Source organism: Marmota flaviventris, chromosome Y (assembly GCF_047511675.1).
Source record: "Marmota flaviventris isolate mMarFla1 chromosome Y, mMarFla1.hap1, whole genome shotgun sequence".
Classification (NCBI taxonomy): Eukaryota; Metazoa; Chordata; class Mammalia; order Rodentia; family Sciuridae; genus Marmota; species Marmota flaviventris.
In genome coordinates this window covers 14,464,233-14,536,321 of record NC_092519.1, presented here as the reverse complement: position 1 = coordinate 14,536,321, position 72,089 = coordinate 14,464,233, and the positions used below count along the sequence as shown (strand labels likewise).

General features: G+C 46.5%; 2 protein-coding genes across 2 annotated transcripts in view; one reads left to right on the top strand and one right to left on the bottom strand.

Moving 5' to 3' along the window:
- LOC139703505 (anosmin-1) overlaps window positions 1–3,132 on the bottom strand; it is a 146,317-nt gene extending 143,185 nt beyond the window's left edge. Inside the window, exon 1 of the mRNA XM_071606982.1 lies at window positions 2,926–3,132. Coding sequence (XP_071463083.1) covers window positions 2,926–3,132 — 207 coding nt within the window. The remainder of the gene's footprint in view (window positions 1–2,925) is intronic.
- A 30,849-nt stretch (window positions 3,133–33,981) lies between these two features.
- On the top strand, window positions 33,982–59,443 carry LOC139703583 (uncharacterized). The gene is made up of 2 exons (XM_071607073.1): window positions 33,982–34,174; window positions 58,236–59,443. Exons 1-2 carry the CDS (start codon window positions 33,982–33,984, stop codon window positions 59,441–59,443), a joined length of 1,401 nt encoding a protein of 466 aa, XP_071463174.1.
- Window positions 59,444–72,089: the final 12,646 nt, after the last annotated feature.

Here is a 72,089-nt window from a genome sequence, read left to right as displayed (position 1 = left end):
GACGTTGAGAAACGGCCCGTTCTGCCTGTGAGACCCACCTCCAACGTGGCTGATTGGGGGTGCCCACCTCCCTGGGTCACACCCATAGCCTCGCAGCTCCTCCTCATTCCCTGGTAGAAAGGATGTCCTTTCCAATAACCATCTGCTAACCCCGGCTATTTCTCTTCAGGAACCAGGGGCACATTCTTCAGTAAGAGGGTGAGCTTGGGAAAGCACCTTCTTTTCAGTCTGAAATTCTGAGGTCCTGCAGGCAGGGACAGAGACCAGGTATTGTTCACTACCGTGGCCACCTGCAGGCTTCCCCTTGGTGTCCCTCCTACTTCAGGCTTGGATGCCAGCCACTGTGTGGAGCCCAGTCAGCCCACAGCCTCAAAGTCCCAGCTGTAAACCTCCATCTAGGGCTTCCCCACCCTGACTGCTGCAGGGCTGGGCGGTGGAAGGGGGTGGAAAGAACTGGGTGGAGAGGCTTCTGGAAATCCCTGCCTCCTCTGCAGGCCTCTAATAGGTCACTGCCCCTGAGGGCTGCCAGCCACTGTCTATAAAAATTCTATAACCTGAGTACGCAGGTTGCGCTCATCCCAGTCCCAGCCTGGCAATGTTCACACTGGGGACTCCCCACACCTGGCTGTCATCCAGGTTCAAAGCAAGTCTTTTTCCTCCTTTTAAAAAAAGGAAGCTTTGAACCATCCCGGAAATCATGGGAGCAAGTACTTGCTCGTGAAAGGGCTTTCTGCACGGGCTCACTTCTGGGAGGTGGCGAGTCACAGGAATGGGACCTTCCTAAGACTTCGAGGGGCTCACCCTTTTCATCCATTAATAAATACCATATGCAGGGTCGTGCATGGACCCAGGATGACCTGTCCACGGTCCTTCCTGGGGGTTTTGTTTTTAAAGGTAGCGGTGGGGGAGGAGGGCCGGGAAGCTGGGCCACCTTTCCAAATCTTGGGAAGACTCACTGCCTGCAATTTAAACAAATCCGCTAGGTATTCCTAGGGTAGGGTTAAAACCTCCACAAATGGCTTTGCAATTAATTACAAAATCCCCAGCAGTTATTAAGTCCTAACTGAGTAATTTGCAGCTTATTTTGCCCCAGCTAATTAAAATGTAATTGGGATTGTCTGGCAACGGGTACTCTGTCAGCAGTTTTTCTTGGGAAGAGAAATCAAGCCAAGAGACCACAAGAAAACCCTTTCACGGGGCTTGGCTTGATCTAAACCGCTTCTGTAGCCGCTGCAACTGTAAAACAAATAAATTACTGCGACTGACAATTCAGTAAAAAGAAGGGGGGGGGGGGCGAGAAACAGATACTCTTCTTCCCTGGGAATGGGCTGCTCCTTTTTGTACCATGTTGCCTTCTTGTTGAAACAATAGCGTGGCATCTTCTCAGGAGAGTGACTTTCAGGGTTGGCCCCGGTGGTTTGGAACCAGGTGCCTGGGGAGCAGGTGCGGCCCAGGAGATCCCTGTAATTTCACCGGCCTCGGGGTGCGCTGGGTGCTAGGGTTTCTCCCCCCACACACCCACCCCCGGGGACCCAGGAGGAGCGTCTCCAACTCTCTGGACATTGCTTCTGTGACTTAGAACAAACAGAAGTGCACACTCCACGAACTGCACGGGTGGATTGGACCACTGCAGACGCCAACTTTGAGCTCTCCGTGACCCCCTCTTGAGCAAACTGTCGGGAAGGTCATCCCAGGTCTATGGAAGATCTCCCCCACACCCCACCATCGGCTGCACCAAACCCCCTCTCTTTGGAGTCACCCCTCCTGCAGGGTTAGGGGGGCGCACACTGGAAGAGCAGAGCGCTCGCCTTCCAATCCCTGCCCCCAGTTGGGAAACCGCGTCTGTGTCTGCCCTCCGCCTTTTCCCCCTGGGGCTACAAGTTGGGAGCCTGGAACAGGTGGGCCCCTAAAGGTAGAGACTAGATGGAGAGGGAGAGACAAGAAACAAGGCGTGTGAGAGGATGGTTCCAGAGCTCGCACGCCCGGCTGGGCAGGGAGAGGCGAGTCCCGGAGCGGCTCGTGCGCGCCCACCCGCACCGGGAATTCTGCGCAGGTCCTGCGGGGTCCTGGCACAGTGCAGGGTCCCCTCGATAGCCACCCGCGGCGCCGACAGTGCCTACACACACACACACACACACACACACACACACACACACACACTCCTCCACCCTCCAGGTGGAAGAATCTCCATGCGCTGGTGGATACTCTGACCCCGGGGCATCCAAACGCGGCCCTGCTAAGTTCTCCATTCTCTGAAACTGTCTCCTTACGCTGGCTAGTCCCCAGCAAGACCTAGAATCTCTGGAGGTCCCAAAGGCGCAGCCACTGTACACCCAGTGCTCTCACCCCGGGGCACACAGCCTGGCCCGGATGCCCACACTGGGCGCAGGAAGGGTAGGCGGCTTGAGCTGTGCGCCCGCGGGGCTTTAACGCCAGGAGTTCAGCGCAGACCAAAGTGTCCGCCCGCGGGCACCTGCGGCAGCCGGGCGAGGCCCCGGGACTGGTTCTGGGCGGGCAGCTCCCAGGGCTCCAAAGCCACCCGGAGTTTGCTGGACTCGCCACCCCGCCGGAGTGGGCGCGCGCGAAAGTCCTGGGAAACCAGCAAATCCACACACCCACACTCGGAACCCACAAAACTGCTCGCTCACACACACACACACACACACACACACACACACACCAAGGAAATGGCCCCTCGTTCCCCACTGGCAGGGAGACCGTTGAGGAAAGACGCTGCGGGTTTCCACTTGGGAGAGGCCGGTCCGAGCTCCCGGGTGCACGGACCCGCTCCGGGGAGAGCCCGGCTCCGCCGCCCGAGCTGCGCGACAACTTTGGCGCCCACCCTGGGGGGCGCGCGCCCCGGTGCGTCCCCAGCCGCCGCGCGCACCGCGGGGAGGACCCGGGAGGGCGAGGGGTCCCCGGTACCTGGAAGTGCTGGACGAAGGCGGAGATGCGCGTGATCTGGAGGCTGAGGCAGCGGGAGGCGCAGCGGGCGCGCTGGACGCTCCCGGCGGACAGCGACTCGTCCAGCCGCCGCGCGGCCGCGGCCCCGGGGCTCGGCGCCAGGCAGCCCCCGCAGGCCGCCAGCCAGAGGCAGAGGGTCAGGGCTGCGCCGGGCGCCCCGGGCTCCATGGCTGCGGGTCGCGGGCGCTGGCCGAGGCTCCCAGCTCCGCGCCGGGGCCGCACTGCCGGGGACCTCGCGGCCGCCGCAAGTCGCCTGCAAAGTTCAATCATCCAACTCCAGCCCCCCGCCCTGCACGCGACCGCCCTGCCGTCTCCCGCGGGGGGCGGGGTGAGGGTGACAGGCCGCCGCGCCATTGGCTGCGAGCGCAGTGAGTGACAGGGAGGCCGCGCCCGGGGCCCGTGGGCAGGTCTGAGGGTCCCCCCTGAACCGGGCGCCCCCGGGAGGGCCACGCCGAGCGCTTCCCGGTGCTGCGGGGTCTCCGCGTGGTGGGTCCCCCTTGCAGGGACCTCCACAGTCCGCAGGAACACCTTCCTGACCCCTCCCACCCCACCAGCCGGGCAAACAGAGGCAGGTGTGAGCTGGCCAGGGCGTGCAGGGGAGGGGCTCTCTTTGGGAGCAGGGAAGAGCTCCTAGGTCCCCTGGGGGCCTCAGAAGTGCCCAGGAGGGATGACAGATGGCCCCTAAATTGCTTCTCCCCATTTATCTCCTACCCGGGGTGGAGGCTTCGCTCTTGTCCAGCAGAGGTCGATACCCCTGAGCCCAAATAGTGGAGGAGGTCAGAGGAGGCAGCCCACACGGGGTGCAGGGGATGTCTGTTACACCCCTGTGAGTGAGTTGTACAAGGCAGAATTCCTAAACTCCCTTCCTCATGCATTTGCCCAGAGCTTCCTAGGCTTTGAAGCTGCTGCCCCATCGTGGGTGATCTCTTCTGGGGCTCTTTGGCCTCAGGACTTCTCTCTCCCCCGGCCAGGACCTGGCCCAAGCCTGCGGACACAGGCATTGATCACCCACAACCTATAACAAAGCTCACACACACACACACACTCCTGTTGGAATGTGGAGTAACTGATTGACATTCCTGGGCTCTGACATCCCCACATTCCCACACAGAAGGGCACTTGTGGAACCGGGCGTTACCAGCACCACACAGCTCAAACCAGGAGGTGCTAGTCTCGCTCAAAGATAGCATCAGAAAGCTTGATTCCCCTTTGCGGAGAGACTTTATAGGGGGTTACCCGCAATCCCCAGCACTCCCCTGTGCGCTACCCATTTCCACTCTACAGTTTTGACTTCTTCCAGTTAACAAATTATAATGACCACCACCTGCAACTATGATACCTATGATCTTTTTCAAAGAACATCATCTTACATGTGTATTTCTTCACACAGGAAGACCAACAGAATTAATCAGCCTTGGTGTGTGTGTAAGCAGTAAAAAGTCTACCCAAGTTATCTGGTTCTAAAGGATCTACAGGAAAAGGTGGCTTCATGGGTGTGCAACCTGTGCAACTGTGCCAAATCTCACTCCTAGAAGAATGTGCACTTGGTTGAACGTTTTGTTCTCACTGCTGTGAAACTATAATTTTTAACAAGTTTCTGTGAACTTTCATTTTATAAGCGGCCTCACAAATTATAGAAACTGTCCTTCCCTAGTGTTTGTGTTTAAAAGTGAAGCAAATACCTGGTCATGGTGACGGCAAGCCTATTCGGTGCACCTACATTTTCTTATGGTAATTCTGATTTATGATTTTGCATGTCAAATCATGAAATTTGGGTATCCCAGAAAGCGAGATCACAAGGACAACCCACTGAGCTTTTAAAAACAGCTTCTAGATGTTCAAAGGAATCACTGTCTAGTTTTAAAAGCAAGGTGTAGGTTACTTTCTGTGGGCTCCACACCAGATTCATTTCTATGAATAAATGCATTTCCTAATAAGCCACAAAGAGAACAACTAGTCCTTTGAACAGAAAGCATGAGCTTCAACATATAGGGCCACCTTATGTTAGGATAATGCGTACGTTGAAATAATACTTGGTTCTGTTTCTCTTTCCCTTTAGAATTATCACACACATCTTCTGTGTGCTGCAGGCCTTTCTGAAATTATTTATTTTTATGGCAGTTTGAAATTCCTTTTCAAAGAAAAGCATCCTAGTAAAATGACACTGCAGTTAAAATCTAGTTGTTGTTTTTTTTTAATGTCACCCATTTCTACCCATTGTATGCTACAGCTCATCTTGCAAGTTGGCACTGGAACTTCTTTATTTGTTTATTTATTTATTTTGGTACTAGGTATTGAATCAGAGATGCTTAGCCACTCAGCCACATCCAGCCCTTTTAATTTTTAATTTTGGACAGGGTGTCGCTGAGTTGCTGAGGGCCTCACTAAGTTGCTGAGGCTGCCTTTGAACTTGCAATCCTCCTGCCTCAGCCTCCCAAGCCTCTGGGATGAGAGGCGTGCACCACCATGCCCAGTCAGAACCCATTTTTAACTGGAGAAAAACAGAGACTTGAATTGGACAGCATTTAGGAGTTGCAAGCAGATTGTCCTAAGGGATCAGTGACAGGAGTAGGGGGAACGCAGAAGTGAGGTTTATTTCCCCCTCTCGTTGTCTCTACCGATGATGCATTATCATGGGTCTTCTCTGGGCAACTGCAGTTCAAGTCAGCAAATGCAAAATTGGAAAGTGCAAGAATGATGCCCCTCAAGTTTGCTGGCCCAAACCCGCCTCTGTGTTTCTGGGCTAAGTGCTCGGAATTTGGTAGTACAGCCTGGGTCTTCGCTCCTCCTTCAGATGCAGCCCCCTTACTTAGACTCAGCTTTCGATTGGGGGATTCAAGGACACCTTGGATCTTGGGTGATCTAAGAGGTCCACGGGCTAAGATCTTAGGTCCAAGAGCTCGGGTGATGTAGAAGAGAGCTCCCAGGAGAGAAAAGAAACTGTGACGTGGGAAGTCCAGGGTACAGTGAAGAACTGCAGGGGAAATGTCAGATTTGCATCTTTTACCATATGATTTTCAGGAGACAGTGGGATATGCTTCTAGGGTACTGTACCCACCTGGTTCCCAAAGGACCGCTGAATCATTTGGCAAACAGTGATTAGCTTTTTACATAGGATCACTGAATATATACTCTAGTTTTCACCAAGGAACACGCACCCGCTGTCAATCATCTGCTTTCTTTTATCACCTTGCAAGGCTGGATGCCCTGTGTGGGGATAATCTTATCACAAAACATAGTTTCCCCTTTAACAAGATTATAAAAGTGTAATCACAGCCCAGTGAAAGGGTCTCATTTTTTTTATTAATTACCTGGACGTCTATAAAGATTTTTTACGAATGATCAGGAATGCGTGGTTCTTTTAATTACTTTTGCACTTTAGAGAATATTTTAAAGACATTTTAAACTTTTCTTGAAAATACATACCAAGGATTGTCAAATCCTATGGTTTCAAACTCCGGCTACTGTTCAAGATTTTCTCTCCTGACCTTATCCACCTGCTCATCCGGGGTCACTGTCAGTTGGTGTTAAATCTGTCTTGGAGCTTGTTCTGCAGTGAGACCAAAGCATATTCTAGGCAAACTTGGGACTCCCGATTGACACCTGGCTGCAGTTGTGACTAAAATAATTACTAAAACATGCAACATTATCGGAATGCACGGTCCCATGTTTCAGAGTTCCATGCGGGAGGGCTGCCTCCCCTCCCAGAGCCTCACCAGGGGAATTTGTCACTTTTAACACATGTGGTGGCATCTAGTGTTTTTAGTGCTTTGCTCAGCATAGGCTGGACTAAGGAAGGGGGGTTGTGTTTCCGAAATCAGGTAGCTTCAAAGGATATCAGATGCCTGTAAAATCAGTGAAGGAAGTCAACTAATTTCACTCAAATTCCAAATTTGACTCAAATTCCAATGATTGCAACTTGGAGAAGCAACCATAAGGCTGTCAGAGTTCCTATGTCTGACATTGTATATGAGCTATAGATAGAGAAGGAAAAGCATGCAAATCGTTACAAATGAAATACTATTTAATAGTCAAATGCGGGGAGCCGTTTAAAATATGAAAAATAACTTGCATATTTTTGGTTCTTGACAAGACCAAAATATTACTGGCGTACCCCCAAACAAACATTTGGAGAGGCATAAATGAATTTTAAGAAACTTACCGAAATTGAACAAAATCTTAAATGATATAACTAACTAAAAAAAAAATGCACTTCTCACTTCTGAGTAGCTTATTTTCAAGTGAAAAGCAAGATACAGTTTTCAGTGAAGTTCATGCCTCAAATTTTGTGAATTTCTTAGCTTTGTCCTCTAACAGAACTCCAACGAGCATGTCTTTATTCTGCGTTTCATTCTTAAATATGGAAGGAAAGCGACAGGTGCTCTTGAGAATGATTGAAACCGTGTTCTGTTCAAAGTCTTAAGTGGGTTTTTCTGCTCTGATGTTTTCAAGCCCCTTGAAATTTACATTGAGCTGTATAAATACCAAGAGATTTGGAGAGAAGGTTTGCAAGGTCAAGAGCGGCTTTTAATAGGAGACAGCGCCACACGCTGGCCAGACAGGTGAAATGCGAAGGAAAGGAACCGGTCCACTCTTAGGCATTTGTCTGTCCAGGATAATCATGCCCTGTCTTCACTTAATAACAAGTTAATGACTTCCAGGGTGCATTTAAAATTAGAGACGCTTTCTCGTGTGCGTACAGTCACCCTGATCAAAGTTAGGAAAACTAGCACTTCCTTCCAACAATTTTTTTTCCCTAGTTCTGAGCCACTTTGCAAACTACCATGCAATTCAGTGAGCCAGGGTAAACAGTCCGTGAATATATGTCTGAGAGCTTCAGTCCAGAACAGCTCAAGCTTTGCAAGCTTCTTAGGGTTTTGCAAAATAGGATGACACATGAATAAAGTTTGCCAGGTGAAGCAGGGTTAAAAAAAAAAAAAAGTAACAGACAATCTTGACCTTGTTAGGGAACATAATGACCCAGCACACTGGAGAACTTCAGAGGAGCCCGGTGCTACTTCAGGACCACGTGAACAGGATCTGTGAATGAAATCACCCAGGCATGAATTAATAGCTTCCTCTTCCAAATCCACAGGGGCTGAAAACCTCCCTTAGGATATGAACCAAACACACACACACACACACACACACACACACACACACACACAGATTTTGGTTTACACCCAGCATTTTCTATGGTGGCTAATTTGAACCACCTGGAGAATATTCTGCTGTGTGCATGAATATTGGGTGTCACAAGGACTCAGAAGTCAAAAATTGTGTTTCCTTCCCTTCTGTTCCGCTTCTCTTTGTTTTGTGGATCTGGGAAGGTCCATCTCTTATTTCCACGAAATGTCGACCCTGAGTTTCAGAGGCAACAAATGTCACAATGTTCTTTTTTTTTCTTAGCAATGTACGTTTTATTAATCACTCGTGTGTGACAGTTAGGTATCTTTGGTATCTGACTGTCTTTAAGTAGAGATCCCTCAAGGGACTATTTTTCCTAAAGTCTCTCTGAATATTGCCTAATCTGAAGAAGGCATTTGGTAACATTGTAACAACTTTCCTGCTCAAAAAGAGTTTAAGTGGGGGGATGGCTATGTGTTCAAGAGTGATCTTTTTCCCTTCCTTCACACAATTAATAGCTCCCGTTCTGGACAATGAACAAGAGATCAGATGGTATTCATCCACAAGGAATTTATTTTCAGCATCTTGATATTTATACTGTAATGATCTTTATATATGAGAGGAGTGTGCTGGGAAATGTTCAGCTGAGAGCAATCATATAGGCAGACACACACCCAAGCCATAAATAAGAAGCAGCCAGTCAAAACAATGGGATAATTGCAGAGCTGGTTAACTCTTTCATGTTAGAAGAGTAGTGTTAAATGCACTTCCAGGCATTACACAGGAAGAGAAAAAGAAAGAAGGGAGGGGGAAGAAATGAAGGAAGGAAGGAGATCTAAGCCTTTTTCAGTTTTTAGAGAATCAGGTGCTTAGGTGCATTGTTTATTAAAAATCAGAACAGTTTTTGCCCAAAATTGGAGTCTTTATTCCTTCTTTCCTTCATCCAAAAATTTAACTGAAATAATGGCTATTTCTGCAAAAATTGTAAAGTTGTGACTTTACCCTAATTGCCTGCTGAGATACTGAGGGATTGGGAGACTTGATATGGATGTAGATATAGATACAGAGGAAGATGGCTGGGAAGGGTGACGGGTACGACCCTGGAGTCTGATGGTGTTGGAATCCCAGTTGTATCAAGGGGGGGCTGTGCCATCTCCACCAATTCCTTGTCTTCTCTGTGTTTCAGTACCTTCCCTTTGTGAAACAGAGAGCGCCATTGAAGCACACTCCCAGGATTATTTTGAGTCAATATGTCTAAAGGACTGAGTTGGGAGCATCAGTGGTCGATAAGGAATGCCCAACATTGCCAGATAAACACAACGTTCAGAGACCTCTGAAAATGTGAGCCCCATATAAACTAGGCCTCCCGTAAGTCGATCTTGCTGGGTCTTTTGGCCACAGTGATGCAGAAGCTGGCTGAAACATGTAATAAGAATGTTTAAAATGCTCTTCTGTTTCGTATGAGCTACTCCAGGGTTTCTCAGCCCCGGGACTATTGACATTTGGGGTTGGATTCTCATTCGCCGTGTGTGTTCTGTGTCTTGCTCACTGTTGGGCAGCACCCCGACCTGACTTCCACCACTAGCCCCAACTGGGCAAAGAGGCGCTGTCTAGATTCTCTCCCCAGACCCCTGCTAGATGCTCTGCAGAGCCCTAGGGCTTGCGTGTATTGCTGTCGACCTCCAGCTTTCCCCTGAGCCTTAGGCATGTAAGAAGAGCTGGTCATTGGTCATTTCCACAGGGCAAAGACCAGCACAACCCAGCCTAAGGACCTCAGCCCCCAGGCACCCAGTGCGGGAAGCCTTTCTGACCAACCACAAAAGCACTGGTCAGTTTATAGAAAGTCTAAGAGCAGCCAGCCCGGATCACACTGCCCGGGTTGGACCACAGCTCAGCATCAGAAGCTTCGAGCAGTGTGGTCTTGGGGCGTTATTTACCTTCTGCGTACCCCAGTCTCTTGGAATATAAATTGGAAACAGGTACCGACCTCATGGTGTTCTGATGATGGTTTGGACATGATTTTTGGAGGTGAGAGGACTGGATTGTGCGAGCAGTAACCTGACCTGTCCATCATGGCTTGAATGGGCTGACAGGAGGCCACTGTAGGCAGGTGGGGCATGGCTGGAGGAAGCGCCTCTTCCCTGCACCCCGGCCCCCAGCTTCCTGGTTGCCATGAGGACAGCAGCTCCCTTTGCCACGCCCTTCAGCCATGATGTTCTGCCTCACCTTGGGCCCAGAGCAGTGCAGCTGGCCACCTGTGGACGGCGGCCTCTGGAAACGTGAGCCGCCGATCAACTTTGGCTTCTCTGAGTTGTTGAGATGTCCTTCTCTCCTCTTTGCACTTGACTTATTTATCATCTTGGCTTTCAACAAATATACTCTCTTGCATGAAGGGTCCCCTACCATTCTTGCACAAAACCTTAGCACTAGCCGAGCGAGGTGGCGCACGCCTGTCATCCCAGTGTGGCTCGGGAGGCTGAGGCAGGAGGATCGCGAGTTCAAAGCCAGCCCCAGCAAAAAGCAAGGCCCTAAGCAACTCAGGGAGACCCTGTCTCTAAATAAAATGCAAAATCGGGCTGGGGATGGGGCTCAGGGGTGGAGAGCCCCTGACTTCAATCCTTGTACTGCCCTGCTCTCCCCCACCCAAAACCTGACTCTCTTTGGGTTTGTTATCATTATAACCATTGCATTTTAATGCATCTCTGTTCCCGTCTCTATCTCCATCTGGACTTCACACTGTACCCATCTGAGAGCCATTTCTGATACTTGTCCAGCAAACTCTTTGTCTGGGCTGGAACTCACACATATTTACTCCCTCTTCGGTCTGCAACCTCGTTTCCTTTGTTATTTACTGTCTTGCTTTTTGGTTTCCTAATCATATTTCATCTGAAACTTTTACTCAGGGGGTTCGCAAGAAGGGCATAGGCGTTTACCAACGGTGGGAGAGTTAGCAGACATTTCCAAGGCCTGCAAACTAGTGATAGCAAGCAGTGCACCACCCCGCACCCAGAATGCAATTTGGCTGATGTCATGCACGCAACCCCGGCTGTACCCGCCAGCAGGGGGCAGTACAGGGCAGGCCTGTGAGCCCCAGCACCTGCCCTTAGAGTCCCACAAACTGGACCCTGAAGGTCCCTCCCAGACAAAAGAGCTTCATACACAAAGCCTTAAATGACAGGATCGAGTCAGAAAACCCTGGAGAAATGAGGAAGGAAATTCTCAAACCGTTATCTGACACAAGGAAGCAAATGAGAGGTTATTTCAAGGATGATGGCAGTATCAGAGAAATACCATCTCCCCAGTAAAGTGCAGAATGCAGTAACTTTGAGAAATCCAGAGAGAAAAGAGAGGGGGGGTGTTTGGACTTTGGATGTATTGGATCACATGAAAATGAAGATGCAGTCTTTGCGAAAGACATCTTAAAGGAAAAAAAGTAACTACAACGTGGGAAATATATTTTCACCCAATGCACAGCCGACCAAGTATTTGGATCACTGGTGATCAGGAAAAAAATACCTCAGATAAGATGAGCCCTTATGCTATTTTAACATAAGTTGATGAGTTGACTGTATACTAAAATCTACCAAGCTCACTTTGGGCTGAAAATTAGAAGTCTTCTTGGAGAAGATGATCCTCCACAGTGTGGCTTATAAGTTTACTAAAGGGGTGTTGATGGATGCTGTGATTCTGCAGAAGAGTCGGACTAGACCTCAAGACAGCAGCTATTCACATGGCCAATGATCTCTCATTTCCATGCCTGGGCAACCCAGATGACCGTATTGCTCATTTAACGTAGAAACCACTAACAAATTCATAACTGCACAGCTCATGTTAGCAAGACCCTAAATCCAGCAGAAAGTCCACTGATGGCGGCCAGATACGTGAACACTAATGCTGTCACATAACTAAGTATCTTACAGCTTTCAAAATCACTACAGGGATGTACATCTTAACGAAAAACCTGAATAATACAATAGTAGACGTTACAGTTTGGATGTGAGGTGTCCCCCATGAAGAAGTTTTAGGGGAGAACTGATTGGGTTATGAGGGTATTAACCCATTAAGTGAATTAATCCCTTCATGGGGATTAGCTGAGTGGTAACTGGGCTGTGGCTGCAGGAGGTGGGCATGGGGGCGTGGCTTTGGGTATATATTTTGTATCTGGAGAGTGGAGTCTCTCTCTCTCTCTGCTTCCTGATCATCATGTGAGCTGCTTCCCTCCGCCTCACCCTTCTGCCATGATGTCCTCCCTCACCTTGAGCCCTGAGGAATGGAGCCTGCTGTCTATGGACTGAGACCTCTGAAACTGTGAGCCCTTAAATAAAGGTTTTTGTCCAAAATATATGCATGTTCAGCGATGAGGACTTCATTACCGATTATTTTCTTCCTTTTTCTTACTGATCTTGCCTAGAAAACTTGCATGAGAAAGCAGATGGAGTAGCCTGTTGCCTGAGGCTCACTCGAGGTCTGCCTAAGCCCCTCTGCACACATCAACTTAGATGGAGTCAGTCAGGTGAGGGAGCATTTCCCTTTATGTTGTTGTTTTTTTTTTTGAAGTCGTTTTGTATAGGAACTGTGAGCGTATTATTTTTGAAGTGTGGAGTTGTAACTGTCTGGAGCAGGGAAAATCAACAATATGAACCTGAAAGTTTCAATGTTGCAAAATGTGTGCATGATCCAGGTTCTCATACACTACACTTTTGTGTGTGTTCTGGTCTTGGAGCAGCAACGTTTTTCATTAATTCTTACTTTCTTTTTAAACTTAGTTTAGCCACTTAAAGAAAATATGCTGACAGGGCATGGTGGTGCAGGTCTGTAATACCAGAAATTTGGGGAGGCTGAGGCAGGAGGATCACAAGTTGGAGGCTAGCCTCAGCAACTTAGCGAAACCCTGAGCAACTTAGCGAGGCCCTATCTCAAAAATTAAAAAATGATAGGTCTGAGGATTTGGCTCCGTGGTGAATCATCCCTGGGTTCGATTCCCAGTGCAAAGAAAGAAAGAAAAAAAAAAAAGACTACTTATGGCACAATTTACCTCAAAGCCGTTAAAAGTTGTGTATTTTTTTTTTCCAATTTAGAAACGACAAGAAAAAGAGACAATGTGAAAGATCATGAATTATAATCTACACAATTACATGTTCTTGAAATCTTTTGGGGGAGAAGGGGTACCAAGGATTGAACGCAGAGGTGCTCGACCACTGAACCACACCCCCAGCCCTATTTTGTATTTTATTTAGTGACAGGGTCTCCCTGAGTTGCTCAAGGCCTTGCTTTTGCTGAGGCTGGCTTTGAACTCGCGATCCTCCAGCCTCAACCTCCTGAGCCTCTGGGATTACAGGTGTGTACCACTGCGCTTGGCCCATGTTCTTGAAATTTAAAAAGTATAATAAAGTAAAAAAATAACAGTGCCCTACTCTATGTGTTTATTTAACCAGTTATGCAAAGTCCAGCTGTTCTGCAGCAATATCAAATATATTATTTGTCGAAAAAAAATAGTCAAAATGTCATTTTTTTTCAGATGCTAACTCAGAGATGAACAATTACTTAGTGATCAGATATTATTCTTGGGAATAACAAGGTACAAAAAAATAATGTTTAGGTGACGGGAAAGTGTTGAACCCGAGAACGTAATTGCTTTGTAGAGCTGTCTCGAGTCCCTGGTCAAACAATATCTCACAGGCGAAGAAATTAGAAGCTAAAAAGCCCGAGAGAGAGGGACCGGCTCACGGGGAGACTCCGAGAGCTATTTGCTAGAGGATCCTCATGAGACGGACAACATCCCAACTCCCCGGCTGACTCGGGGACCAAGGGTGGACACTGCAGGAGAGACAAAGGAGATCTAACAAGGGTCACCAGTCAGGCAAACTGTCACGGTCACATGGCCTGCCTCAGATCCATCCGTGGTGCAGACGTGGAATCTCTGTCTGGGCACCTGGGGGCACGTCTGAAACAGGACCATGATAGAAACCCGTGAGTGGGAAGTCCCCACCCTCATCTGGCCTTGGAGAATTTTCGACTGCTTTTATTGAATTGTCTAACCCGTCCCTGGGAGGGAAAATGTAGCCAGCTTCTCTTCTATGTCAAATTCACAACCAATTCAGGGAGCGTCCCTGGTATCAGGGTGGGGAGGACTTTTGTGTTCATTTAGTCCAAGTAAAAGGAGGCAAACGAGAATAATACAACAGGAAAACCAGAATATCTATGTCCGAACCACAAGGCATTTTGCTTAATTGAATTGGATGTCTTAGGTATCTGTATTTTTTTTTTCTTAGTACTAGAGCTTGGACCCAGGACTTTGTGCATGCTAGGTGACTTGCTCTTTGTGCATGGTGGGCAAGTGCTCTATCCCTGAGCCACAACTTCAGCCTTTTTTTTTTATTATTATTTTTTATTATGAGATAGGGTCTTACTAAGTTGCTGAGGCTGGCCTTGAACTTGTGATCCTCCTGCCTCAGCCTCCCATCTCTGGGATTACAGGCTGAGCCTGGCAAATAGCAGTATTTCTTAAAGCACCTAGATGATCCTAACACCTGTAAAGGTGAGTATGAGCAAGCACATTTTCTCCTAAAGTCCAATGGTAGACTTGAAAAAAGTTATGAGAATTTGGCACAAAGAAGAACGTGGTCACTCGTGGTTACTCAGTCCGCGCCCTTGACGCGTGTGGACAGAACCATTGTTGACTGTGGAGTCTGTCTGGTGTACTGTAGAATGCTGAGCAGGTTCCTGGCACCCCCCATTGGATGCCAGCAGCACCCGTCCTGGTTGTGACAACCTCCTGACATTGCCAAATGTCCCCTGAGGAGGGAATCCTTCTCCAAGTCCAGAACCCCTCACGTCAGCAACTGCTTCGTGAGCAAACACTCAAATAGTGCATGGCTGTTGTATTCTGCAATCTGTATACGGGGTGAAATTGGGAGTTCATAACCCACTATTTGCCATGTTGCATCTCGTGTACAACCTCAGGACCAGCAATCTCTCTCCAAAACCCCTTCCAAGGAGCGTTCTGCAATTCCTTGACATCATAACCTCCAGGGGTGACCCGACGCAGCCCCCCGGGGTCGGGGAGAAGCAGCCCATAATATTCATCCACAATGGGAGACGACCCACAGTCTGCACCTTCTTGGGACTTACCCATTCGTAGGTGGAGTGAGCTAGTCATTCTGGGCCATGATTTCCAGCTCTGCCGTTTGCAATTACTCATTGTATGAGCTTCTCTTTAAAAAAAAAAAAAAAAAGTGTTCAACTTTTGAATATTTGGAATTCAAACAATGCTAAGGATGGGTTCTCTCAATATTAGACTTGCCTACCAGGGACCTGAATGCAAATGAATAACTGAATAACAAAGGCCATTCTTCATTATTCAGTTATTCATTTGCACTCTAAAGCAATGACTGCTTTGCCCACAAGGGTGGGGAGCCCTCCTTGTCCCCCAGGGGTGGCCGGTCAGTTGTCCTCTATCTCCAGGCAGCGAGGCGGGTGGGGGGGGTGTCCGGAAGGTGCAGCTCGGTTCCTGGCCATCTCACCACAGAAGGGCTCTGACCGGGGCCTTTATGGACACAGTGTACCCCACGGGTGTACTTTGTCGATTCTAGAACATTCCTACCCGCTTCCCTTTAGGATTCTTATTATTCCTCTGCCTGGAAAACCCTGGGGGAAAGATGATGCGTAACGAATACCTGACTGCTACCAGACCCTTGCTCACCCTAAACCTCCTTTAAGGCCACCCTGACCTCCACATTTCAACCTGGAAACTGACCCCAGGTCCTGACACTCTGGATCCCCTTTCCCCGGGCTTGACTCTGTTCCCACCGGGAACTCATCACCTTTTATTATTATCATTATTTGTTCTAATTAATTCTCCAGAATTAATTAGAGTAGAATGCACTTTGACACATGATACATGAATAGAGTATAACTTGTCATTCTTCTGGTTGTTCATGATGGAGAATCCCAGTGGTCCTGTGCTCATATATGCACACAGGATAATAATGTCCAGTTCATTCTATTACCCTTCCTACCCCATACCCCTCCCCTCCCTTCACTCCCCTCTGCCTAACCCAAAGTAACTCTATTCTTCCGCATTGTGAATAAGCATCTGCATATCAGACAAAACATTTGGCCTTTGTTTTTTGGGGGGAGGATTGGCTTATTTCACTTAGCATGATAGTCTCCAGCTCCATCCATTTACGGGCAAATGCCATCATTTCATTCTTTTTTTATGGCTGGGTAATATTTCATCATGCATATATACCACATTTTCTTTATCTGTTGAAGGGCACCTAGGTTGGTTCCATAGTTTAGCTATTATGTATTGAGCTGCTATAAACATGGATGTGGCTGTGTCACTAAAATATGCTGATTTTAAGTCCTTTAGGTATAAACTGAGGAGTGGGATAGCTGGGTCAAATGGTGGTTCCATTCCAAGTTTCCTGAGGAATCTCCATACTGCTTTCCATAATGGTTGCACCAATTTGCAGTCCCACCAGCAATGTATGAGTGGCCCCATATCCTCTCCAAAATTTATTGTTGCTTATATTCTTGATAATTGCCATTCTTATAATTATCAAGAATATAAGCAAAAAAAAAAATTTTTGGTGAGACACACTAAATAGATAGAGTGAGATGAAATCTTAGAGTAGTAGGATCTGACTTCCTTAACAAGACTCCTAAAGCGCAAGAAGTAAAATCAGGAGTCAATAAATGAAATGGATTCAAACCAAAAAGCTTCTTCTCAGCAAAGGAAACAATCAATAACAGGAAGAGAGAGCCTGCAGAGTGGGAGAAAATCTTTACCACCTGCACCTCAGATAGCGCACTCATCTCCAGGATATATGAAGAGCTCAAAGAAACTCAACACCAAAAAGACAAATAATCCAATCAATACACGAACTGAGGAACCTAACAGACACTTCACAGAAGAAGAAATACGATCCATCAACAAATATATGAACAAAAGTTCAACATGTCTAACACTTAGAGAAATGCAAATCAAAACTCGTCACCTTTGACAGTCTAAAGAACATAAAAGAAAACGGTTGTTTTGTGAAATGAAATAATGATTTTTAAATAATCTGGAACACTTACTGTGAGCCGTCTCCCCAGAACGAGATCTCTGTGAGAGCACAGATCTTTGCCCACCTGCTGTGTTCCTTCTACCGGCCTCTGCTCTCTGTATCTGGTGCTAATCCTGTAAACCACGCCCTGAGACTCTCCTAGGAGTCTGCCTGGGATGAGCGGATGTTTCTAGGTGGCTGCAATTGTTGTGCACTTAGAGGCTATGATACTTAGGGCCTCACCACCTCCTAAGTATACAGACCTGGGTGTATAGTATTCTACCTCCCACTAGGCTCTTCCCTCCATGGGTGGCCGAGACTTCCTGAGTTTTCATTTGGCCTTACCTTACTTTACCAATCCCTGCTGGTTTTTGACATATTTTCATTGTCTTTCCGAATTATTTCTCCTGATTTCAATGGGAATAGTTTCTGCTTTCCCGGTAGCTCTTGAAATACACAATTCTATTTCTTCTAGTTTTTAACACTTGTCTCCGAAGTTGGGTCAAAGAAAGCAAATGAAGGCAGTGGACATCCTGATCTTGCCCCACCACGTCAGAAAGCCAAATAATTATTCAGCTCCATAGGTTTGGAAGAACGGCTCTCATTTTATAGGTCCTCTTCATTATCCTGTGAGATTTGCAGTATAAATCACCTCGCGCCGACAGGCCGTATAATCTGATGTACAGTAACATCGCAGTCCTATACAGCCAAGTAATTTATCACGAGCTTTTAATTATATGAAGAGACACACTAAATTTATCTCTGTGTCCTTATCATTCAGCTCAATGCCTGGAATGTAACTGCTGCCTGATAAATGCTTATTTAATGATAAAATGAATGAACTGAAAGAATTAAAAATTATGCATGCCTGGGGTAGAGGTTACACATCACGATGTGAGATGGCAGGAGAAATCTGGCAGCCTGTGAGCGCAGAGAGGAAGAGAAACCCCCCTCATTTGCAACACAAAAACCCTGGGGCAGACAGGCAGTGGCTTAGGAGGAAAAGAAGGATCTCCCAGCAGCTGGGCAGCCTGGCCTCTCCACAGGGTTGGAACATCTCAGAACAGATAACAGTAATTGTCTGATGCTCAGTATGGTGACCTTGGTTCTGTCTGGAGAAGGTCATTCCCAAGAGGGTCCAAGCTTGCTTTATGACCCGGATATGCAGGACCACAGGATGGGAGTAGAGACCTTAACCGTCTTGTTCTACAGTTTGCATGCATCAGTGGGACGGCCTGGGAAGTGGGTGTGTTAAAGGCCTGCTGTTGGGGGATGTGGTTCCTTTAAGAGGTGGAGCCTAGGGGGAGGAAGTTAGGTTATTGGGATCATGGCTTCTTCCAAACTGTCCGGGCCATGGTGTGCTGCCCTGTCACAGGTCCCAAGGCAATGGGCCACAAATCTCTCCAAGCTGATTAACGCCAACAGCACGCAGTTGTTATCACCCTCACGGCTTCAGAATTTCCCTGTGGAGGTCTCATGCAGGAGCAGCAGCAGACCTACAATGAGTCACATGGGGTTTTTCCAAGGCATGGAGTCCCTCCTCTGCCACGGCTTTGGAGGGAAAAGTTCACCATCGTGTCCTGACTCCATGAGTGTCCCCACATGGGCCACACAAAGTTTGGTCGCCCTTTGACCTCCAGGTCATGGTGGGGGTATCCTGGGGTTCCCCCGGAACCAGAGGGGTGTAACATGGTGAGGAGCTGACCAGAGGCATTTCCCTGGGTGCCCCTGGGGGAAGACGGGCACGCTGCCATTTCTCCACCCAGCCTGGTCTCTGTTTTCATTTCAGCTCAGGCCCTTGCACCTCACTGGGAATCCACTCTGGCTGGTTGTCTGCTTCCTGTGCCCATCCATGGAGCCAAGGCAAGGCCTTCCCTCACTGGATGCACGTGCTTTGCAGCAGGGTGGCTTGCTACGTTGCACAGGAACTCTCAAGTTCAAGTTCTAGGCTCACCCGCAAACCTGTGCACATCATACCCATCACATGCACATCACTTTCTGTTTACATGTCATAAGCGGTTCCAGATGTTTGGGATGCGCACTGCCACAGTGATAATGTAGGATTGGAAGACGGTGCCTTTTAAGCGATTTCCGTTCAAGATTCGATTTTAAGGTGATTCTTGTGCACCCACTCTTGGGAGTGGCCCTCCACCATACTGAGCTTGCTTTCCAGTTAGGATGTGGCCACGGGTCGCTGTAGCTATGCACACATTGCTGATTGACATGGATACAAGCGAGAGGTAGGTGTTTTAGATGATGTCTCTGTTGTGCAAACATCATAGAACAAAGGCGTGTGTACACAAACGACTCTCGGCTGTCTCTTAGGGGAATGCCATTGTGTATGTGGCCCCTCATTGACAGAAATGTCATGTGACTGTATATTTTAGTGACCTGCACATTTTTTCCCATGTTTCTTCAGGTCAAGATTCTCCTTTGGGCATCCCCTAAAACTCTTACAGAGCACCCAGTAGGAATGCATGTGGTAGAACGGTTGATTTTGATCCGATCCATGTATGGTTGCAATTAGAAGAGATCACTCGTTGTCCTCAGATGCATTAAAGGCAAAGACACTTTATTTTTTATGTTATGCAGACCAGTGCTATGCTGTGTTGAATCTTGGCGGAGCACACATCACACGCCACAGAGTACCAAGTCCGTCTTGACTCAAAACACTTGTGAAATTCTCTGAGCAGGATCAGCGTTTAGGAAGGCATCGGAAGGCTGTCACGGAGGATTTTAATTTTGCCACAGAAGCCCCTTCTCTTCCGATACAGCTTTACCATAAAGAAACAAAACCCCTCCCTGTTTGGAGCCAACAGTCGCTGCGCCATCTGCTTTCAATCACGCCTCTCGCTCCTTTTGAATTCCCAAAGAACTCAAATTCGTTTTTCATTAGAGTGTTTCTGTAGTTTTGCAAAGTATGACCCGGATGGGACACACGGAGAATGAAAAGCAGACTTCTTCATTAGAGCCTGAATGGGCTCCTGTCTTGAAACATATCCGTCTTGGGCAGGGCGATGACTGATCCTCTCTGAGCCCTTCATGGTCCCACCAAAAGGGAGATCCGAAGCACAGGTTCGGGTGTGGCCTGCTCTCCCCATAGAACAAGGGAAAACCCGTGTGCTGTGCATTATTCCCCCCAGAGAGACATTTTTTTTTTCATCAAACTATGTCAATGATGTTTGTCGACTCAAACAAGGTTTTAATTTTTCAGAATATTCACATATTCCTATAAATAAATGAAAACTAGAAAACAACATTACCCTATCTAACTTCCCAACATTCAGCAAGGAAGAGAAACTAGCAGACTCAGAGGAGGCTGTATGTACAACGGAGTTTTCATGAGTTGGACTTCAGGGTGCTTCCTTTGAGTCACAGGGTCATCAATGTATGTTTATGTCAAAAAATGACAGCTGACACAAGGGCACACACCTGTAATCCCAGCCGCTTGGGAGGCTGAGGCAGGAGGATCACATTCAAAGCCAGCCTCAGCAACTTAGGGAGACCTAAGCAACTCAGTGAGGCCCTGTCTCTAAATAAAATACAAAATAGAGCTGAGGATGTGGCCCAGTGGTCAAATGCCCTGAGTTCAATCCCCAGTACCCACCCACCCCCAAATTAGTTCCAATTTGTATGCTTGAAAAAACAGCATGAATATTTGATTTTTTTAAGTATTTATGACTAGTACAGAGAAGAAAGCAAACTTCATGCCAAAGTGGAAGAAACATTCTTGTATCATCAGAGACACACCTCAGACCTTGAGCATGCACAGTGTCTGTCTGTCTGTTAGCCTTGGAACACTTGAACAGTGCTATGGTAGATGGAATTCTGCTCTCAATTTCTACAAGTAAAAAATCAGTGGTTGCATCTTGAGGTGTACAAAAATAAATTCTTACTTCTCTAGTGAAAGACTGAAGTTTGTATGGGATCAAAAGCAAAGAGCGAGACAAACTTCACATAGACATGAAACATCGCATTTTCACGACCATCTTTATGACCTGAGGGAGAATTCTCAATAGCACAGATTTTTAAAGACTTTCAAAATGTAACTGGCCCTGTGAGCATCTTGACTCCTGGAGTTGTTATTTAGTAAAGATTTGGGGTGAAACTGGGAGGATTCTGTCCCTCGGGTGGTGGTGACAATGAGATGGGTTAGACCTGGGCCCTGTGCCTCTCCTCTGTCCTGTTTGTCCCTCTGCCCTGCACTCCAAGCCCACTGGCCACACTGGCTCTCCACGGGCAACATGCGCTCATTCCAAACCCTTAAACTAAAATATAATACATACGAGCCCGATTCATGTTCAGTATCACATCTCCTTTAATCAGATCCTTGAGATGGGTCACTCAGTGGGCAGGTCACCCCAGGGAAACAATGCACGGGCCATGCCAAGTTTCCTGTGCAGGTGAACTCTCCCTAATGCACCTGCTGTCCCCTGCAGAGGGAGGACTTTCCCCACTCAGCCTCGCCTTCCCTCTTCCTCCCACTTTCCACAGAATGTGAACCTCACAGCTGTGTTAGGAACACTTGATAGCACACTCCCCACGTGTCTAGAATCAGTGCATCTTAACCACCTCTCAAGGGCTGTTGGGACTAGAGGAGACAGAAAAGCCTTTCATCTCAAAGTAGAATTTCTGTGTGTGCAAACTTGCGAATTCACTACATGAGCCAAAGGGAAACAGGAGGTTGGTCCTTTTTAGTTTCCTCATAGTTGTCTATGAAAACTCACAGCCCAGTGCAGGAGATCCACTTCTTGAACAGGGCACAGCCAATGGGAAGGACCAGGGATAAAAGAATGGACAAGAGGTACTAACTACAGGGATTAAGGACAGCCCTGGAGTGACCTATAAAGCAAAGCTCTCCACAAAGGAAAATGGGAATTTTATTCTGGGAGTCTATCCATGTTCATATTGGGGCTGGACCCATTCCTGAGCATGTCTGGGTGAGGATGTACATTTCTGATACAGTCAGTACAGGATGATGGTTGGAGAAAAGTAGCTGGACACGTCTCTGTGCATGCTCAGCTCAGGGTCATAGAGGATATTGTAAAGCGATCAGATGGGAAACACAGATATTTAAAGGCAGCAGACCTAACCACGTCTGGGCATGCTCAGTTCAGGGTCACAGACATGGCACGAGTGCACATGTTTGCATAAGCTCAGTTCAATATTCTAATGAATCATGTATTATCTAGGAACCCAAAAGAAAAAAAAAAGAAAGAATGCTCCTGAGATCTTTGAGATCTTGGCTGCATCTTGTAAGATTCCCCAAGACATTGAGCCAAAGCAAAAGAAAGACCATTTTGAAGAGCTGTTAGGAATTTCCCCTAAAGGTGCCTGGCTCACTTAGTGGCCAACAGACCCACCACCTGTTGATGAAGACATATTTGGGCCAGAGAGAGATCCAAGATTCAATCTCCACGACTGCATGCATGAAAGTCTGTCAAACTCGAGGTGATTCTTAATATTTGTGTGAGTGCTCCTTTTTTGCATCTTTAGTGTATGCTAATAGCTCTTTATCAAAGATCTGCAAACCAGGGCCACAGGCCATACCCAGCCCTGCACCTGTTTTGTACCTAAGATTTTACTGGAATGCAACCACACTTGCTTCCATACCATGTCTGGCTCCTCTAGAAACCTCTTTTCACACTCACAGAGCTGGGCGTCTTTCCTTAAATAGGTAATTGAGCAAAAATGACCTCATAAGGAGTGGAGAGAGTCAGGGACCTCAATCTCTTGTACCCACTGGCAGACCCATCTAAGTCCCAAACACTTGGCCACCTCTGACCACAAACCTTGTGACACTTCCTCAGTAAGTCTGTTTATTGTCTTCACCATTCAGTCTTTCATTTTAAATCAATCTGAACTGAATTGGTGTCTAATTTAAAGTTGTTGATGGCTGGCTTCAAGTTTTGGTCCCCACGCCCTTCCATATTGGCATTGGGGACTTCCCAGTTACTGTCTCATACATGTGCTCTTGGAGTGAAAGGTTCTCCAAGATAGATACCCACCCCCTCCACAGACTTGCAAATATGAGCAGTACAATAAATTAACCAACAACAGGTGGACAATTAGCTTTTCAAGTTAAATGCTTTCAACCATTAGTGGGAAACTGGCCTCACTCGACTTGAAGATCACCAATAGAAATCAAAGAAGAGAAACAGCAGTGGTGCTAAGAGAGGAAACCAAGCATATATGAACGTGTACGGCAGACCATTAAGGAAACTTCCTAAAAATCAACACTGCTGGGGAAAACACAGAATCCTGGATGGTTTCCCTATTTTCCTAAGAGCTAAATTACAGAAATTTGATGCTAACATCCATCAAAGGAGAATGAAACATAATCACCTTTACTGACCAAATTAGGTGTCTCTTTTTTCCTAAAAGAGCATCCTGGTGTATGGTGCTCCTTTTAGGGCTTTCTCACAGGAGGGATCCAATCAAGGGCCGAGTACCCACCGGGGAACTTGCCAGGAAACCGTTTCTATTTTTCCCTCAATTCACAGACAGGGTCTTGCTTACCTGCTTAGGGTCTCACTAACTGCTGAGGCTGGCCTCCAACTTGCTATCCTCCTGCCTCAGACTTTTGAGTAGGGGTCACTGCAGGCGGGTCCACCACGCCCAGCTGCGTTCATTTCACAACGTGGAGGGTGCCCTTGGGACAACAGCTCTGTGCAGAAACTTGTGTTTGGTCCCCTGAAGGTCAGGGGCTACAGGAGAAGCAGGGGCAAGGCCCTCCTGCCAGAGCTAGTGTGCGGGGGCTGCAGTGGGGCCAGGTGGTCACGCGCTGTGCCGTCCTGGAATCCTCGGGGCAGCGGGGTTCCAGCCACCGGGGGGCCCCACGCGCTCTGCTGGCCTGGATACCAACGGCCACTCGCTCAGTGTCCACTGGCCTCCTGCAGCAGCCCCCGCAGCCCGGCTCTCATGGGCGGCTACCTGGCCAGGTACCTGCGGAGGTGCCTGCGCAGCCCCTGGGCCGCCAAACAGTCGTGCTGCGCCCAGGAGCCCAAGTGTCCCAGCCCCAGGCCGCGGCGCCGTCCCCGGGACCCGGGGATCTTCCATCCTGCCCTCGTCTTCCCGGGCTTCTTTGTCCTCTCCCGAGCCCTGCCCCACACAGGGCCCCGCACTGAGCACACTGGGGGCCCCAGGCCAGCGGACCCCGCGGCTGCCCAGCCCGGGGCGCCCAAGCCCCCTCTCTGGCCGCTCTTGAAGGCGGGGCTGAGCGCTCCTCGCCCCGGCCACACCAAGCGCCGGCCTCCGGGTGCCCAGAGGCGCCCTGGGACCCGCAGCGCGGTCACAGTCCTCATGGACCCGCCCCAGCGCCCAGGGACCCGCTACGCGTGCCCTCCCGTGGCGCCCATGCCAGACCCGTGCGCCCAGACCACCGTGCTCCAGGCCCTCAGCAAGGGCCCCAAAGGCAGAAAGAAGGTGGACCGTCCTCTCTGGTTTGAGAAGCCAGAGCCTGAAGTCCCCAAGCCCCAGGTCGACAAGCCCCAGGTCGCACAGCCCCAGGACACCAAGCCCCAGGTCTCCAAGCTGCAGTTTGAGAGGCCCCAGGTCGATGAACCCCAGGTCGCAAAGCCCCAGGTCACCAAGCTGCCCATCGACAAACTCCAGGTCAACAAGCCTGAAGTCGCCAAGCCAGAGAGCCCCGAGCTTGAGGTTCCAGATCCCCCAAAGACCCGGGAGCCGGGGCCATCTGCTTTCCTGCATGTGATCAGCAAGGGAGTGGTTTGGCCCTTTGCGCCCCAGCTGGGTCCTGCGACAGGAATCAACGGCCCAGTGCCCAGGAGACCCAGGCAGGGCCTGCTCCCGAGACGTCCCTCGCCTGTTGGTGCCCGCTGTGTCCCCTGGTGCAAGCACTGCACCGGCCAAGGACACCGTCTTGCAGCTGGAAACCCGGGAGCAACTGCCCCCCAGTCCAGGGGCCTCGGGCCTGGCCGCCCTGCTCAGCAGCCTCAGCAGAGGAGCCCCCCTGAGCCCCGAAGGCCGTTCAGCCCCATGGTGCCCCTGACGGCCCCGAGAGGGCCCAACGGCCGCCTTCTTTTCAGATACAGACCTACCGTCACCATCGTCTCCTACTGACTCCGCTCTACCCCACGGGGAGGCTCGGCCACCAGCGCACTGGCCACTGCTTGGACTCACAGGTCTGCCACCCTCAGCCCTCCTCTGTGTCACCTGAGGAGCCACCATTTTTTTTCCCCTTAAGTAGTATGTTTGTCACCAACTGAACAAAACAAGAGGGTCTCACAGGACATGCACATCTTAGTTGTAAAATAAGTTCCTTGATGTTTGTGGCTTGTTCAGTGTGCGGGGCTGGTAGGGACTGCCGTGTAGGGGCACCTGGAAAGGGCTCAGGGAACCAGGGCAGGAATGAGAGAGACGGCCAGGGGCATCCCTTGTCCTGGGGACCCTGGGGCCATTGGTTCATTAGTCTAGCAGAACCCTGCCTCCCTCAAGGAGTTGGTCTCGATCAGAAGGCAAAGAATGCACTCAACTTTGCAGAGGCAACGCTAGCTCTGCAGAGTTAGATGCAGCAATTGCTCATAATTATCTTCCACCACCTGGGAAAAAGGCAGGCTCCACATGAGCAGGTTGGTCGGATATGACACTTTCTACAAGTACCAGAATCACAGCTTTCTGGCTTTTGGAGAAATCCTCTCTCTGGAGATTGAATAGATTCAAAGGGGTCAATTTTTATGTATAAGTCCAGGTACTATATAACTGTTCCCCAAAACATCTCATGGAACTATTTCTATGTGTTAAGAATCTTGCACGTCTTGTAGATTCAGAAAAGTAATGAAAGCAAAAACACAGAGCAAACTCCCTACAGCAACCTACATTGCTCGGGTCTCTGGTTATTTTACAGAAGAGACTGGCTTTGTAACAGATTATGTGGGATAGAGCTGAATGTTTGTCAAGCTTTCATATCTGAAGCTTGATATGTAATCTCATAGACACTACTGTATGACTTTTACAAGAACACTCCATATTTCATCATGATCCACCTGGAAGTAAAGAATAATTAGGACTTTACACTCTAAGCAAGAGAAATTATATTTTATAGGAAGTGGGGGAGTAGTAACTGTCAGCATATAAATTACTTTTTGAGTTATATTCTTCCAGGTCTGCAGGCTACCAGGGGTTTTAACGATAAATATTTTCATGCAGGCAGAAGCTGAATGTGCATGCAGTTTTATAAAAGTTTCCCTTGAAGGCTGTAGGAGGTAACTCTGTCTTTAATGGAAATGTAGTGTGTCTTCTTGGAGGCAGGAGGAATAACTCCAAGGATGACAGACTCTCAATATTTTATTGTTACCTCCTATAATGGGAATATTCTTCTGACTTTCCAAAATATGAAAAAAAAAATGGAGAGAATACTCTGAATATCTTAATCTGTAAAGTTAGTTTCAATCTGGATGTTTGAAAAAATAGCATGGATCTTTGATTTTCTTAGTACTTAGGGCTACTATAGAATAGAAAGCAGATTTCATGCCAAAGTGGAAGAGATGGTCCTACAAACTCAGACACACACCCTAGCATTTCAGCGTGCACAGTGTGTGACTGTCCCGTAGCCCTGGCACACTTGAGCGACCCTACATGTGAATGGATTTCTGCCCTCCATTTCTTCCAGTAAAACTACAGTGGTTCAATCCCAAGGTATGCAAAAATAAGTTCTTGCTTCTCTAGAGAAAGATTAAAGTTTGCACAGGATTTAAAAGCAAATAGCAAGAAGAAATTCACGTCGACATAAGACATAGCATCTTGACGGCCAACTTTATTATCTGCTGGAGAAGATCAAAGATGTTCAAAGACTTTAGAAATGGAAAAGGCCCCGTGAGCATCTTGACTGCTGAATGTGTGTTTAGTAAAGACGTGGGGTAGAACTGGGATTATGTCACTCCATGCTGGTGGCCACAACCATTAGACCTGGGGCCCTGTGCATCACCTTTAACAGTCCTTGAGATAGGTCACTTAGTGGAGAGGTCACCCCAAGGAAACAATGCACGGGCCATGCCAAGTCTCTTCGGCAGCCTGACCCTCCCTAATGCCCCCTGCCTTCCCCTGGTTAGGGAGAGTTTTCCCCACTCAGCCTCGCCTTCCCTCTTCCTCCCACCTTCCAAAGAATGGGGGCATCCTAGCTTTGTTAGGAAACCTTGATACCACATTGTCCATCTGTCTAGAATCAATGTATCTTAATGCACCTCTCCAAGGGCTATTGGAACTTCAAGAGGCAGAGAAGACTTCCATCAAAGAGCACAATGTCTGCGGGTGCAAACTGTCAATTCAGTACATGAAAGGGAAAAGTGTTTTTTTTTTTTTTTTTTTTTCATCATTACTAAGTTGTGTGAGTTGTCTATGAACACTCACAACCCAGTGCAAGAGATCCACTTCTTGAAGAATGCACAGCTATTGGGCACAGCAAGAAAATAAAAAGATGGAGAAGAGGTATTACCTACAGTGATTAAGGACAGCACTGGGGCTGCCTGCAAAGCAAAGCTCTCCCCAAAGAAAGGAACATGAGAATTTTATTCTGGGAGTCTATCCATATTCACGTTGGGGCTGGACCCCTCCCTGAGCATTTCTGGGTGAGGATGTACATTTCTGACACGGTCAGTTCAGGATCATGGTTGGAGAAAAGAAGTTGGTGGGCACATGTCTGTGCGTGCTCAGCTCAAAGTCACTGTGAAAGGTTCAGATAGGGAACACAGACATTTAAAGGTGGCAGACTTGAGCACTCTGGGCATGCTCAGTTGAGGGTCGCAGAGATGGCAGGTGTGAACCTTTCTAGATAGGCTCAGTTCAATATGAAATGATCCAAGTATTATCTTGGAACCTAAAAGAAAACAATAAATAGTGTTCCTGGGATCTTAAATATCACAGCTGGTTCTTTGTGAGTTTCTCCAAACAGTTTTAGCTAGAAGAAAACCAACACCATATTGAAGATGTGTTAGGAATTGGCCTGTAAACGTGCCTGTCCCACTTAGTAGCTAACAGACTTGGTACCTGGTGAGGAGGACATATTTTACTCTCAGACAGCTCCGGGATTCAATCTCCATTACCGTTTGCTTGGAAGTTTGTCAAACTGGATGTGATTTTTAATATTTGTTCAAGTGCTCCTTTTCTTCATCGTTAATGGATGCTAATAGCTCTTTATCAGAGATGTGCAAACCAGGGCCCAGGGGCCACACCCACCCTAAACCTGTTTGGTACCTAAGAAAGATTTTACTGGAATGCAATCACACTTGCTTTCATATCCCATCTGACTCTTTTAGAAACCTCTTTTCACATCACAGATCTGGAGACTCTTTCTTAAATAAAGAATTGGCAAAAAAAAAAAAATGACCTCACATGGAGTGAAGACAGGTATCTCATTCATTCCCTTCCACCCACTGGCTGACCCCACCCTAAGCGCCAGACAGTTGGCCCTGTGTGACCTCAAAACTTTGGACACTTCCTCAGTGAGTCTAGTACTGTCTTCACCACTCAGTCCTCATTTTAAACCTGGGTGAATGGGTGCCGCACTCTAATTTGTTGCCTCCTTAGTTTCTGTATTTTGTCCCCAGATATTTCCATTTTAGCATTTGGGACTTCCCGGTTGCTTTCTCATAGGTGTGCTTTGAAAAGGAAATTTTCTTCAAAAAAGATGGATACACACTACCTTTAATAGACTTATAAGCAGTACAATCAATTCCCCAACAACCCATTGACAATTTGTTTTTGAAATTAAAAGTTTCCTGCCATTAGTGGGAAACGCGCCTCACTCTACTCCAAGATGACCAATAGAAATGAAGGAAAGGACATAGCACTGGTGTTCGGAGAGGAAACCATCATATATGAACATGTAGAGCTGACCCTTGTGGGAAAGTTCATATAAAATCAACACTGCCAGTGTAATTATATCATCCAGGATGATCTTAGCCGTTTCCTTAAACACTAAATTGAAAAAAGTGACATTAACATCCATCCATCCATCCCAGGAGATGAAACATAACCATCTTTCCTGATAAAATTAGTTGTTTGTTTTCCCCTAAGAGCGCATCCCTGTGTATTATGGTCAGTTTGGGGGAGAGGTTTCTAGGGGTTGAGTCCAGGGGCACTTAACTACTAAGCCACATACCCAACCCTTTCCCCCCTAAATCTACAGACATGGTCTTGCTAAACTGCTTGGGGCCTCACTAGTTGCTGAGGCTGGCCTCAAACTGTCCAGCTTCTGGTCGCAGGAGCCGACCTAATGAGTCCCCTTTTTATATTTCCTGTGAATTCTAAAAAAGTAGAGGCAGGAGCGAGGCCCTGCTAGGGTACAGGACCCGCGGTGGAAGGACAGAGGATGAGGCTTCCCTGGCCCTCCCAAGAGCCCGAGGCCCCGCCGGGACCACTCATTGTGACGTTCAGGCCTGTGAGGTCCTAGCAACCGGGGCCCGCTGGATACCAAGGCCACTTGGACAGTGTCCCTTTGGTCTCTGATCTCGAGGCCGCCCATCCTGAAGCAGCCCCCCACGCACCGCTCTCATGGGCGGCTACCTGACCAGGTACCTGAAAAGTCACCCGCGCAGCCCCTGGACCGCGCCGCAGCCCGGCTGCGCGCGGGAGCCCGGTTCTGCCAGCCCCAGGCCGCGGCGCTGTCCCCGAGACCCCGGGCTCTTCCATCCTGAGCTCGTCTTCCCGGGCTTCTTTGTCCTCTCCCGAACCCTGCCCCCGCTCGTGCCAGCGGACCTCCCGGCTGCGCAGCCCACCCGGCCCAAGCAGCCTCTCCGGGAGCTCTTGAAGCAGGGACGCAGCGCTCCTCGGCCCGGCCACCCCAAGCCTCCAGGATCCAGGAGGCGCCCTGGGGCCCACAGCCCAGTCACAGTCCTCATCAAAGCCCCCCAGCGCCCAGGGACCCGCTACAAGTGCCCACCCGTGGAGCCCACCCCAGACCCGTGCGCCAAGGCCACCGTGCTCCAGGCCCTCAGCAAGTGCACCAAGGGCAAGAGGAAGTTGGATGAGCCCCTCTGGTTCGAGATGCTGGAGCCCATGGTCCTCGAGCCCGAGGTCCCCGAGCCCAAGGTCCCTAAGCTTGAGGTCTCAGAGCCCCCTAAGAGTCCGGAGCCCCCGAAGACCCGGGAACCCCGGCCCTCGGCTTTCGTGCCTGTGATCAGCAAGGGAGTGACGCGGCCCTTCGCACCCCAGCTGGGTCCTCTGTCACCAACCCTCCTCCCGGGGCCCAGGAGATCCCCGCAGAGCCTGCCCCCCAGCCACCCCTTGGCTGGCCGTGCCCGCTGTGTCCCCTGGTGCAAGCACTGCACCGGCCAAGGAAACCGTCTTGCAGCTGGAAACCCGGGAGCAACTGCCCCCCAGTCCAGGGGCCTCGGGCCTGGCCGCCCTGCTCAGCAGCCTCAGCAGGGGAGCCCCCCTGAGCCCCGAAGTCCGTTCAGCGCCATGGTGCCCCTGACGGTCCCGAGAGGGCCCAACCGCAGCCTTCTTTTCAGATACAGACCTACAGTCACCATCGTCTCCTACTGACTCCGCTCTACCCCACGGGGAGGCTTGGCCACCAGCGGACTGGCCACTGCTTGGACTCACAGGTGTGCCACCCTCAGCCCTCCTCTGTGTCACCTGAGGAGCCCCCACTCTAGGAGACTGTTGACCCCTCACCCCTGGCCGCCCACTCCCGCTTCTCCCTGGGAAGAGACTGACCAGGGAGGCGCCCTCCGCCCACGTGCCCATTTCTTAGTTAAGCGCTGCTTCTTGTTTCATAGAGCAGTGATAGGAATAGAGAAGGTTTGTTTTCCTAGAGATTGTCCTGTTCTTTCTTTCCAAGACTCTCCCCTGTAGTTTCTCCAACTGGACACTGTAGAGGGTGGGGCCTGACCTTCCGGTGGTTGGTGCTGTCCTGTGCATGGGGGGGGGGGGGGCGGGGAGCAGCCTCCCTGGTCTCTGAGGGGCAGCTGAGCCAGTCCACAGTGTCTCCAGCCAATTTCCAAACAACCAGACTGTTGGAAAGCTACCAATCTTGAGTTGCATTCAAAAAAGAAGAAATTTTAGTTACATATTTTCAAACAATAAAGGTTAGAAGTAGACAGTTTGTATAGCACAATGTCGTCTGCAGGAATTAGTTCATATAACTATTATTTAAAATATAAAGAATGTATTTTAATTCATATTTATGTGTATATTTGAACCTTTACATAGCATGTATGTTGTCAATTCAGTAGGAATTCAATTAATCATTTATTAATAAAGCTGGTTGAAATATTTCGAAATATTAATGGGCACATTACTAGTGATAATGTCATACATTCTGTGTTGTTTAATACAGTTAATATTGTTCCACTATATAAGTGATATAAAAAGTATGAAATTGTGTTTCTGACGTGATAAAGAAGGGCAGAAACCAGGCCAGGGCCTTTGGACACTTTGCCTGGGCTGATCTTTCTATGCAAAGTCTCCATACAGTTTGGGAACTTGAGCTTCATGGTCTTCCTGTTGAGAGGCAGGGAACACAGCTCTAACCCTAGCAGTCCCTCTTCCCATGGAGCGTGGTGTCCAGGGTAGAGCAGAAGAGAGACCAGGAAATACACCAACACACTTTGGGGTGCAGCTGGAGGGATGGCAAGCTCTGAGAGACAGAGAGGGGGAGTTCCAGATCTTCTAGGGGAGACTCAAAAATCAAGCTTGTAGCTGAATGGACAGGGCACTGTGTGTCAATGACATAGAAGAAGGACTTTGGCTCTGATTTCATCAATTGAGACATATTGGGCATGTGGGGTGGCTGTCCCCTCTAAGATAGGATTGTCCTGAACCTTGGGCTCTATTATTTGTCTCTGGTCTCTCCTGTAAATGCCACAGCTCTCTCCAGTCATGGATGTAGGTCCAACCCCCACCGGTCACTCTACCCCATCCCTGTGCACACACACACACACACACACACATATGTACACACACACCACAAACACACATTTCCTTGGTGGAGTCAAAACCACGCCCAGGTAAAGACTCTGTATTACTTCTTCATCTTTTTTACCTTAGAAGTTCTACTCTTTGAGTAGCTCTGGGGTTCACAAAATAATGAGTTCTTTGAGAGGCTGCCCTGTGATGTGATGCTTCCTCCTGTGGACATGAATCCCAAAGCCCCTTTCCCCAGGACTCCTACTTCAGCTGTCGGGTAAGGTCATCCTCTTATAGGACAGCACCACGTGTCCCCAGATTCCTTGACACTTGTCCCTTCAGGGTGAGCCCAAGTCCCTCTCCTGAGTGGGAGGCCTAGAGATGCCCTTCCAACTGCCACAGTTGGAAAGTCCCACCCCAGGTCCAGTGGACATGACCCCCTCCTGCACCCACCCACCCCTCTTTTCCTTCTCCCCAACTCCCATGTCCTGGCTGACAGCAGACAGTATCAAATGGAGGGTGTCACCCAATACCTGAGCAGGCTTCTTTAGAAACCTCAGGGTCAGGAGAAAGGACACACTGTCACAGAGTGGGGGGTGGGGGAGAAAGAGGGCCTCAGCAGAAATTCTAGGAATATCCAAATAAACTAGGGAGTTTCCTTCATCTCTGTCCACCATGAATTTCTCAGTGTTGATGACTGAGCTGGGGCAGGTGACAGAAGAGCCAGAGGGCAGCAGGGCAGGGCACAGAGCAGGCTTTCTCAACATGGGCCAGTGACCTCTGGGGCGGGCTTCCTGTTGTGCTGCCCAGTGTGGGGGTCCAGCAGCCTCCCTGGGCTCTCCCCGCTAGGGGCCACAGCACCTGTCTTGACAGTAGCCCCTCCAGCCAACAGAAAAAGCCACCAATGCTTCCATGTCCTCCAGAGTCCTCTGCAGAGCTGGCACCAGCAGGGCCTCAGGGGACCCCCCCCTCCCCAGCAGCTCTGTGACTCTGCAACCTTCTTTTTTTAAATCTCAATATTCTTTGGGCTGGGGACCGACCTCAGTGGGAGAACATTGTCAGGCAAATCCTAAGCCCGACATTTACTTCCAGCCCTTCTAACAAAACAAAGGCAATCTGAAATTCTTTCCAGGGCTGAGGATGGAGCTCAGTGGGAGAGTTCAGGCCTAGCAAGTGTGAAGCCCTGGGTTCCACCCCCAGCTCTGCACACACAAAAATCTCATCAGTATTTCAAATTCAATATGTACCTATCTGTAAGAAGCCATGTCTATATATATTTTAGGAAGAATTAAACAGTTATTGCAGAAGCTGCCGGGGGCACTCCACAGTGGGCCACAGGTGTAACTAAGCAAAGCCAGGGGTCAACTGCAAGGTCTGGTTGGCATCATTGAAGATGACGTGACCATTACGCAGGTGCTTTGGAAATAACTAGGTGTGTTCAAATCCAAGACGTAGACACCCAGATGTAATAAGGAGGTGTAAATAATTAGACTAAAATTGTCATCACGGGCAGGGGAGCCCTGTTCATGTCCCCTGAAGGCTGCCTCCACCTTGGGAGCCTCCTTGCAGAGCTCAGGGTGCAAGAGGAGGAGGAGAGGGTGGAGCCGGGCCCTGGTTTCCGGTGTTCGCTGCACCCCATACACAGGTGTGAGGTTTAGGAGCCAAGATACTAAGCAAGCTGCTTTAGCTCCCCAATATGGACTAAATTGTGAGCTTAATTAGCCTATATGGTTAGGAAGAGTTCCTATTAAAAAGGTCATTTGAAACCCCGGGACCTTTGTGTCAGGTGGAAGAGTTTGGGGATGCTGAGACCCTTGAAGACCAAGGTCAGTGCCATGAGCCCACAAAAACATTAAAAACCAGAGTGGGAATTCTTCATTCCCAGGAAGCCCAAAGTTGTGCCTATTTGTAGGCCCCATGTGACTCTAGGACCTGGGGAGGACAAAGGCCTTCTAGATGGCTGGTGGCCATGCAAAGATTTATCAAGGAGCATGTGGGCCCAGGAAATTCAGAGCAGCCTGGGAAGCAGCATGAGAGGCTGTGTCACAAGAAGAAGAAGGAGAAGAAGAAGGAGCAGGAGGAGGAGGAGGAAGAGGAGGAGGAGGAGGAAGAGGAGGAGGAGGAGGAAGAGAACAAGAAGATGAAGGAGGAAAGACAGATGAGTAACGAATCACTTTCCAGAAATTATTTAATTTCCGTGAGGCTTAGTCCATCTCCTGAAGTTGCTGCCTGGGCTGACGTCCTGGGCACGCGACCTGTGCATCCCCACAAGCTCTGACCTCCAAGGGACTCAGCCTTGGTTCAACACCTGCTGTTAGAGTCTTCAAATTGTGACTCATTTTTGAACAATGGGGCCTCCCATTGTCATTTTGTCGTGGGTGCAGCAGATGACCCAGCTCTCCTGACTTCTGTGACTAGACGTCAGCACCCTGGGAATTCCATGCAGACCAAGAAATACCACACTCCTGGGTTTCTCTTTTCTGCTGCAGAGTGTTTGACGTATGTCACTTCATTTCCTTCAATGGTAACACTGGTAGTTTCTCCCAGGGGCTCAGGAGGCTGAGGCAGGAGGATCTCGAGTTCCAAGCCAGCCTCAGCAAAAGCAAGACCCTAAGCAACTCAGTGAGCCCTGTCTCTAAACAAAATACAATGGGCTGGGGATGGGGCTCAGTGGTAAAGTGCCTCTGGGTTCCTTCCCTGATACCCACCTCCCCACAGTAATTAAATTAATTTGGTTCTGTTTGTTTTTTAATGAAATGAGAAGTCAGATGCACCCAAAGGGCCATACACCATTATTGTTTCAAGATTTCAAGAACACTTTACCATTTGTTTTCAAGTGAGCTACCTTTGTGATATGCCCTGCTACACTGACCTTAGCATCAGAGACCATGGTCTCCTGTATGGCTCAAGTACCTTTTCTGAGAAGGACAGAAGCTGAATCTGCCCAGCTTTTTAGATATGTAGCATCTGTTGGGAAAATCCAGAAAATCAACCACGGACCTGAGGCACCCAAAGCCAGAGGCTGTATTCCAATGAAGTTCATGTGTGGAGACTGAGTTTGGAAAAGCAGGTCCTTTGCAGGTATCACACACCCCTTCTCTGTCTCTGTCAGACACTTAAGTGTGTAAGCGTCAGGGTCGCCATGTGAGTGGTCCAGGCTGGACCTGGCCCTCAGGCCGTGGGGTGCTGAGCCTGGGGTGCCCATCCTGTGTCTCACACTCAGCACACAGTAGGCCTTCAGGGCAGGGCACTTCATTCCTCAGCTCTGACCTCCAGGTCACAGGGAAGGTCAGAAACCATGCACAGGGTGGTTTGGACATTCTGCCCGGCCTGTTCTGTCCAAAGTCTCTACTTGAGCTTCATGGTTTCCTGTTGAGAGGCAGGGGATGCAGCTGTAGCCCAAGCCGTCCCTCTTCCTAGGGAGCTTGCTCTCTAAGGATAGAGACAGAGGAGAGACCGGGAAATGCACAGACACACTTTGGGATGGGGCTGTCTGAGAGAAAAGCAGCCTAGTCCCAGTATAGGCTGCCACTGTATCAAGGGTTCGGTGTAAAATTGTAACTAGAACTATAAACTGTCAGTGCAGGACGCCGTGGTACATGCTTATATAATCTTAACGGCTCAGGACGCTGATGCAGGAAAATCTCAAGTTCAAACCAGGCTCAGCAAAATCGAGGCTCTGAGCAACGCAGTGAGACCCTATCTCTACATAAAATACCAAGTCGCCTGGTGATGTGGCTTACTGGTCAAGTGCCCCTGAGTTCAATCCTGGGTACCAAAAAAAAAAGAATTACAGATTATTTGAAGAGACAGTGCTGCAATAGTAATATGCATTTAAAGGTGGTAGTATCTAAGGTATTTCTATTTAGGATATAGTTTTGACCTGATTCTGGTTTACGAAGCCTTCCTGCATTCCTGGGGATGACCGCTTGGGTCTCAATAGCAGGTCCACAGGGTACCTTCATAGGAACAGAATCTTCAAGTTCAAGGGAACATTAAAAGTCATCCAATCCCAAAATACAGAGACAGAAAGCAGAAGGTCGTCTGCCAGGGTCTGGAAGAAGGGAGGAATGGAGCGCGACAGCCAGTGGGATTTGTTTCTGAGGTGTTGACATTTTGTAGTTACATAATGGTGACGGCTGCATACCCTCATCGATACACTAATAGCCACTAAACTGCTAAACTTTCAAGTGATAACTTTTATGGTGTATGGTATATGTCAACTCTCCATTGCCAGATGAAACAGGATGGTTGGTTAATCGTGAAGTTCAAGTAAATGATGTTTTTTTTTTTTTTCTGGTGCTGGGGATAGGACCCAGGACCTCAGGCATGCTAGGCAAACATTCTACCACTGAGCTACACCCCAGACCCGACAATGAATGGATTTTAGTGTGTGTCCCAAATACTGCATAGGATACACTTATGCTAGGAAGATATTTATTTTTATCAGAAATTCACATTTAATAGTCTGCTCTGCATTTGGGGAATGCATTTTATGTTTCATGATGGTTTTAGGTTCACAGCAAAATTGATCCGTAAATATGAAAAGTTCCTGCGCATCGGCTCCCGCAACACACCCAAATGCACACTGGGGGTACCCCACACCAGAGTGACCCACTCGTCACCATAGAAACTCCAATGCATCATTGTAACCAGGTCCAAGGTCTACACTGGGGTTCATTCTGGTGTTGATAAAGGTATCTGCCACAGCTGTATCACACAGAGGATTTTGACATTCCGCGCTAGAGATTGATGGCGGTTTGTTTATCTAGTCATCCATTGAAGGACATCTGAGCTGCTTTCAAACTTTGTCAGCGATGATTCTCAAACATGCACACGCAGGGTTTTGTGGGGCCCGAGCGTTTAATTCTTGTGCCCACATATTGAGAAGTGCAGCTGCTGAATCGCACGTCATTCAACAGGCAGCCTCAGCTGGCGTTCTAGGGGACCAGAGGCAGGTTTGTGCAACCCAGAGCTACCAGTCCTTGTCGGTGGTTAGGACAATAGGTACCTGGAAGCTGTGGGTCCCTTTATCTTCCCTTCCACCCTGAGAAGGAAATATTGCCAACAGTTTTCCAAATGAGAAGAGGGTAATCCATGTGCGTAAAAAAGAGTGGTTACCCGCTATGAGAATTTCAAGTTTGAGTTTGGAGACGTTCCCCCCCACCCCACCCCCCGCCAGCCAGTGAAATTTCCTAAGCCGAATCGACATCTAGAACTCCAGAACTTACTCTTGCCCTATGTGAGATTTGTGTAGCTGGCAATCCAGCCGCTAGTTAGACATTTCTTTTCAGGCATTTTAAGATTTACAGGTGCACTTGATCAAAGAGTCGAAATGATTGGAGGTATTTCTCACTGGATAATTTACTCCATATGTGCCCGGCAGCCAAGCCCTTGGCAAGTGACCAAAAGATCGGATTTTAAAAGCCTGAATAGTTGGTGGAGGAAATAAGTGGGTGACAGATCAAGAAAAATGGCAACTTTAGGATTTCATGACAGTGTACACCCTCTTGGAGGGTGGACATTTATCAGCTCAACGAGAATTGATTTTCCTCACTCTCAACTCCTATAACAAATCTTCTCTTTCTAAAAGGTAGGTGCATATGCTCCCATAATTTATTTGTTTCTGGGTAACCAGTCCGTGGGGAGCATCTCCATATGACATGTTTCTCTGGCACATATTTTACGTTGATCCTAGCTAGAGAATCATAATAACCAAATGAACTGTGGAGTAAGACATGCTTCGAAGCAAGGTAAGGAGGTTGCATTAACCGGACATGGACGCAGGTGTCCTGTGAGTGCCCCGACAGGTAGGCAAACGTCTACAAGTTTGAAAATAGAGTGTGTCTAGTTAATTTATAGAAAATGAGGATGGATGTCAAGACAATATTTGAAGCAGGCAAATAAAATGAATCTGCACGTTTGTACAGACATGGAGAATGACTGCCCAATGTGAATTCTTTCGATTGACGGGTCATTTACCTGTTTACGGCATACGATACAATTTCTGCTCTCAGGAGCAACAGGTGAATAGGAACCGAGGGTGTGTTCTGAGTGAATGGAGACCGAGCATGCATATCAGAAACTGCAGGTGATCACTACCAGAAAAGGTAGGTATGGCCTATCTGATGCAAGTCCTTAAAGAATACGTAAGCACCTGCCATGCATATGTGAAAGAAAAATGTAGCATAGACAAGACCAGGCGTGCCATGATTATTCAGGATCAACGGTGGACCCCTTCATCACCTGGTAGTATTCACTCCTGGACCCAATACCTACCTCTCTGCTTCTGCGTGGAAAACAGAGGTAGCAATGGTACCTAATTTGCAAGCTAATGAAAGGGTCAAGTAAGATACCAGGTCTTCCACCGTTCATGGCCAAAGAGTGCTGGTCCTCTGGAACATTCCAATAAGCTTGGTTCTTCTCCTAACATTTCCTTCTGGGTTAATCACCTACACAGAACAACTTAGAGGAGGAAAGACCTGTTTGATTGATAGAGAGCAGATGGATAGAGAAAGGGAGTGGCCAGGGATAGACATCGTCCCCAAGGGCACAGCCCCAGTGACCTACTTCCTCCAACCATGGCTCACCTACATTACCTCTCTGTAGAACAATCCAATTATTAACCCAACAAATGGATTAATCCACTGAAGATGAGGTCAGAGCCTTTATAATCCATCTTTTCACCTCTGAACCTCGTTGCATTGGGGATCACGCCTTTAACACGTGAGTTCTTGGGGCATTCAAACCATAACACCTTCAGAACAGTACAGGAAACTTCTTGAGACACATAAAGAACTTCAATTTTTATAGATGATAACGATAATATATGTGCAATATCTCTCTACATTTTACATGTATCTTATATCCCATTTTTTTTCTTTTTTCTCTTTTAGAATTTCTTATCATTTGAGTATCATTTTCTTTTTTTACAATGTCTTTTACTTGGAAATAGTTTAGTGAAAGAAAGAAGTGTGATCAAATCCCATCCCTAAAATGTGGATATTGGCTTGGATTCAGGCTCCTTTTGAAGTTTTTTTCCAAATTCTCAAGTAGTTCATGTTTCCTGGTGTTTTGGTTACTGAGGTTTAACTGCAAGTGATCATACTTAATAGATGTGCTACATTTTTCTCAGTGCGCTTACCTGGCACCTGTTCAGGGCTTCACTTTGGGGCTCAAGTGGAACAACTTGATCTTTAAGATGAACCAGCATGTTGCTGACAAGATGGCGGGTCCCTCCTGGGGAACCATTGATGGCCCCACAATAAACAGGGACTTGTTCTGTCTCCTTCACCCTCTAAGCCTGGAGTCCAACAGATGGAAGATGCTTAGTACAATTCGATAAGTAAAAGAATAAATGTTTATTCTCACTTTTCTGGAATGCCCTCAACACAAACGACTCTGCTAGGAACCATCATCATTTTTTTTTAACATTGAATCCATTCTTTTTGTGCCCTGTTCATAGATCTAATGTGTTGCAATTGCTTCTTGGTCCTCGGTGAAGTAGTTCTTTGCAATTTTATTTTATCACAAAACACAAGTCACAATTGTGTTGTGAATAAATTAATAAAAAACTCGCACAAACATTGGAAAATATCAGAGTAGGATCCCATCCTTTCAAACAGCACACGACGCTGAGAAGCCAGCTTTGTGGTCTAACCTCACCCCCAGGCTTGAAAAACCAGCAAGTGGAAATGTAGTTTGGACAAGGTCATTTAAAGGGCAATCTGTCTTGTTGGCCATTTTTCTTTAAATGAGTCACATGTTACTACCGCTAACAAGAGTGAAATATGGAATAGTATTACTACTGAATTTAAAGACAGAGGAAGGCATGAGCATGATCCATACACCATGAGACACTTTTTTTTTTCTCTTTCATTAGTGGAGGAGGGAAGGGAAAAGGATTTCCTCAATGTCCGTGAAAAACTCGACAGTTTTTCAAAACATGACAAACAGCATGAAGACTCGACCTCAAAAAGCTATGTTCTTCACCAGGGTCACGGCTGTACATTTTCTTGTGTCATGAACATTTAGATGATTGAAATGCTCTGATTCTTCAAGGACTTACAGGTTGGTTCGATTAACTGGGGTTTTGACGTTGGTTTTCAGTTCTCACTTCTCTTCATAATATTCATTTGAGGAACCACCATTTGACCCAGCTATCCCACTCCTTGGTTTATACCCAAAGGACTTAAAATCAGCATACCACAGGGACGCAGCCACATCAATGTTCATAGCAGCTCAATTCACAAGAGCTAAGCCATAGAATCAACCTAGGTGCCCTTCAACAGATAAATGGATAAGGAAACTGTGGTATATATACACAATGGAATATTACTCAGCCTTAAAGAAGAATGAAATGATGGTGTTTACAGGTAAATAGATGGGACTGGAAAATATCATGTTAAGTGAAATAAGCCAATCCCCCAAACCAAAGGCCGAATGTTCCTTCTGATATGCGGATGCTATCTCACAATAAGGGGGGAGGAATAGAAGTTCACTGCATTAGACAAAAGGGAGTGAAGGGAAGGGAGGAGATATGGGGATAGGAAAGATTGTGGAATGAATGGGACATAACTTTCCTATGTTCATATATGAACTCACGACCAGAGAAACTCTGCATCACGTATATCCACAAGAACGGGAAGTTATACTCCATGTATGTAGATAAGACAAAATACACTACTGTCAAAATACACTATAGAACAACAACAACAATAACAACAAACCATTCGATCCTTTGTTGCAAACTCTTTGAAGTGTTTCACAGAAACCTAGGGGAAAACACACTATTGCTTATTCTTAAAAGGAAAATTTGTTATTTGAAAAATTTAATCTTTTTCCTTGAGATATAATTCACATACCATAATATTCACCATTTAAAATGTACATTTCAGTGATTTAGTGTAGCTACCAGAGTGTGCAATGATCCATACTACCTAGTTCCTTTATATTTTCATCACCCCAAGAAGAACCCTTATAACAATTAGCAGGCACTGACTATTTTCCTCCAATACCTAAAAAACACAAATTCACTTTCTGTCTCTCGGCATATTTCATATAAATGGATCATTCAATATATGACCTTTGCACCTGGCTTCTTTCACTTAGCATAATGATTTTTTAAAAAAATTTGGTACTAGGAATTGAACTCAGGTGTCCTCTGCCACTGAACTACATTCCCAGCCCTTTTTATTCTTATTTCTTAATTTTTGAGACAAAACCCTGTCTCAAAAATTAAGAAATAATTGTTGTGATTATAGGCATGAGATCCCATGCCTGGTACTAACATAATGTTTTCAAGGTTCATCCGTGTTATAGAATCACAACATCCCCTTTTTATCACTGAATAATATTCCATATTAAGATTAGACCCAATTTTGTTTATGTATTCTTCATTTGATAGACATTGGGGCTGTTTCCATGTTTTGAGTGCTACAAATACTCTGCTACAAACATTCTTGGACAAGTTTCTTTTTTGAGTTTCTAGTTTTCTTGGGCATATATGTAAAGGGGAGATGTCAAGACCCATACTTCCTCTATCCTTCAGTTTTTGACAAAATGCTGCAAAATTCTCAAAATGCTTGCACCATATTATGTTCCCTCCAAGAGGGGATCCTAATTTCTTCACACCATCACCGACACTTGGTGTGCCAATCTTCTTGACATCTGTCACTGAAGGGGAATGATGGTTATTCCGTAAAGAGTGGTGTTATGACAAAATGCAAATATCTTTCCTTACCAGGAGAAACATAAAACTCATACCTCTTAGGGGATAATTGAGGATCCCACAACTACACTCCATCCATCCCTCTAAGGAGAGATTAGTAGGACACAAAATGTGGTTTAGGACACGTTTCAGAAACGGATTTTAGTGGGATGGCCTGACCCACGGAGTCAGGTTTCCACCTGGTCAAGTTTCAATAGCGTCAGGCAAACATGATCCCACGCGCTCCCGGTGTTACTGGCATCAAAAGCTAGCTCAACTTAGACTTGATCGCTGGCCTAGAAATCGGCCCTTTATAAATAGCCCAGAATGTGTGAGCCTCGGAGTCACCACATGGTATTTTGAATTTGCCATCCAAGGCAAAAGTTGTCCCCCAATGTCACAAGCGGTAAGATAGAGGCAGGAGAAAGTTGAGAAACAAGTTGTTCCCAGGGATCAGGAGTATTACTAGGGATAGTGCTGCCAGAGGTCTAGCGGGGCATGGATCACGTGGGAGCAGACAGACCCGGGGTCCTGGTGGTCCTACACAGGAGACTCCACAGAGCAGACGTGGATTGTTCTCCTCAGGAGACTTGGCCCCGGGCCAGGATCTGAGAACTTGGGGTTCACAAAGTTTATCACCATTGCCTGAGATGACTGCCCCCTTCTGCCTAAATGTACTGTACGCACTAGGTTTTATGCTGCACACCGGGTTTCTTCCTGCAAGACTGGAAATGCAAGACTGGAACTGCAAGACTGTCTCCCTGCCTGGGACCCCAGTCACCAGGAAGAATCTGAATGTGAATTCCTCGCTGAGTTTCTTTGACAGACAGCGTTACAGGCACGCGGTCACCGTTTGTGATCCCACAAACCCATACACACGATCCAAACAAAACAAACTTCTTGTTCCTTTCATCTAGTAAGGGAAGGAGGAAATTCTTTTGGGATGTGCAAGTTTGGAAGTGATGCCATATTGCTACCTGATTTTGTAGTATCCAGACGCCTAAAATATAAATTAAATAAATGAAGGGGGGAAAACAACCCACCTTGCCAAGATGATAAGAAAGAGCTTTTAAAACCCCTCTATAGCCCCAAACCTTTGAATCCTTAATGCCATAAAACTAGAATTTCATATCACTTACAATATTTCCAGAAACTCTGATAATTTTTCAACTTCAGCAGCCACCATATTAAAACTAAGAAATGTTTTTGACCTTCAGCATATAAGCGGCTGTTGTTGTTACCAGAAGATCAAGGCTCCTGTGTTATTAAATGAGTTCTTTGAATAGGAAAAATATCACAAGGTTCTTTTTTTTATTGACATTAAAAAAAAAAAAAGTGTTCTCTCGTTTCCCTGAATACTCTTCCAAACTGGGTAGCCAGTTTCGGGCCACAGTCTATCACCCTGGATACCCTACTCCTTCGGAATTGATTTAATTAAACCGGAAGATGGATGCTCTGTGTTTTTCTGGCCTCAGGAAAAAGATGACCTATAAATCTGAAAATGTCAACTTGTAGCAGGAAGGGAAGTTTCCCTGGATGTATCTGAATGACTTCCTGCATTAGCCCAGACACCAGCACCGAGGACCTCTCACATTTAAGGAATAATAAGAAAACAATTCCAAAACAAATCCATTCTCCTTCTACCTGCATTTTCCAAATTAGTATCCGATTGATTTTTTTTTTAAATTAGTTTTTGACATTTTCCCATTTCAGGAGAAAATATGGATATATTTTAAAGTTGCATGATAAAGCAGGCTCTAAAACATCTAAAGACATCCAACACCGGTGATTTTTTTTTTCTCCAAATTTTATAAGACCTTAGAATTCCAATGGAAAACAGAAAACCTAGGCCAATTCAAAATGTGCTTAGGCACTAAAATCTTCAAAAATTTAGAAGTGGGAAAAATATAAATTCAAGAGATAATGAAAGGTTCTAAAACAAAACACTTCAACATAAAATGAAATTTATAATGAAAATCATAAAATACCAATGAACCCAGGAGGATCTCTTTGGAGACCCAAGCAGATATGCATGGAATTGAGGGGGGGGGGGGTGTCTAGACACCGGGACGTCTGAACTCTGTAGTATGTTTGAGTGATGGACAGATCAATGACCCTGATCTGATCACTGCATGTTGGATGCATGATTGAAGTAGAACGCTTTACCCCATAAACATGCAACAACTATATTCAATTATAAGTCCTAAGATATATATATATTTTTTAAAAGAATGGAAAATCCTGGGCAGGGCAGAGCCAGATAACAAAGAAGAGTTTTTGTTTGTTTGTTTTGTTTTTTTACTGAGTACTCAGAACATCACACCACTTAAAACTTCTGAATCATTTATTCCCAGAATTTCCCATTTCCAGAAAGCAAAGCCACACAACACCCTTTCATTCAGGCCTTAGTAGGCATTGCTAGAAACAGGTCTGGGTGGGCCTCTCGCTTTGAGAGATGCTGGATAGAGAAGCAAAGTGAACATGACTTCATAGTGTTTTAGAGAAATCCTAAAAGATGTAAATCATGATTTTAATATTTATAACATAAATATCATTCTAATCTTAATATTTATAATGTCTTTATTTATAATATAAATTATAACATATTATAATTTGTGATACGAATTATTCTATAAATATATAATAAATTCAAAATATATTTATTATGTAAGTTTTCCATAAATATAGATATTTAGATATCATATATAATATAGTTATTTTATCACATATTATATTTGATGGGGAATGTATTATATATAATTATTATGTTATCTATTACATATATTATGTGTAATAGATATCATTAATAAAATTGTGTCATATAATATTATATATGATGTATTTAAACATAAATAATGTTATATTTATATACGTTATATATTATATTTGTTATACAGTATATGATGCATGTTACATATAATATATTATAATAGCATACATGATATATATTATCATAAAATATTAGACAAATACACTCTGTACTTGTAAAGCATAACATGTTCTCATTCATGTCATAGAGTGTAATCACGGATTTGTGAGAGGGAACTGGGACAGTCAGGTATGGCCAGATGCACTTGCCTTCAGATCACATATCAGTTTACCACATATCAGAGAACTCTGAGTAATAAATGGCTTCTATTTAAATGATAATACTGTGTCTGTCCACTATTTTCAAACTTGCCTTGAAAGTACTTGAAAGAACGAACAAGGCTTGTCGGCGGAGCAAATGCCCGGTTATTGAGGAACAGCTCTGCATATTTATAGAGCCAGGGGTGGTTTGACAGTTGGCATGGGGTGCTTTTTGATTGGAGGGTAAGGATCAGATGAGCCAGCAGGGCTAGTCTGATGGGTGGGTAGGATCAGGTGAGCCAGCAGGGCTCTGATTGGTGGGTAAGGATCATGTGAGCCCGCAGGGCTCTGATTGGTGGGTAAGGATCATGTGAGCCAGCAGGGCTAGTCTGATTGGTGGGTAGGATCAGGTGAGCCAGCAGGGCTAGTCTGATTGGTGGGTAGGATCAGGTGAGCCAGCAGGGCTCTGATTGGTGGGTAAGGATCATGTGAGCCAGCAGGGCTCTGATTGGTGGGTAAGGATCATGTGAGCCAGCAGGGCTAGTCTGATTGGTGGGTAGGATCAGGTGAGCCAGCAGGGCTAGTCTGATTGGTGGGTAGGATCAGGTGAGCCAGCAGGGCTCTGATTGGTGGGTAAGGATCATGTGAGCCCACAGGGCTCTGATTGGTGGGTAAGGATCATGTGAGCCCACAGGGCTCACCATTGGAAGGCTCTTCTTGGGGGATGGGGAAGTTAGTCTTTGGAGCTGGGCGACTCCCAACATTACTCATTCAATCTGTGACCCTACTTTAAAATAGTGGTGTTTGATTATGTAATGTAATAACTCCATTGATAGGTATTTTATTCTCGATATTATTATTATTTTGTGGTTGGTTTGTTTCTTAACAATAGTAGCAAAAGAACCACATTAAAATCAACTAGATGGAAGTTGGAAGCCCCCGGGCTCCACTTCTGAAAGACAACAATTAGTCTAAAGCTGCATTAAGTAATGACATTTAGAAGCTAGAGAAGCTTAAACTTCAGCAAAGTGTTTTCATTTTTTAATTTGACTCATCATTGCTTTATGTAACTTGCCTGAGATTGTACAGCTGTTTTTATTTATAATCTCACGGGCAAATCTCACTTGTCAGAGATGCTTTGACAAGTACTTGTCCCCGTGTGCAGTACATTCTGTGGTGTGGCTTGCTCATAAGCCAACAAAATGTCACAAAATGTCATTAAGATCCTTTCAGCTACATGGAGACTGAATTATCATTTGTTCCAAGTTCTTGTTCTGCAAGGGACACTTCTGTTCATGTGCAGAAGACTCATTAATTTGTAGAGTATGCTTTCTATTTTTAAAGATTGTTATTATTATTATGGCAGGGCTGGGGATGGAGCTCAGGATTTTGCATATGGTAGGCAAACGCTCTACCACTGTGCGACATCTCCAGCCTACTATTTTTAATTGAGAAGAAAAAGCCAGATTCATCTCGGGACCCCAATACTAATAGCATTCTGCATAGTAACACAGTCTTAGTATTTATACTAAGTATAATAATTAGTATAATATATAAATATAATAATTAGTATAATAGTAATACAATATTAAATATGCAATAGTCAATGATGTCAAGTCTTCCATGTAGTGAGGAGGTAGACTTTTAGAAGGTGTCATAAAAGTAGTAATGTTTTTTTTTATGGTTTGGATATGAGGTGCCCCCCCAAAAGGTCATGTGGCAATGCAGAAATGGTCAGAGGTGAAATGGTTAGATTATGAGAGCTGTAACCTCAGAAGTGGATTAATCCATTTGATGGATTCATAATTTGAATGGATTACTGGGTGATGGCTGTAGGCAGGTGGGTGTAACTGGAGGAAGCAGGTCATTGGGGGGTGTGCCCTTGGGGATTAGATCTTGACCCTAGCTCCTAACAAATGCTGTCTCTCTCTCTCTCTCTCTCTCTCTCTCTCTCTCTCTCTCCTTCTCAGTTGCCTCCACCACACCCTTGCACCATGATGTTCTGATTCACTTCAGGCCCACGATGCAATTTAGTGAGGCCCTGTCTCTAAATAAGACATACAAAGGGCTGGTGATGTTGCTCAGTAGTTAAGCACCCCTGGGTTCAATCCCTGGTACTAAAAAAAAAAAAAAATGGTTAACTGGCTTCAGGCTGGTCCTTCCCACTTAAGTTGGTGGTAGTGATACCAGGAGTGACCCTTAGGTCCTCAAGGGGTGTTTCCACTGGCTGATTTTGGCTTGGCTCACTGCCACATCCCACTTGTTTGAGAATAAATAAAATATTCCTGCACTTTTGTTTATTTCTCCTTTGCACTTGCTTGTTTTAAAATGCAGCTCTGCTCGTTCTTAAGTCGTTTTGACAAGATGAACCATAGATCCAGTTCCCATTTCACAAAACCAACAAGACATCATCACGAAGATCAGCCCTGAATTAGCGGAAAATTCTCTTTGGTCTTTAACTTCCCGAGGCTTTCAAAACATCTTCCCATGGAACATATTCCCATAGTTTGAATTCAACGAGGCTGATGAACGTTGCATTATAAAACACATCGGTGTTTTTGTGGCGAATCTCTGATTTGGCCTCACCAGGATGGACCCTCATTTTCTGAGTTCTACATATCCTGACACCATGATGTTTGCCGTCTGTGGTTCTTTTCTTTTTAGTATTTTTAGTTGCAGATGGACACAGTACCTTTATTTAGTTATTTATTTTTTATGTGGTGCTGAGGGTCGAACCCAGGGCCTCACACCTATGAGGCAAGTGCTGTACCCCTGAGCCACAACCTCAGGCCCCGTCCGTGTTTAAAGAGAGAGGGTTAAATGAAGTGCAGACTTCCATCAAGAACCTCCAACATCGTGGGCGATGCTCCCTTTCTGTCAATCAGAGTCACCGTGGAAAGCCCTTCTCTGATCTATCAATAGCATCGGGGATGCCAACTGTCGCACATCAGCATTTAATGCACAAAGCTGCAGACGGTAACACCTGCCGTTCTCTTTGCCTCTGCCCCAGAGTTCTAGGTGACTGTCAGGTAGGCAGAGAAGGACCGGGGAAGCAATAGGCAGATTTTAGACCTGCCATTGCCAGAGTGAAAGTATATCACACAGCCAGGTGCAGAGGCGCACGCCTGTCATCCAGCAGGTCAGGAGGCTGAGGCAGGAGGATCGTGAGTCCAAAGCCAGCCTCAGCCAAAGCGAGGCCCTAAGCAACTCAGTGAGACCCTGTCTCTAAATAAAAATCCAAAATAGGGCTGGAGATGGGGCTCAGGGGTCGAGTGCCCCTGGACTTCAATCCCCACTACCAAAAAAAAGAAAAGAAAAAAAGCCAGTTTATCATACAACTTGATGTTGTCCTTGCTTTGTGTTTATTATTGTGTGCAACCCAAACTCCAGAGCTGTCACAGCTATCCTCAGAGATGAGGAGGGTTGACAGGTAAGAAGCTAAACAAAACCAAAATAGCCCATTTTTCTCAAGGACGAGGATTTTTAGTTCAATTATACTCTCCTGCTATCCAAATAGATAGACGCGTTGACGCAGGCAGCCAGCACACAAGACGTTTCAACATGATGACATCCAAGGGGCGGGGTGATTTTTCTATTCGACTGGCTTCTTTCTGTTTGAAGTTCTATCCGTTGGAATGGAAGACAAATATCGAGAAGGCTGCAGAGTGGATGGAGTGACCTACTCGGAGCACGCCAGACCCTCATGGACAAAACTAATAAGCACTCTCCAAAAAATCCATGTCAGCCAGCTACCTGAGACCAAGAACACTTGCCCTCATCTGCTTTTGGTCCAATCCTCTTAAATCCCGGAGAAGGCAGGGGACTGGGAGGTGTCTCTGGGATGATTGTGACAGATACATCAGCATCGTCCAGAGGAGAGGGTCGGGCTTCACGCCTCAGTTAGAGATGTCAGTCACGCACCCCCGGAGCCTAAACCAGAGGGAGAAGCTCTTTTTTTCAGGACTGTTTAAATAAATGTCATTCTGTTTATCAAAACAGAGAAATCTGGCAGGCCTTTCCAGCCATATGGGGACTTTTGAAAATATATGAGAACCATCTGATTATGTGTTTAGCTGAATATTATTAAAATTGTATGCAAACCCTCGGGAAAGCGTTTGGCTGAAGATCCCTGGGACCCCTCCTCCGGAGCATCCTGTTTTATATGTTGTGGTGGAGACGACCATGATTTCCGTAGAAGGCAGGCAGACACGCCACCAAGACAGCCCTGTATCCCCATTATATCCCGTAACAACGGAAATATCATCCATGTCCATGTTATTCATGTTGATTCTAAATACGGTGTTATGATATAAACCCCGTCATTTCCAAAGTGGTGAGATCAGTGTGAAGATGAAGCTGTTTTATCCTGCTTATCACAGATACACGCATCCTCCAGGCTGAATGGCTAATGATCATCTTGGACCTTGGGCACATCTTCGGTGCCTTCAATGATAACTTCAAACCCAGTGATTTAAAAGAAAAAAAAATGAGAGGTTTCTTTTCAGGAATGTAATTTAAAAACGGCTGCCCACCCAAGGCTTGGGAGGTCAAGGACCCTGTCATCTCCCTTATACCTGCAAGTTTAATGAGAGGTTCAGCAAAATAAACAGACTTGGATGTAGACTTCATGTCAAGTTGCTGAGTGGAGAGCCCTTTGCAAAAGATTTCAGAGTAAGATTTAGAGAGGATGAGATTATCTTTGTGAGAGAGGCCTTGCAGATGCAACCATCAAGGAACGAGAAACAAAATACCTCACGTCCTTGTTCACAGACCCAGTGGTGTTTACAAAACCCCACTCTGTGTCGAGCGTCGTGCTACACGCCAAGGGTACAAAAATCTATTCTCTAAGGTCAAAATATTGTTACGTAGGTGCAGGTGTGCTCAGGGTAGAGCAATCTTATCACTAGAAATGACAGTGATGAGTGGTCGGAGAGATGGCCGATAATGTGGGGCCGAGGAGAAAGAAAGACAGGTTGTTCATCATGCTGCCAGAGAAGGCGACGCAGTAGGAAAAGTATCTCAGTTTAATTTGGAAAGATAAGGATAAAGAGGTACTGCAAGGATGTCGGGAAAAGGCACACTCATGCATCGCTGGTGGGACTGAAAATTGGTGCAGCCACTCTGGAAAGCAGGATGGAGATTCCTCAGAAAGCTTGGAATGGAACCACCATTTGACCCAGCTCTCCCACTCCTTGGTTTATACCTAAAGGACTTAAAATCAGCATACTACAGGGAGACAGCCACATCCATGTTTATAGCAGCTGGATTCACAAAAGCCAAGATATGGAACCAAGCTAGGTGCTCTTCAACAGATGAATGGATAAAGAGACTGTGGTATATGTACACAATGGAATATTACTCAGCCTTAAAGAAGAATGAAATGGTGGCATTTGCAGGTTAAAGGATGGAGCTGGAGAATATCATGCTAAGTGAAATAAGCCAATTAAAAAAAAGAAACCCAAAGGGCACATGTTCTCTCTAATATGTGGATGCTGATTCACAATAAGGTGGGGGGTGCTAGGGAAAATAGAGGTGTTTTGGTTTAGGCGGAGGGGAGTGAAAGGAGGGGAGGGGTATGGGGTAGGAAGGACAGGAGAATGAATGGGACATTATGACCCTGTGTGCATGTATGACTACGTGACCAGTGTGGTTCTACATCATGTCCAACCAGAAGAATGAGACGTTCTACTCCATTTATGTAGGCTGTGTCCAAGTGCATTCTTCCGTCACGTAGAACTAATTGGAACAAATTTTAAAAAGTCTACTCCCTTAAATACTTGCATGATAGCAATCTAAGGGGTAATTTTTTTTCCTTAATATTTCCTAGAGAATGGCCTGGTAAGAAACTAAGTTGAGTACTCTGGGTTAGGAAGAGGATTAAAAAAACAAAAACCAACTCCCAAAATGCTGACATTCTGATGCGCTGTACCAGCCAACCGTGTGAGAAATCATGCAGCCGCAATGTAGCAACATGCTTTATGTTTTAGCCCAATCCCATCAGTCCCCCTTGGTTGCTGACCACCACTTAGAAACCATACAACCAATACTTACTGAGCTCCTCTCCTGCACCATAGTCTGAGCTCACTCCTGCCTCCAATGGTATTTCTGGTTTTGTGCAAGTGTGTACCATAGTCGATCAACGTAGGTCACAGCAAAATTCCTTTCCATCAGGGCTCATCCCCTGTCTGCACAGATCCGGTTCTTCAGAGATCGGCGTTGAAGATTGGCACCGGGGCATGCGATTGTCAAAGGGGATCTTCTTACTGTACGGTTCCATCTTTGGCGTGTGGCCCTAGAGCGCCACGACTCTAGAACGTGCACCCACCATACGTCTCCGTCACAGGTAAGGTTGCAGACCAGGCACGAGACGTCCGCTCAGTCTGAATCACTTTTTTTCCGTGGGACGTGCTTCTACCTGTGGTTTATCTGAAGTCTGGTGTTTTCTGAGCGCCCTGTGTTTTTTCTCGGCTGAATCTGGCGATGAGAACCATAACCTAAAAGGCGTGTGTTCATAAGAGAGCGTTAAATGAGAACGCGTTCATATTTGTTTCCTGTTCAGGAGACAAATACAAACAGGAGGCGAGTCCTCAACGCTCCTCTCTGCCACTCAAGGAAGACGTGGGCGGAAGATCCCCCTGATCAAAGCAGATTCTGATCAGACGCAGGCGGCTCAACTGCTCCTGCCCACCATGTGTTCACGCCATGGCTGCAATAAAGTGGAGTCCGAAGGAGCCTCAGAGCCAGACCAGAGCACCTCAAGTCTCCTACCAACCACTGACCCACACCCTCCCACGCCAGCCAGCAGAGAAACCTGCACCCTACAGGAATCTGAGGCCACCGCCAGCAAACATTCTCTGTAAAGAGGCAGGTAGCCCATACTCACAGTTTCGTGGCCATATAGCCTGCTGTCCCAACCACCCAACTGAGCTGTTGACGCAGACACCTTACAAGGGACTGCATGTGGCTATGTCCCAATAAAACTCTATTCACAGCCCCGTGCAGTGGCTTACGCCTGTCATCCCAGTGGCTCAGGAGGCTGAGGCAGAAGGATGGCGAGTTCAAAGCCAGCCTCCGCCAAAGCGAGGCCCTGAGCAACTCAGGGAGACCCTGTCTCTAAATAAAATACAAAATAGGGCTGGGGATGGGGCTCAGGGGTCGAGTGGCCCTGAGTTCAATCCCCAGTATCCCCCAAAATACACTATTTACCCAAAGAAGTGGGGGCTGGATTTGGCTCACAACCCTGAATTGAAGAGGAGTTTTTGATAACCCCATCCCTGCAATTGCCAGAGTGATTAAATACTGTCTGTCTGCTCCAACAAGCCACCAAAGCAACATCCAAAGGATCTTCCAGGGAGTGAGACTCTAGCGATTTGGTCTCTCTGTTGTCAGATGCACGGTTGAGACCTGTTCTTACGGAGGATCGGCTGCCTTGTTGGATGCGATCTGATTTAGAAGATCAAACAGATTCGGAGCGAGGTCTGTATGGTGGATTCACCACATGAGTGATCTCCCGTCAGCCAGTTTCCTGGAAATCTTTTCCATCAAGAAAAAGTGGGATGAGAAAAACCACTTCCCCCCACACCTTTCCATGTAAACTGTTAATTCCCAAGAGCCTCAAAACCCAGTGTCAGAGACTGGAAAGACGGACGTTTCCCAATAGCTCCATCAGAGCCGGGGAGTCATCTGGGCTTATCCAATGCCCTTGGTGGGTACGTGCCTTGGACACATCTCCACGTTACATTGCTCTAAAACGGGCACACAGTAAAAATCACCCCGTGTCCTTTCTTTGGGTTTTGATGTGTTTTCCGAGGAACAGTAGAGAGCTGTTTTTGCCCAAATAAGTACTTAAATTGCAGCCAACCTCACTTCATTTCATCTTATAGAACGTTTTATATTCTGTGTCCCATTTATCCCATAAAATCACACGCAGGCTGCTGGGCGGATTCAATTTTGTGTTCTTTATTTTTTTTTTTCCACTGATAAGGAGGAAAAAGTAAGATCACAATGTCCTACAGAAGGAATAGAATAATGCCTGAATCTGTACAAATCGCCCTCAATTCTTCTCAGAAGTCCAACTCCAGGACGGACGTTTAGCAGAAGAATGGAATGCGGCTTTTATCCCAGCTCCTGCCCGATGGGACCTTGCAGTTCTGCACAGCCTCCTGCATCCCTGCGGATGAAGTACCCAGGAACAGCATGTGGATTGCTTCTTGTTTGTGTGACCTGGAATAAAAACGGATCCATTCTGACAGCTCCTGGCTGCTTTTGGTGACCAGTCTCACGAAGGCCTTAGGATGCTCTTTGAAACCCATGGGAACTCACTTATTTGAACTGAACTATTTAGTCTGGCTCTTTTGACGGGAGGGAATTCTTTCAGGGGGGAGGTCTCTGAAAGGGGGTGCTCATTGGATAATTTGGTGGGATCTCCCAGGGACCGAGAAGCCCAAGGTGGTTTTTGTTATTATTGTCTGTTTGTTATTATTGTTTGTTTGTTGTTTGTTTATAACGATGTGCCTGAGAAGAGTTCTATTTTTTCAATGAAGTGTTGGCAAAGGTTTATTGCCACTTAATGATATCGAGATTCTTCTCTACCCCGTGTTTATCGGATTCAAAGGATCCCAAAATAACAAGCAAGATCAGTCGTCATTTGACGTGTTGAAGTGACTCCTAGTCGAATAACAATCATTTGAAAGCGTGAATGAGCATAGGGGTGAGTTATAAATCTTTTTTGAAAGTCGGTGTCTCCAGGTCTGCGTCCACAAAATCAAAGGCCGAGTCAGCTTTGATTCTCTTGAGGGAGAGGAGAGGACATAGGTGGGTCCCCAAGTGAGATTCGCCCATGGACGGAGCATGTGTGTGCAGCACAGAGAGGGGCCTGCTGCTGACACCTAGTGGGCACAGCACCGGCTGCTGCTCGGCATCTGCAGGCACGGGGCAGCCCCGGACCCCTTGCACCGGGGCCAAAGTCACCTGGGAACAGAGCCCCGTGACAGAACACCGGCCCAGCATCGGGCTCGGTTTCAAATCCTGACACTACACGGGGAAAACGCAAGGGTTGAGGAGTGTGTACAGACTTAGTTAAGGTGGGGACGTGAGGTGTCCCCCCCAAACTCCTGTCCCTGCAGGAACGTTCAGAGGTGACGTGACGGACCGTGACACTGTGACCTGACTGGGGGGTGACGGCAGGTGGGGTGTGGCTGGAGGCGGTGGGTCCTGGGGGCTGCCCCGGAAGGGTGCACCCTCCATGTGGCTCCTTTTCCTTGATCTCTGTGTTTCTTGGCCACCGTGAGAGGAGCAGTGTCCTTGCACCATGACCTTCTGATGCTGTGCTCCCGTTGGCTCAGAGCCACGGAGGTGGCCAACCACGCACTGAAGCTCTGAGACTATGAGCCCCAGGTGCACTTTTCCTCTTCCGTGTTGTCCTCACCAGGTATTTTAGTCACAGCAACAAAAACCTGAGTAACAGGGCATACTCATACACACACACACACGTATAGACGTATATGTGTGTGTGTGTGTGTGTGTACATGCGCATATACATCATATCAAACATATATACAGCTAGAGCTATATGGCTCTAGCCCCAGCCCTTTACTCACTTCTATATAAAAAGCATTGCCAAATTTGAAAAACCCTAATATACAGACATATATAAGTCATTTAAAAATAGGATGAAAAAGGAGACTTTCACGGATCTCACTGAGTGAGGATGTGGAGAAAAGGCACACTCACACGTCGCTGGCGGGACTGCAAATCGGTGCAGTCAATATGGAAAGCAGGATGGAGATTCCTCAGAAAACTGGGAACGGAGCCACCATCTGACCCAGCTATCGCACTCCTCGGTCTATACCCGAAGGACTTAAAATCCGCCCACAACAGGGACCCAGCCACAAGGTTTTAGCAGCTCCATTCACAATAGTGAAACTGTGCAACCAATCTAGATGCCTTTCAACAGATGAATGAATACAGAAAATGTGGCGTCTATACACAATGAAATATTACTCAGCCTTAAAGAAGAACGAAATGATGGCATTTGCCAGTCAATGGATGGAGCTGGAGAATATCAAGCTAAGTGAAATAAGCCAGTCCCCAAAAAACCAAAAGCTGAATGTTTTCTCTGATACGCAGATGATAACACACAATAATGTGGGGGGATACAAGTTCATTGGATAAGTCAAAAGGAAATGCAGGGAGGATGGGAATAGGAAAGTCAGCAGAATGAGTTGGACAGAACTTTCCTATGTTCATATGCACATACACAACCAGCGAAACTCCACATTGTGTACGATCACAAAAATGGGAACTTGTAATCCATGTATATACGTCAAATACACTCTACTGTCATGTATAACTAAAAAGAACAAATAAAACCTTAAAAAGGTGTCATTTCGATAAATTGTAGTGAATAACTATGTTTGTTTCTTAATGATGCCTACAGTTTTAAAGAATGTGTATTTATGTTGCTTTGACTATGTGATAACAATACATGTGATGCTAAAACAAACTAAAGGGAATTTTTAAGAATTCTTAGAGATGTAGGATCACATGAAAAAATGCTTAAACATTTAAAACAATGCGCACTTTTTTTCTAGGTAAGTAAAATAAATAACAAAAGCAGATGTTGAGTGTTGAGTAATATTGCTTTAAGATAAAATTCCCTGAGGAAAGTGGAATGGAGATAAAATTCAAGGAAGAAAATGAATGATCTCAAATTCTTACCTGTTAAAGAAAAACTTTTCATCTCAGTGGCTGAGGCAGGCGGATCGTGAGTTCAAAGCCAGCCTCAGCCATGGCGAGGTGCTAAGCAACTCAGGGAGACCCTGTCTCTAAATAAAGTACAAAATAGGGCTGGGGATGGGGCTCAGTGGTTGAGGGTCCCTGAGTTCAATCCCCAGTACCAAAATAAGAAGAAGAGGTTTTTAGGGACTTTAATTAATTGCAATAGGTATAAAGGACAAAATAATTAGATTACAGGGGAAATGGTTAGAAGCATGACAGTTTGGGGCTTTTTCTGTTTGTTGCTTGGTTGGGGTTTAAGCAAGCACTCTGTCCCTGAGTCACATCCCTGGTACACGTTCTTCTTTTTAAATAGCCAGATGGACAGAGATAAATCCCTTCCCCTGGGAAAACCACATGCCCTTATCATCATTGTATAGTCCAAAAGCATTTTGAACAGCTACCCTTCTAATGCAAACAAACTTGTCATCCGTGACATGAGCAGCTTTAGGATAATAACTTCCAAACGATCCAGGAAACTAATTCATATTTTGATGCAATGAGATCAAGGCACAATGAAAGCATTTTTTTGCAGCGTGAGACTTAAAAAAAGTGATTCCTCTGCATGGAGAAAATGATCATGCAAATGCTTTATTGGATTTTTAATTTAAATATTCATTAAGTGAATTTAATGTATATTTATAATCCTCCACCTCTGAGAAGGAAAGGAAAGAAATTTATCTGTGCTGGGACATTTGCCACCTTAGAGAAACCCAAGGGCTAGAAATCTCAAGATTTATTTCCATTTTTTTTTCTCCCTCAAGAGCAATGGAGTCATGTCTCAGAAATGTAACACAAGATGGCAGTATTACCATCTTCTACTTTTTACGTGCACACGAGGAGAACACACACACACACACACACACACACACACACACACACACATCTTTCTAAAATCTTCATTGACCATAGGCACAGATGGTTAAGTCAGAAAACTCTCTACACTACAAATATGCATCGCAGCCTCCTCCCCAGAGTTCACTTAAAAATAGTTCACAACTATTAACCTTCTTCTTATTTATTGAAGCAGCATCACTTAGCCACATAGCCCATGATAATTCTGACAACTAAAGAATAAAAAAGAAAAAAAATGAAGAATGAAATTGCCAAGCTAGCATATAAAATCAGCCGACTATGGCTTCATCCGTTTATTTTTGTTTAAATAATAAATTAGGCTTTACCTGAGCCTAGTGCACTTACATAGATGACTTAGATATATAGATGGAACCTGCAGTCTTGAAAATCCACACATCTGTGGAAAGACCACACTGTCATTTCCATACATATTCCACAATTGTTTACGAATAATACTATGTCCACTCTGTGGAGTGTTTTGAACTTTCAGAATTAACCTGAAAAAAGGTTTTATCTATAAATCCAGGAAGATCTGCCCTTCCATGTTGTATATGCTTTACAGACTTTAAAAAAAAAAAAAAAGTCTTAGCATCTCATTTAATTGCTTCCTTTAAAAAAATAGATATAATTTTACCCATCTGGTTCTCAAATATGAAAGAGGAAAGAAAGCATTGTGGAATCCCTTAACCTAGCACGTTTTTAAACATAGTAGGTGGTCATTAAAACAACAATAATAGTCATTGAGAGATTTAATGATTTTTGTTTTTGTTGTGGTTCTCAAGATTGAACTCAGGGGTAATTTACCACCAAACTACATCCCCAGTCCTTTCTATTTATTTTTTATTTTTTATTTCAAAACAGGGTCCACTGAGTTGCTGAGGCTGACCTTGAACTTCTGATGATCCTGCCTTAGCTTCCTAGTTCCTGGGTTTACAGGTGTGCAGCACCACTCTCAAGTGACAGATTTTGTTATCAACCGCTTGTCCTCTAGGGTTTTCTCTGAAAAGGGGGTGCACTGCATGAATGCTTCAACCAAAAGGTGGACCTCTAAGGAGACTGGCAAGATTCTAGCCCCTGAGTCCCCTCCTTCCTGGTCTTGCTGGCCCTCACTAAATGCCATCAAGCCAATCACATCTTCCTTTCTTTGGGGACGATTTTATGCTCATTATCTCTTCCATCATAATGAGACCAAATCCATTATTTTTAACTACCAAATAAAAAAGAAAGTAGCTATGATTTTAGAGCATAAATGTCAATGATTTCAGTATCTGATTTAGTCTCCATTGTAAACAGGAAGATTTTATTCTATCATGCTTGTTTGAGAATTCAAAATGGGATTTGATCAGGAATTTTTGTGACTTAGGTCACAGAGCAATTTCCTCAGGATCGCAGCACAAGTGTGTGTGTTCCCGTGGCCCACACACGTGCTAACGCACCACGCTACTCTGGAATGTTTTCTCCTCCACCAGCTGTGCGGAGGAGTTGGGGAACAGGCTGCTAAATGTTTGGGCTCACCATCTTCAAGGTAAGCCCCCTCGGCAGATGCAAAGCCCAGCTCCACCACGCCTCTGCCCAGCAGTTATCTGACCCCCAAAGAAGCAGGCCATAGTGGGCTTCCTCTTGCTGTCCACTTCTCCTGGCTCCGTCATCTCCTCATGCTTCAAATACGCCTCCTCTCACCACCCCTAGAAGCTCACTCCGGATGCACTGGGACAGAGGTGGTCCTGGGTTCCAGAGGAGTTTGGTTCTCTATTTATTTCAGGTGTTCAGGATGAAGTTTTGGCACAGAACAACCAGACGTTGATTTCTTCTAGTCATCACCATCATTATCACCATCACCATCATCATCATCACTATCCTCATCTGCATCATCATCACCATCACCGTCATCACCATCATCAACATCATCAACATCACCATCACTATCATCATCTCCATCATCACCACCCCCTCTACCATCATCCCCATCTCAATCATAATCTCCATCATCATCTCCATCATCGTCTCCATCATCGTCACCATCATCTCCACCATCATCACCACCTCTCTTACCTCCATCATCACCACCCCCTCCACCATCATCATCACCATCACCATCACTATCATCATCTCCATCATCTCCACCATCATCAACATCACCATCATCTCCACCATCATCTCCACCATCATCACCACCTCTCTTACCTCCATCATCACCACCCCCTCCACCATCATCATCACCATCACCATCACTATCATCATCTCCATTATCATCTCCATCATCTCCACCATCATCAACATCACCATCATCACCATCACCATCATCATCTCCATCATCATCACCATCACCATCATCACCATCCTCATCTCCATCATCACCATCATCTCCACCATCATCATTATAACCATCATCACCATCACTATCATCATCTGCATCATAATCACCATCATCACCATCACTATCATCATCTGCATCACAATCACCATCATCACCATCATCATCTCCATCATCTCCACCATCATATCCACCATCATCATCACCATCACCATCATCATCTCCACCATCATCACTACCTCTATCACCTCCGTCATCACCACCCCCTCCACCATCATCACCATCTTCATCATAATCTCCACCATTATCACCATCATTGTCTCCATCATCATCACCATCATCTTCACCATCATCACCACCTCTACTACCTCCATCATCACTACCCCCTCCACCACCATCATCACCATCACCATCACTATCATTATCTCCATCATTTCCACCATCATCAGTATCACCATCATCTCCACCATCATTACCGCCTCTGTGACCTCCATCATCACCACCCCCTCCACCATCATCATTGTCACCACCCTAACTATCATCTCCACCCTCGTCACTGTCATCTCCATCACCATCATCACTGTTATCACCATCATAATCTCCACTCTCATCGTCATCACTACAATCATCTCCTTCATCATCACCACCATTACCACCTCCATCATCACCATTATTACTATCATCTCCATCACCGTGATCACCATATAATCTCCATCATCACCATCATACTACCATCACATCCCTCATCATCACCACTATTACTACCTGTATCATCATCACCATTATCACCATCATCATCATATTCATCTCCATCATCACCATCGTGACTACCATCATTTCTGTCATCATCACCAATACCATCATATCATCATCATATCACCATCACCATCATCACCACTTCCATGTCATCATTACCATCATCATCATTGTAATTATCATTTCTATCATCGTCTCCACCACCTCCATCATCACCACCATCATAATCTACATATCACCATCATCACCATTAATCACTATCATCTCCATCATCATCACCCCCACCATCATCTCCATCACCACCACCATCATCATCTCCACCACCACCATCATCATTATCTCCATCACCACCACCATCATCATCTCCATCACCACCACCATCATCATCTCCATATCACCATCATCACCATTATCACTATCATCTCATCATCATCACCCCTCCACCATCACCACCACCACCACAATCACCACCACCACCACCATCATCATCATCTCCATCACCACCACCATCATCATCTCCATATCACCATCATCACCATTATCACTACATCTCCATCATCATCACCCCTCCACCATCACCACCACCACCACAATCATCACCACCACCACCACCATCATCATCATCTCCATCACCACCACCATCATCATCTCCATATCACCATCATCACCATTATCACTATCATCTCATCATCACCACTGCCCCACCATCACCACCACCACCACCGCCTTCACTGCCACCACCATCTTCTTCTTCCTTATCATCAACACTATTATTTTCATCTCCTCTCTCTGCCCCCTCCTTTTCCTCCTCCTCCTCCTCCTCCATCTTCACATGAAGATGTTCCCTCCCTGTGAGCTTCTTCCCAGAACCTGGCTCAGGGGATCATGCATGACCCAGACTTCCCTGGAGATGGCGCTACGGATGTTTAGACCCCAAAACCAGCCTTTGGGAGGTGAAGCCTGCTCCTGCAGCCTGGGAAACACATGACAGTTCAGCGGTTGGCCTGAGAGCTGTCTGCACGTTTCTCTAAAGCTCAGGTGACGTCACAGGGGTCTCTCTTGCATTCCTGAATTTGCCATGGGGCCACAAAACTGCCGTTTGGACTCTGATTTGGTTTCTCAGAAGCTATCTGTTCACCACCTATCTCAGGTGGACCACCACAGCCCATCTGCTCTTGGTGGCATTTCTTGGAGGACATACTATAGACACAAGTGAGCCGTTGGCTTTCCCAGTGTGCTTGCTCCAATTCCCAACTCCACACAGAGTTCCCTGTAAACCAGTCCTGCGCTGAGTTTGCCCTCATCTACCTGATGAACCTATCCTTGGTAGGCTGTAGCCGGTGGGCTTAGACGCACCGTCCACCTAGAAAGAAGTTGGCCTCATGCTCTGCGTCTGTGCCCAAAACTGTCCCTTTGATGGTCGCCTTATTCCTGCAAATCCCTGGAGACGTTTCCTATTTGCCACATTGATTCTCACTCCTTCTTTCAATCCCAGAAAGATCTCAAAATGGATAAAAGACGCCCTTAGAATTTAGAAACAAGCACGCAGCACTAGTAAACTTGGAGAGTTTTTTTTTTTTAAGTCAACTTTTTATTATTATGGAAATTCTCAAACACAGCCCCAAATAGGCAGGATAGGGTAATAAACCTTTAGTTACCCAGCTCTGTTTTATCCCCAAGATATTTTCTATGCTTCTTTTTCTCCAAGATTGAACCCAGGGGCTCTTGGGTTCACATTCCCAGACCTTTTTACTTAGAGACAGGGAATTGCTAAGTTGCTTAGGGCCTTGCTAAGTTGCTGAGGCTGGCCTCCAACTTGTGATCCTCCTGCCTCAGCCTCCTCAGATGCTGGGATTACAAGTGTGCATCACAACATGCAGCTAATACTTTGTTTGTTTGTTTAATGTGAATAATCACTGGCAGTGCTGAGTATTCCCTGATACCTTGCAGTGGGAGGCACACTTAGAACAGATAAGGCAGACCTGTGTTCCTGTAGGGGCCACCCTCCTGGAACCATGTGGAAGTTCCTCCTCAATCTTGCACTGAAGACTTTAGCCCATGACCCAGGATTATTAGGCAGCACAAAGCATGATTTTCTGGTAATCCTTTTGCATTTCTTCAGTCTAATTCTTCTGCAGACAACACGTTTCCACTGTTGACTATCTGGTTCTATATTATAGAACAGAAAAGATGAGATCAGTTTATGATATCTTTCTTTTTTGTCATTTGTTCTAATTTGTTAAACATGACAGCAGAATGCACTTTTGACATACTGTGCACAAATGGAGCACAACATGCCGCAGAGTCACACCGTTGGTGCCATCATACACATACACAGGGTAATAATGTCCGTCTCACTCCACCATCTCTCCCACCCCCAATCCCCTCCCCTCCCCTCCCCTCCCCTCACTCCCCTGGGTTCAATCCAAAATTCCTCCATTCTTCCCTGACCCCCTCCAATACGGATTAGCATCTGCATATCAGAGAAAACATTTGGCCTTTGGTTTCTTGGGATTAACTTATTTCACTTAGCATGATATTCTCCAGCTCTATCCATTTACCTGCAAATGTCATAATTATATTCTTCTTAATGGCTGAGTAATATTCCCTTGTGTATACACATGCTACGTTTTCTGTATCCATTCACGCCGGTTCTCTTTTCCTTTAAATTCTCCTTCTTGGAATTAACCGAGATCTCCCCCAGGAGAAGAGCAATCTCACGAACTAATTGCACCAAGATAAATGCATATAACCACTCAGCTGTCTTCCTAACCCACCCTTCCCAACGTTCTCTGCCAGGCCCAGAATTTAAATTTGAACCAAAGTCATTAATTAGGTGGTGGTGGAAAGGGTGGGGGTGTCCACGGGAACATGAGCTTAATTGAACTTCTCAAAAAAAAATGTCTTGCATTTCTTTCTCCTTTGAGATTTTTCATTCACACTTTTCAAAACTCTTGGGCCACCTGCCCAACTTTGTTCCAACAACCCAATCCCTTCCCGCCCCCCTCCCGTCTGTTCAGATTCTCCTTGCTTCCTGAAAGCAGTTATAAGTCTTTGGAACTCACGTGGTGACTGTCACTGAGTATGTCATAAAAATGCTTCTATGTTATGCCGAACGCTGGGAAGGACAGTCTAGGAGACCCTTCTGGACTCCTCTTGCTATCGGGCTGATAAACCTTTGCACGGCTGTAAAACTGTTTAAACTTCTCATTTTTTCATCTCTACTCTTGGCAACTGTTGCATTTCTGGGTGTCCTGGCCCGAGTGTTTTAGGATACATGCAATGCCCCAGGATGTCCTCTGCTAACTGATGGCCAGAGAATTTTAACAGGTCTCAAGTATGAGTCTGGGAGCAGAGAAGTGTGGCCCACTGTTTCATATACTGCCGATAAGAGCTCATCTATCCTCTAGGGCACTGTAGAAAGAGACTCTGAGGACCTTAGGACAGATGACGCCCGTAGCCCCAGGTCATTGTGTGCAGACAGTCAGAGATGCATACCCCAAACACAGATGCCCGGGCCATCAAGATCTTCAACAGGGAAAACTTGGAAATGACCTAAAGGTCCAAATCCAGGAAAATAAACCAGGATAGATATGTGCAGTGCTCAACCATCAAAGGTGTTTGTAAAACAAGAGCTTTAAGACAAAACTAACGGATCAAGCTAAAAATGCAATGGTCTTTAAAAAGCAGGAAGAAAGAGACTCTCTTCTTAGCTGTGAGCATTATCGGTGATTTTTATTGTTTATGATTTTCGACTTTGTGATTTTATAGCTTTCCAAATTGCCCACAATGAATAAATATTATTTTTAACTCAAAAAAAAATGTTATCCCATAAACTATCTAAGCTCCGTGGCAGTGTTATGACCGTTATCTCTAAGTACATGCAGAGCTCAGACCGAGCAAATGCACTTCTCAGGACAAACACAAAAGAGATGCACGCACGCGTCCCCTGAATACTCACAGGGACCCTCCGAGCATTCGTGGGGGTGACACAAATGTTCCGGAACTAGACATGGCTGTGTTAGAAACCTGGACTCTATTTTTGTAAGGTCAAATCTTTGAATCCCATGCAATCACTTACAACCTGCACTATGATGGATTCTAGTATGTTCTTTTTCTTTTGGAGGTGGGGGGGTGTACTGGGCATTGAACCCTGGGGGTGCTTCATCACTGACTATATTCCCCACCAGCCTTTATTTTTTTTCATTTTTTCAACTTTTTATTTTGAGGGTCTTGCCAAGTTGCTTAGGGCCTTACTAAGTTGCTGAGGCTGGCCTTGAATGATCCCTCCTGCCTCAGCCTCCCAGTCTGCTGAGATTACAAGCACATGCCAGGGCACCTGGCTGAATTCTCGTGTGTTCTATGTACAGCAATGTGCTGTAGAATTATTTTTCCATCAATTTATATGACATCTCTAAACTTCCTGAAATTTAAGATTTTTTTTTTCCTGGAAAGAAGAAAGTTCTAGAAAGTACCCTCGATATTTCTTTATTTATTATTTGGTCCCAGGGATTGAACTCGGGGGCTCTTGACCACTGAGCCACATCCCCAGGCCCTATTTTGGATTTTATTTAGAGACAGGGTCTCACTGAGTTGCTTAATACCTCCTTTTAGCTGAGGCTAGATGTGAACTCACAATCCTCCTGCCTCAGCCTCCTGAGCCACTGGAATTACACGCATGCACCCCCATGCCCAGCTCTCAATCTCATTAAGCATATCAGTTAAGAAGTTCTTTTCAAAACCTTTCCTTACCCTGTATGTAATACAGAAAAAAAAATTTATATCCTCCAGATAAAACTGATGCCCTTAAATTAATTTTTCCAAAATATTTTGACGCGTAAGTTTTTCATTACAATAAGGCAACCTAACAGCCATGTTTTCCGATAGCTCAATTCCACAGGGTGTTGGAGTTTAAAAAATCAGTTTCTTAGTGCTCAATTCTCCATGGCCCTAGGTTTCAGTACCAGAAAAGCAGTGCCTGGCTCTTGGATCCTGGTGACCCAGGAAGACTAGAATAAAGAGGCTCATGGTTAATGTTTTCCAAGAGAACAAAGCCGCATGGTCACGTAGGGGGCTCATTAAGCCATAAAGATTTACACCAATCTGCAGTGCATTTAGAGGAGCGGTATAAAGGAAGCTGTCTCACGTCACTCGACAGGAAGATGGCGTGCTCTCGCTGAAGTTGCCAAATGAGGAACAAGTGAGAACCATTACAATTGGGGAGGTGCAAGGAATCTGATATGCATCCCCAGGAGAGGGGCACCCTCAGCCCCCCATGCTGAGCAGCACCTTCAGGGTCTCATTGAGAGTCAGTCACCTTCTGGGTTTTGACAAGGGTCCTATTTTGCATTTTCTGATGTGGCCTTTGGTGTGGAAGGCCTTGGGACCTTGGGACTGCTGTCTGTCCTTGGCTGTGTTGAGTCCCACAAACTGCGTCTGTTCTTCAGCTTTCTGACCCAGCAAAGAGCCATGGAATGCCACGCTCTGTAGGGGAACTGGGTTCTCCATTCTCCTCCGATTTAAATCAGCTGGCTCTCGTGGGCTGCGGGAAAGCCGTATCTGCCCCTCTGTGCGCAGACCCTCCGACTGGAGGTAATTTCCAAGGGCCTCTGGAATTTCCAATGTGAACCCCTTGTTGCAAGATCCTAGCTCTTTAATCCCCGATTGCTCTGTTTATTCACGGGACATCATTGCATTGGACCGAGATTCGGGCGTGATTGTGAACACGACATTTTTTCAGCCAACTCTGAGCAGAAATGTGATTATTGGGGATGCCCCTCCCTCCCCATGGCCCTTTCGCCATAAGTTACCTGGGTTCCAGGTGGCTGAGGAGACTTAGAGGTGAGCCAAGGACAAACATATTCTGGAGTGAGAGGGAAACTTCTCACAACCTGGACACCTCCCTCTGCCTACGCTATCCATCACAGGTCTCACGGTCCAGCCAGGTCTTGCAGGAATGTTCATGCACACGATTTCTTTGTCCACTCCATCATTCTGACATGCTCCCGGAGACGGTCCTGCGTCTTGTCTGAGTTAGGCTGCGACTTCTAGTGGGCTGGCTCTGTCTCGGCTCTTCCTGCTCATCACACGGTGGCTTCCCGCAGAATGGACGGTGTAAGGCACAGTGTCAAGAAAACTTAAATCTGGAGCACAGCTTTCTACTTCACTTACAGGCACTCCACTTTACAGATCACGGGCCCAAGCAAAGTGTCTCCCAATGAGGCCTCATGGACTGTCTCCAACTCCAAGGCAGAAATCAGGACTTTCTCTTCTTTATTTCGGTGTCACCCATAAACCAAAATCTTTTTTATAATATAGGTAAGATGCTGTGTTCGTCAGCTTTCTGTGACTACCACATGCACCTGTCGTGATCACCTTATAAAGAAAAAAGGTTGATTTGGGCTCATAGTTGGGGAGGTTTCTGTCCATGATCAGTTGGGCCTGTGGCTCTGGGCAATCATGGTAGGGGGCATACACTAGGGGAAGGGGCTGCGACTCCCACTGTCCTGTCAAAGAGCATGCATGTCCCTTATCAACTAGAGTCCCCCAAGAAGTCCCCTCTCCTCGAGACCACATTGCTTCCCAATAGCACCACCCAGGGAGCTAGCCTTCAACACAGGGCCTTTGACTGACTCCTCTCCAAATTGTGTCTGGGGCTCATCACCCCTCTCCTTGTGAGTTCCTTGCACATAAAACCCATTCACTCACTTTTGTGTCAAAGAACATGTCATTCACCCAACCAGCAATCCCATAACGAGCTCCTTACGGTGCCCCAGTGCAAGGTACCGGGGACGCAATGCCCAACAAGGCACATTCCTGTGTTTATAGAGCTCGCAGTCCAGTGCGATGGTTAGTGGCTAGCGTGGGCCATGACAGACAGCCTGTCTGCACTTGGTCCTCATTTGTGACGCAGATGGTTCTGAAGTGGCTCCTCACTGCGTTCTACTGGTTGCAGCCCAACTGGGACTCCAACAGCTCTTGTCCAGCATCCCTCCGTGGGTATGAGTTCTCTGCCTTCTGGTGGTCTCCGGAAGGTGGCGTGGCCCAGCCTATTTCCCTATCATGCCTACAACAGGAAGGCACCCAGGAGAACTCGATGGGCTTCTTGAGACCGTCTATGCCGAGTTGGCATGATTTTTGCTGAGCTGAATGTACTAGCTGTTTTAGTCACTGTGATCGAAGGACCCAACAAGAACAATGTAGAGGCAGAGAAGTTTATTTGGGCTCATGGTGTCCAAGGTCCAGTCCCTGGTGGCCGACTCCATGGCTCTGGCCCAAGGGGAGCAGAACAAGATGGCGGCAGGGCCTGGAGGAGGAGAGCAGCTCAGGACAGGGCACCAGGGAGCAGAGAGAGCTCTGCTCACCAGGGACAGGACAGAGACCCCAAAGGCACAGCCCAGGGACCCCCTCCTCCAGCCACCCCCCACCTGCCTGCAGTCTCCACCCAGTGAGTCCATTCAAGTGGATTAATCCAGTGATTAAGTCATACCTTTCATAATCCAACCATTTACCTCGCACTTGAGCTTCTGGGAGACATTTATATCTAAACCTTAATACTAGCCTTGTCCAGATATCCATTTGTCCCGACATGCAAAATCCTCAGGCTGGGTGGAGCGCCTTTCTAAGGCCTCTAAACTCTCCCTCTGTTGTCCTTAGTATTGACAGTTGCTTATTGTGGAACTACACGTCCCTATTTTCACATGCTACAGATGGCAGCCTGACACCCACCCCCAGGAAGGCCGCGACAGGTTTAGCATGCCTTTTGTCCTTAGAAGGTGAGGCTGGGGCTTGGCAAGAGGCCGGATGAACCCTTCTCCCCAGAGGCCTGAATTCCATTCCGATCCAATTGCTCTGATGAGATACTCAGCAGAGATCCAACTCCCCATTCAAGCAATGCCCCTGAGACATTCCTGGGAAGAAGGACCAGGTGGAGCCAGGGAGCCCAAGAACTTCAAGTCATCCTTGGGATGTGAGGCAAGAACTCGTCACACTGAGTGGCAATGACATATCGTCTTAAATGAGCAAAGGTGCAAGTCGGGAAAGGATCTTGGAACTGCAGGAAGACCTCTTCCTCTTCAAGAGAAGAGACCAGCGAGCGTTGACAGATTCGCCTATTTCCCACAAAAGAATGCTGGTGATAAGGGAAAGGAGATCCAACAGATGGGCAGGACCCAATCCCCAGAGCCCGTTTGCCTTTCTGACTGTCTCTGTTGTGCATAGATTTATCTTGTGGCCCCCTGGGGCTTCTGAGAAGCCACCGTTGGTGAAGACCCAAGGAGCTGAAGATAACAGGCACACCTGCCAATCTCCCTGCTCCAGCCAAGCCTAATGAGGTCCTGTAGCCGCTCTGCCCTGGAACACACCACACAGCTCACTCACGGCCGGGAACTGGTGACTGCGGGGGGCGTGGGGGGACCTCCCTGTGCACAATTACCTCTCATCTGAGAATTGGGCAAACAGATGAGTTTGCGGTGGCTGTGTTCTTGTGTACCAAGGGATCCTATCGAGGGTCTCTACATCAGAGATGACTCATTCCGCCAGGTGTTTCCAGCACACCTTGAAATACAGGCTCAGGTGCACGCAGGTGCTAATTGGCGGGAATGAATATCACCCTGTAAAATGAGAAAGGAAGTGATTTTGATTTCTCTCTCCTGGGAATGTTCATGTTCTGTGATGTGGTGACTTAAGTCATCTGTCGAAACGTGGCTGAGGGGGGAACAGGAGAGCTTGATTTTAGCATGGGGAGATGAAGGCAAGCTCGTAAGGAGACAGCGTCTCCCACAAACCACACCAGGAAGGACTTGCAGAGGATCAGAAAGTGCATTCCTGTTATCAGGGCTGGAAGAAGACGGGGTCCTTCCTTGAGGGCTTGGGTTTTCTGATTGGGGCCATGGATACATTTGCGGACAGTGGTGAGACAGACTCAATAGGCGGGATGTCATTAAGGTTACAGACTTACACTTTTTTTTTTTCTATTTGTTCTGATTAGTTGTACGTGACAGAAGAATGCACTTGGACGCATCCTACACAGATGGAGTACAACTTCTCATTCTTCTGGTTGTACGTGATGTAGAATCACCCTGGTCTTGTAGTCATGCATGCACACAGGGTCATAATGTCCCATTCCTTCTATTATCCTTCCCACCCTTTACCCCTCTGCTCCCTTCAGTCTCCTTCAGCAGGGAGATGCACGAGACCTGTGTGTGCAGAACACCAGCAGAGGGAAAATGAGACTCATCCCTCCACGCTCAGAACGTCTTCATTAATTCAGTTGGCGCGTGATACTTAAATATTTACGACTTTCCAGATAACAATCCAAGTCTGGTGCCGTCTTCATCCCTCATAGCTTATGCGGAATCCTCCCCACTGGCTGGGAGGAATGGTGTCAAATATTTCCAGCCCTGTGAACATGAAGACATAAGGCTTTGGTCTTATTCTCTCTGATGGAAAGCAGACGTGCCCGTGGGCTTGGACAAGGCTGTATAACCTTCCTAAGCTATTGGCTGGCCAGCATAACGGGCCCGACAGTGAAATAACATCAGATGCTGTGTCGTAGAACCCTGTCCACGCAGAGCCAGGGGTGGTCCCCTCCTAGAGAACAGAATCCAGCACACATCTGATGCTCCACTAATTCTTTTTGCATGATAAATAAACAAGGAAATCAAGTATCATATTTTTTGCCAAAGCAACACTATCAGTCAGTTCCGTGATACTACAATGAAATACCTGAGGCAACTAACTTTATCAAGCTAAAAGTTCCAATGAGCTCACAGTATTTGGCATTCAAAGGTGTGGACCCTGCATGGGCTCAGTTTGGGTGAAGGCAATCTAGTTGGGGTGCGTGATGGTTGAAGTGGGTGCTGGACTGAGCAGTTGCTTCTCAAGCCAGGAAGCAGAGAGGAAGGGAGAGAGAAAACAAATTTTCAAATAATTGTTTTAGCAGAGTTTGGAACAGTGTGCCCCGTGGGGAGTTCAGGGTCCTCGTGCATTCGCTGAACATGCCAGGAACCCAGGCTTCCTAGCTCTCTTCGGGAAATGCACATGGAATCAGTGCATCTGATTAATCTGACTGACAGTAATTATAGCTACGTCTGGGTGAGCGATTGCTGCTAACTGTGCAGGTGATAATTCCATTCCCTTGATCCATTCCATCTAAGGGGTTCACCTTGTGAGCCTACGGAATGCAAAACGACTTTTTGATTGAAGATAGGCCTCCATTATTCATGAAACCCATCGGGCCTGGAAAGGGGTGATCAATCCATTTAATGGATTTCCCAGCCTTATTCTGGTCAGGAGGCTGCATGCGTATACACCATCGCCCTTGGAACCCAGTGTATCCAACTCATTTCCCAGCTTCTTCCTGACTGGCCCCTTCTCCCGGAATTTGTCAGTCTGGGAAAACCAGTCCCATCCCCCCCAGGATGCCCTTATTCCCAAACACCCTTCCCACACTTGCTCATCCTGTTACACTCAAGGGCTGCCCACGGTTTCTGAACCCTCTTCTGCGGGGGTTTGACTTGGTCCACCTCTCCAGCACCCCTCGAGATGCTTCCCTCTTGTCGTCCCACTCCCCTCACAGCAGGACAAGTCTGCGCTCTAAATAGCTCTGCCTCAAACCCTCCAGGGGCCTCCTTCACCCAGAGATGAAATCCTAGCTCCTGGACACGACTTAGGATGTCCTTCCCCAGGACCGGGGATTGAACCCAGAGGTCCTCTACCACTAAGTTACGCCCCATCCCTTTTTCATTTTTGCATCTCAAGACAGGGTCCCCCGAAGTTGCCCAGGTGGCCTCAGACTGGCGATCCTCCTGCCTCGGCCTCCGCTGTTGAGAGATTACAAGCGCAGGACCCCAAACCCAGCTCACTCTCTCTGCACCTCTCTCTCTCAGGAATGAGCCCATGCACTTTCTCAGAGGGCCAGCAGGAGGCTGGCACAGATGGGATCCTAATCCGTTGGCACAGAGTGTCCTCACTTCCCGAAACCGTGGAGGGAGGTGGGTTGGTTTTGATCTGGATGTCCCCCAAAGCTCACGTGTTCAAAGGATGGTCCCCAGGGCAGCAAGGATCGCAAGTGGGGTGTTTAGATGACGACTGGATCTTGAGGGGTCTGACCTCCTGAGTGGATTAATCCACTTGGTGAGTTAATCCATTGGTAGTTGAAGAGACTAATGGGAGGTTACTTGGAGGAAGAGGGTCACTGGAGGGGTTTATCTTCGCCCCTTCTGGCTGTTCTTCTCCTCATCCCTTCAAATAATACATGGAGAATCAAGTGCATTCATTATTCAAAGCTAAAATGGCGGGAGGGGGGTTGCTAGAGGTGTAGCCTGATGGAAGAGACTGCACTTAGCAGGTGCCGGGCCCTGGGTTCAAGCCTCAGCAGCAGCAGAAGAGAAAAGAATAAAAGAAAGAAATCGAACCATGACAAAGACCATAGTTCGAATGGCGGTTCACAATACTCAAATTCAATGCTGAGTTAAAAAGTAAAAAGTTGGTTCAGAGCTAGTAAAACCTCAACCCAGAAGAAAATATTATCCGACTGCTGAACTCAACCAAATGGCTTTGGAAAGACAGCAACCTGTACTTGAAATTAAAGTTGTCAGCTTCATCTGATTTCATAGACTTTATAAGGAACTTTGTTTCCCTTGGAGTTTGCTTTTAGGTTAGACATGTATGGCACCCACATGAAATAGGTACCTGCTTATACATTGACGCACACTTAAGTACACGTATTACTAAAAGATAATTTTGAGGAAAAGGTAAAGTCAAGACTCTCATGTGGATATAAAAAGGGACATGTGTTAAAGACTTTGACTTGCTAAGCATTGAGGGAACCAGGCAGATTTATAACCTGTTCCAAAGTTTTTAAAAATCAGAAATTTAGCTGGTGTGGTGGCGCACGCCTATAATCCCAGTAGCTCAGGAGGCTGAGGCAGGAGGATCTGGAGTTCAAAGCCAGCCTCAACAAAAGCAAGGCGCTAAGCAACTCAGGGAGACCCTGTATCTAAATAAAATACAAAATAGGGCAGAGGATGGGGCTCAGTGGTTGAGTGCCCCTGAGTCCAATCCCCAGTACCCCCCACCCCCGCTGGCCAAAATCACAAATTTATCTGGAGAGAAGAATGGAATCACAAAGTGACATGAAATGGACTATTCCAGAAGTGGGGAAGGAAATGAACTTCTCCAGTCAAGAGTGAATGTGCAAAATAATGAATTAATTGACTAATTAGTTAATTAAAATTTAAAAAAGAGTGTTTCTGCACCTTTGCAAATGTTATTTGCATTTTACAGAGATGCAAACACCCAGGGCTGAGCTGAATCCCCCAACCTTGAAGGGGAAACTATAGATAACGCAAAGCTGTTCACTGAAATCCAAATTTTTTTTGAGCAATAAAATAACTGAATACTGAGCCGAGGTTCCGTGGGAAACCTTTCCTTGAACTTCAAGAGGGATCCATGCATCACTCAAGAACGAAAGACCCAGCAGCAAGAAACTCAGGAAGACTCTGTTCAAATTTGCACCCCCCCCCCTCCCCGTGCTTCCAAGTGATCTATATTAAAAACACATATTTGCATATGCAAATCTGTGCACGCATATATA

Bases quoted from the DNA above. Each gene is read 5' to 3' on its own strand.
- LOC139703583 (XM_071607073.1), top strand. From the start codon at position 33,982: ATGCAAAGATTTATCAAGGAGCATGTGGGCCCAGGAAATTCAGAGCAG. The intron at 34,175-58,235 runs GTAACGAATCAC...GATTTCTTCTAG, and splicing joins GAAGGAGGAAAGACAGATGA to TCATCACCATCATTATCACC.